The sequence below is a fragment of the Triticum aestivum genome, chromosome 4B, assembly GCF_018294505.1.
Source record: "Triticum aestivum cultivar Chinese Spring chromosome 4B, IWGSC CS RefSeq v2.1, whole genome shotgun sequence".
Lineage (NCBI taxonomy): Eukaryota > Viridiplantae > Streptophyta > Magnoliopsida > Poales > Poaceae > Triticum > Triticum aestivum.
This window is the reverse complement of record NC_057804.1, coordinates 115,929,457-116,001,545: the sequence shown is the minus strand read 5'-3', so window position 1 is coordinate 116,001,545 and position 72,089 is coordinate 115,929,457. Positions and strand designations below refer to the sequence as shown.

The 72,089-nt window shown below is 43.5% G+C and overlaps 1 protein-coding gene across 1 annotated transcript; it reads right to left on the bottom strand.

Annotated features, from left to right (window-relative positions):
• Nucleotides 1-15,221: 15,221 nt before the first annotated feature.
• Nucleotides 15,222-18,347, bottom strand: LOC123094595 (transcription factor CSA). Its single transcript, XM_044516572.1, has 2 exons — nt 17,717-18,347; nt 15,222-16,148 (listed from the first exon to the last, which is right to left on the bottom strand). The coding sequence occupies exons 1-2, from the start codon at nt 17,886-17,888 to the stop codon at nt 15,493-15,495; spliced, it is 828 nt and encodes a 275-aa protein (XP_044372507.1). The 5' UTR covers nt 17,889-18,347; the 3' UTR covers nt 15,222-15,492.
• Nucleotides 18,348-72,089: the final 53,742 nt, after the last annotated feature.

Genomic DNA, 72,089 nt, shown 5'->3' with positions numbered 1-72,089 from the left:
ATTACGTGATAGACCCTTAGTGAAAGGATCTGCCAGATTTTTAGACGTTTGGATATAATCCAATGCAATAACTCCGGAGTTTCTCATTTTCCTGACAGACTTTAACCTTCTCTGAACGTGTCTTGATGACTTCATGTTATCCTTTGAGCTGCTCACTTTTGTGATCACAGTTTGATTGTCGCAGTTCATAAGGACACCCGGTACAGGTTTCTCAACAACCGGCAAGTCATTCAAGAGCCGGCGAAGCCAATCTGTTTCAACCGTAGCTGTATCTAGTGCTGTGAGTTCTGCTTCCATAGTTGACCTCGTTAAGATGGTCTGCTTGCAAGACTTCCAAGAAACAGCGCCACCTCCATGAGTGAACACATATCCGCTCGTGGCCTTTATCTCATCAGCATCTGAGATCCAGTTTGAGTCACTATACCCTTCAAGCACCTTTGGATGCCCAGTGTAGTGAATTCCATAATTTACAGTGCCTTTCAAATAACGCAAAACTCTCTCTAGAGCTTTCCAATGCACATCTCCCGGTTTTGAGACAAACCGGCTCAGCTTGCTAACAGCAAAAGAGATGTCAGGTCTTGTAGCACTGGCTAAGTACATAAGCGAGCCAATAATCTGAGAATACTTCAATTGATCTCTAGCAATTCTTCGATTCTTTCGAAGCAGCACGCTAGCATCATATGGTGTTGGAGAGGGCTTGCAGTCACTATAGCCAAAGCGACTCAAGATCTTTTCCACATAGTGAGATTGAAGCAATGTAATCCCACCATCATCATCTCTCAACAACTTGATGTTCAGAATGACATCAGCCACTCCTAAATCCTTCATCTCAAAACAGCGAGATAGGAAATCCTTGACCTCCTTAATAACATTCAGATTTGTTCCGAAAATCAGTATGTCATCAACATACAAGCAAAGCATAACTCCCTCGCCCCCACCATGGCGATAGTACACACATTTGTCAGCTTCGTTCACAACAAAGCCTGCAGCTGTTAAAGTTCTTTCGAACTTCTCATGCCACTGTTTGGGTGCTTGCTTGAGTCCGTACAAAGACTTCAGCAACTTGCACACTTTCCCTTCCTGACCATCTATTACAAACCCATCTGGTTGTTCCATATAAATTTCCTCATCCAACTCTCCATTCAGGAAAGCAGTCTTAACATCCATTTGATGAACGAGAAGACCATGTGAGGCAGCTAGTGAAAGTAGAACTCGAATAGTGGTCAGTCGAGCCACAGGTGAGTAAGTATCAAAGAAGTCTTCACCTTCCTTTTGGGTATAACCCTTAGCCACGAGCCGAGCCTTGTACTTTTCAATAGTACCATCAGGCCTAAGCTTCTTCTTGAATACCCATTTGCATCCTATAGGTTTGCACCCATAAGGACGATCAGTTATCTCCCAAGTTTCATTCGCCAAGATGGAATCCATCTCGCTACGAACCGCTTCCTTCCAGTAGTCAGCATCTTCCGATGCATAGGCCTCCGAAATAGAACTGGGAGTGTCATCTATGAGATACACAAGAAAATCATCACCAAAGGACTTTGCAGTCCTCTGTCTCTTGCTCCTAGTAGGAACTTCATTGTTTTTCTCCACAGGACTTTCAAAGTGTTCCATCGAAATGGCAGGTTCGGTAATTGTAACTGGTTCCTGATTCGATGAACTAGGCATCTCCTGATTAGATGAGGTAGCCATATCCTTCATGGGAAAGATATCTTCAAAGAAAGTCGCATCATTCGACTCCATGATCGTACCGACATGCATGTCAGGTACCTCAGATTTTACAACCAAGAATCTATAGCCAATGCTATGAAAAGCATATCCCAGGAAAACACAATCCACAGTTTTTGGTCCCAGCTTCCGCTTCTTTACAATTGGCACATTGACTTTCGCCAAACAACCCCAGGTTCGTAGATAAGAGAGCTTTAACCTTTTCTTCTCCCATTCCTCGAACGGAGTTATCTCTTTGTTCTTTGTGGGAACTCGATTTAGGACATGACATGCTGTCAATATCGCCTCCCCCCACCATGCCTTGGAGAGACCCGATGTGTCTAACATGGCGTTAACCAAATCAGTTAGAGTACGGTTCTTTCTTTCGGCCACCCCATTTGACTGAGGTGAGTAGGGAGGCGTCCTCTCATGGATTATACCATGTTCCGCACAAAAAGCATCAAATTCATTGGAAAAATACTCTCCACCACGGTCGGACCTAAGCCTCTTGATTTTCCGATCAAGTTGGTTTTCCACTTCAGCTTTATAGATCTTGAAAAAGTTCAGAGCCTCATCCTTAGATTTCAGAAGATACACACAACAGTATCTAGTGGAGTCGTCAATTAACGTCATGAAATATTTCTTTCCACCTTTTGTCAAAACACCATTCATTTCACATAGATCTGAATGTATAAGTTCTAGTGGTGCAAGATTTCTCGTTTCCGCAGTCACGTGAGACTTACGAGGTTGCTTAGCTTGCACACATACTTGACACTTAGATCCCTTGACAGTGGTGAAACTAGGGATTAAGTTCAACTTTGCTAGTCGCGACATGCAACCAAAGTTAACATGACAAAGACGTGAATGCCACACATTTGATTCACTATTGTTGCAAATATGGTTAACAACTTTATTGCAAACGTCTGATAAGGATAAATGAAACATGCCTCCTGACTCATAGCCTTTACCAACAAAGGTTCCATATTTGGATATTACAAATTTATTCGACTCAAAGACAAGCTTATAGCCATCTCTACACAGAAGAGACCCGCTAACAAGATTTTTATTGACGGAGGGGACATAATGCACGTTCTTCAGCCGCACGATCTTCCCCGAAGTAAACTTCAGATCGACCGTGCCAACACCACGAACAGAAGCACTTGAACCGTTGCCCATCAGCACGGTTGAAGTCCCTGCGGTCTGATAAGACGAAAACATGGAAATATCACCGCATACATGCACATTAGCACCCGTGTCAATCAACCAGTCAGGAGAATGACATACTGAAAGAATAGTGGGAAATATACCATACCCAACATCCTTCATGTCAGTGTCTCCAATGACAACATTAGCGGTCTTGCCGCCTTTCCCAGGATGACGCTTGTCATAGCGATTAGGGCAACTAGGAGCCCAATGATCAGGATCTCCACACACATGACAAGCACCTTTCTTCTTGCCATTCTTCTTTTTGAAGTTCGTGTGTTGCACAGCCTTGTTCTTCCCATCAAACTTTGCTTTACCATCAAACTTGCCCTTGTTCTTGAACTTGTGGGGCTGGAAGTTCTGCTTCTGTACCACATTGGCACTAGATCCTCCCTCAATACCTCGAGCACGTGTGTCCTTTGCTCTCGCCTTTTCTTCCACATCAAGAGTACCAATGAGATCCGGAACGGAAAACTCCTGTCTCTTATGTTTCAGTAAGGTAGCAAAGTTCCTCCATGAAGGAGGAAGCTTAGTGATGATACCCCCGGCAACAAACTTGTCCGGTAGCATGCAATTGAAGTGCTCAAGTTCTCTAGCAAATGACTGTATCTCATGAGCCTGCTCAACCACGGAGCGCTCTTCAGTCATCCTGTAATCATAGAATTGCTCCATGATGTACAGCTCAGTGCCGGCATCCGAGACCCCAAACTTGGCCTCGAGTGCGTCCCACATATCTTTTCCATTGTCAATTGACGCATAAGCATCAACTATGTTCTCTCCAAGAACACTCAAGAGCGCAGCCTTAAACAAGGTATCCATTTTCTGAAAAGCTTGTGCCTGTTGGGCATCTTGCTCTCCTTCAGGTTTGCCAAGAGTGGCGTCATAGCAACTCATGGTTTGAAACCATAAGACTGCTCTCACGCGCCACCTCTTATAGTGGATACCCTCAAACATAGGAGGTCTCATGGAAGCAGCAAAACCACTTGGGGTAAATTGCCTATAATAAGGTTTTTGGATTGTTGGAAATATGAGCAATTTACCGAATGATTTTATTAACAGAAATAGTAGATAAAACATGACTAAATAGCAAATATAAAGCAAGTCATGCAATCTGATAGAGAGAAGGTAAACATCGTCCGCATATATGAACTTGAGGTAAACACATGTAGAACAGTCACTAGATGAAGTTGCTTATACGACATAGAGCCTAACATACGTAGAGCAGAAACTAGAGCCAAGAACTGTAACAGGACTTCTAACAGAAAGGAGAAGAACACGTACGGCACAGCAGCAGCAGAAGCGCTGGACTTGGGGTCGGTGTCCTCGTCTGCCATGTCGTCGAGGAAGTCGTGGACGTCAGGGAAGAAGTCGTCGTCGGGGAAGTAGTCGTCGGCGACCGGATCGTCCGTGATGAAGCAGCCAGTAGTCGCACAAAGCGCTCCCCAAAAACCTTATCACCCTTCTCCCGTACAGGACTCAAAGAGTGCGGTTTCGGAGGCCTACTGTCCCGACCTGCGGTGCACGCCGCAAGCCGGGATGGAGAAGATCGTAGCAGCAGTGCAGTGCTCAGGAACCGGTGGCGAGAGGAAGAAGTAGTTCTGGTGCGTCTCTCTGAGAGGAGCGACCTCCCTTTTATAGGCGCAAGAGAAGGAGGCGAGAGGTTGCGCCGGGAGCTGAAGGGAATGCGGGAGACGAAACGAACAGACAGCAGCCGAAGAGGCACGCCGTTCGAATTCAGTGTCCAGGCACAGACAAAATGTTTCAGCTTCCGAGTGACCTTTCGCATACCCGTAGTGCGTGGCAAAAATTTAGACATCGGCTCGTTCCCGCAACCCGCGGCGCGGCGCGGCGGGCGGAGGAGGAGGAGCGCGCGTGGATGTCCCTCTTGTTCTCATGCTCATACAAGTGGGGAAGGAGCCTCCCTTATAAGGAGGTCCAACTCCCTCTAAACTAGCAATGTGGGACTAAACTTTAGTAGTATCCCTTGCCTTGCACAAATGGGCTAAGTGGGCCTCTAGGATTTATTAGGAATTTCTGAAATAGTTATTGGGCTGCCCTAATATAGACTAAATTCCAGCATCGACATGGCTGGAACCCCACGGTCATGAGACTAGCAATGTAGTCGTCATCGTCCTTTTTGGGCTCTCCTGTGTTTGGTCTATTTGGGATTCTGTGTACAACTTCTTTTTTCTCCGTATGAGAGTTAACTGTAGTTTGTCAGTTGACGATGCTCTTGTTCATGTTACCAAGGATGATGGAGGGAGTAGTTGTTTATGCTTTCATGTTGGGTTTGGGTGGCTAATGCCCAGCCCGTATGATGTGTATATGTGCGTGTGTGTATTGGGTTTGGGTGGCTAATGCCCAGCCCGTATGGTGTGTGTATGTGCGTGTGTGTAATACTGGAATGATTTCAGCAACCCAATTTGGAGTCTTTAAGCTCCTTTTCTCGGAATAGTGCAACTATAGAGTAAACATGACAGAGGTGAAGCTTTTACTGAAGGAAAAAGTCTTGTGAAATCTTGTTTTTTTTTTGGAAAGTCTTGTTTTCTTAGAGATGGAGTACAACACAGATAGGGAGTAGCAATAGTGTCCTGCCTATAGGATTATAATTCTAGGTTCTCCCAATTTTTCATTGGCGCTTGCTGAAATAGAAAGAGACATGAACTTGGCTCCTGAGCTCAAATAATGGCAGTAATAGTCAAAACAATCTTACTGTTTTGGGCAGCAAACATGTTGGACTGTTCTAGGTGCGCACAACATTTTTGTGAAAAACAACATTCATGATGGTCTAGAAAAATATTCTAAACCAATACCCAAAAAATTATCTTCAAAGCTTTTTGAGTTCTTTTTTTGCAAAACACCATGAATGTTAGTTCTTTTAAGAAATTTTGCGTGCAAGTAGAATACTCGATCGACATGTTTGCAAAAAAGAAAAAATAATCTATTTTGTTTGCATTTACTATTCCATGTTTGCAAAAAAGAAAAAATAATCTATTTTGTTTGCATTTACTATTCATTTGGATGCATGTAAGCTCGGGAACATAATTGAATATTTGGAAAAGCATATTGATATTTATTACACACATGGGATGACCCGACACACGTCAATCTGAACACATGCGTAGTTATTCCGTGCAACGCACGGGCATCTTACTAGTGCAGCAAAAATTTACAATGAATAAAGCACTACAACAAAAACTAATTGGATCAATGGAGGAGTCACATACCAAGCAACAATCTCTCAAAGCAGTTTTGTGAATGGAGCTTTGAGCAAGGAGATCGAAAATCGCAGCAAAATGAGCTAGAACTCATGCTTGAGCTGGATGGAGATTTTTTGGGGAAGAAGATGGAGTGTGTGGGTGCAGGAATAAGTGGAGGGGGGCCACCCTGGGCCCACGAGACAGGGGGCGCGCTCTCCACCCTCGTGGCCAGGTGCTTGCCCCTCCTGCAGTGTTTTCAGTGCCTAAAATCCTCAAATATTCCATAAAAAATCATACTAAATTTGCAGGGCATTTGGAGCACTTTTATTTTCGGGATATTTTTTTATTGCATGGATAATCCAGAAAACAGACAGATAATACTATTTTTTCTTTATTTATTCTAAATAACAGAAAGTAAAAAGAGGGTATAGAAGTTTGTGCCTTCTAGTTTCATCCATCTCATTATCATCAAAATGAATCCACTAACAAGGTTGATCAAGTCTTGTTAACAAACTCATTCCGAATAACACGGAACCGGAGAAATTTCGAATAACACTAGGTTACCTCAACGGGGATATGAACATCCCCAACAATAAGAATATCATACTTTTTCTTGGCAGTAGGAAGAGGAAATTTAAAACCTCCAATAATGATAGTTGGAACTTTTCCAATAGAATTGATGCTATGAACTTGAGGTTGTTTCCTCGGAAAGTGTACCGTATGCTCATTACCATTAACATGAAAAGTGACATTGCCTTTGTTGCAATCAATAACAGCCCCTGCAGCATTCAAAAAGGGTCTACCAAGGATAATCGACATACTATCGTCCTCGGGAATATCAAGAATAACAAAGTCCGTTAAGATAGTGACATTTGCAACCACAACAGGCACATCCTCACAAATACCGACAGGTATAGCAGTTGATTTATCAGCCATTTGCAAAGATATTTCAGTAGGTGACAACTTATTCAATTCAAGTCTACAATATAAAGAAAGAGGCATAACACTAACGTCGGCTCCAAGATCACATAAAGCAGTTTTAACATAGTTTCTTTTAACGGAGCATGGTATGGTTGGTACCCTTGGATCTCCAAGTTTCTTTGATATTCCACCCTTAAAAGTGTAATTAGCAAGCATGGTGGAAATTTCAGCTTCCGGTATCTTTCTTTTAGTTGTAATGATATCCTTCATATACTTAGCATACAGATTTACTTTAAGCATATCAGTTAAGCGCATACGTAAGAAGATAGGTCTAATCATTTCAGCAAAGCGCTCAAAATCTTCATCATCCTTTGTCTTGGATGGTTTAGGAGGAAAGGGCATGGGTTTCTGAACCCATAGTTCTCTTTCTCTACCGTGCTTCCTAGCAACAAAATCTCTCTTATCATAACGTTGATTCTTTGATTGTGGGTTATCAAGATCAACAGCAGGTTCAATCTCTACTTCATTATTTTTGCTAGGTTGAGCATCAACATGAATATTATCATTAACATTATCACTAGGTTCATGTTCATCACCTGATTGTGTTTCAGCATCAGAAATAGATATATCATTGGGATTCTCAGGTGTGTCTACAACAGGTTCACTAGAAGCATGCAAAGTCCTATCGCTTTTCTTTTTCTTCTTTTTAGAAGAACTAGGTGCCTCTAAATTATTTCTCTGAGAATCTTGCTCAATTCTCTTATGGTGGCCTTCAGGATACAAAGGTTCCTGAGTCATTCTACAAGTTCTAGTAGCCACTCTAACAGCAAAGTCATGTTTATTATTTAATTCATCAAGCAAATCATTTTGAGCTTTAAGTACTTGCTCAGCTTGAATGGTAACCATAGAAGCATATTTGCTAATGAGTTTAAGTTCACCTTTAACTCTAGCCGTATAATCACTCAAGCGTCCTATTTCGAAAGCATTATTCTTTAATTCTCTACCAACATAAGCATTAAAACTTTCTTGTCTAGCCATAAAGTCATCGAATTCATCTAAGCATGGGCTATGAAATTTAGTAGAGGGAATTTCAACTTTATCATATCTATAGAGAGAATTTACCTTACTACATGTGTCGGGTTATCAAGACAATGTGTTTCTTCGACAAGCGGTATATTAAGACCATGTATTTCTTCAATAGGTGGTAAATTCTTAACATCTTCAGCTTTAATACCTTTTTCTTTCATTGATTTCTTTGCCTCTTGCATATCTTCAGGACTGAGAAATAGAACACCTCTCTTCTTAGGAGTGGGTTTAGGAATAGGCTCAGGAGTTGGCTCAATTGGCAGGAATTGGCTCAGGAAGAGTCCAATTATTTTCATTAGTCAACATATTATTCAATAGTAATTGAGCTTCGTCGACTGTTCGTTCCCTGAAAACACAACCAGCACAACTATCCAAGTAGTCCTTGGAAGCATCGGTTAGTCCATTATAAAAGATATCAAGTATTTCATTTTTCTTAAGAGGATGATCAGGCAAAGCATTAAGTAATCGGAGAAGCCTCTCCCAAGCTTGTGGGAGACTCTCTTCTTTGATTTGCACAAAATTATATATTTCCCGCAAGGCAGCTTGTTTCTTATGAGCAGAAAAATATTTAATAGAGAAGTAATAAATCATATCATGGGGACTGCGCACACAACCAGGATCAAGAGAATTAAACCAAGTCTTAGCATCACCCTTTAATGAGAATGGAAATATCTTAAGGATATAATAATAGCGAGACCTCTCATTATTAGTAAACAGGGTGGCTATATCATTCAACTTGGTAAGATGTGCCACAACAGTTTCAGATTCAAGGCCATAAAAAGGATCGGATTCAACTAAAGTAATTATTTCAGGATCAATAGAGAATTCATAATCCTTATCAGTAACACATATAGGTGAAGTAGCAGAAGCAGGGTCAGGTTTCATTCTAGCATTAAGAGATTGTTGCTTCCATTTAGCTAATAACTTCTTAAGATCATATCTATCTTTGCAAGCAAAAATAGCTCTAGCAGCTTCCTCATTCATAACATAACCCTGAGGAACAATAGGTAATTCATAATCAGGGGGAGAACTTTCATCATCACTATCATCAATAATAGCATCTTCAATAATTTCATTCTCTCTAACCCTAGCAAGTTGTTCATCAAGAAATTCACCTAATGGCACAGTAGTATCACGCACAGAAGTAGTTTCATCATAAGTATCATGCATAGCAGAAGTGGCATCATCAATAGCATGCGACATATCAAAATTCATAGCAGTGGCAGGTTTAGGTGTCGCAAGCTTACTAATAACAGAAGGAGAATCTAGTGCAGAGCTAGATGGCAGTTCCTTACCTCCCCTCGTAGTTGAGGGCAAAATCTTAGTTCTTTCGTCTTTCAAGATCCTCATAGTGATCAACAGATATAAATCCCAAGTGACTCAAAGAACAGAGCTATGCTCCCCGGCAACGGCGCCAAAAATTAGTCTTGATATCCCACAAGTGTAGCGGATCGCAACAGCTTTCGAGGGTAGAGTATTCAACCCAAATTTATTGATTAGACACAAGGGGAGCCAAAGAATATTCTTAAGTATTAGCAGTTGAGTTGTCAATTCAACCACACCTGGATAACTTAGTATCTACAACAAAGTATTTAGTAGCAAAGTAGTATGATAGTAATGGTAAAAGTGGCAAAAGTAAAGATAATAGTTTTGTAGTAATTGTAACAGTAGCAATGGAAAAGTGATGGATAATTATGTCGGATGCGATTCCTCATGTAATAGCTATAACATAGGGTGACACAGAACTAGCTCCAGTTTATCAATGTAATGTAGGCATGTATTCCGAATAAGTCATACGTTCTTATGGAAAAGAACTTGCATGACATATTTTGTCCTACCCCCCCCCCCCCCGTGGCAGCGGGGTCCTAGTGGAAAGTAAGGGATATTAAGGCCTCCTTTTAATAGATAACCGGAACAAAGCATTAGCACATAGTGAATACATGAACTCCTCAAACTATGGTCATCACCGAGAAGTATCCCGATTATTGTCACTTCGGGGTTGTCAGATCATAACTCATAATAGGTGACTATAGACTTGCAAGATAGGATCAAGAACTCACATATATTCATGAAAACATAATAGGTTTAGATCTGAAATCATGGCACTTGGGCCCTGGTGACAAGCATTAAGCATAGCAAAGTCATAGCAACATCAATCTCAGAACATAGTGGATACTAGGGATCAAACCCTAACAAAACTAACTTGATTACATGGTAAATCTCATCCAACTCATCACCGTCCAGCAAGCCTATGATGAAATTACTCACGCACGACGGTGAGCATCATGAAATTGGTGATGGAGGATGGTTGATGATGACGACGGCGACGAATCCCCCTCTCCGGAGCCCCAAACGGACTCCAGATCAGCCCTCCCGAGAGAGATTAGGGCTTGGTGGCGGCTCCGTATCGTAAAACGCGATGAAACTTTCTCTCTGATTTTTTTCTCCGTGAAACGAAATATATGGAGTTGGAGTTGAGGTCGATGGAGCATCAAGGCGCCCACGAGACAGGGGGGCGTGCCCAGGGGGGAGGGTGCGCCCCCACCCTCGTGGACAGGGTGTGGGCCCCCTGGCCTTGATTCTTTCGCCAATATTTTTTATATTTTCCAAAACTTATCTCCGTGGATTTTTAGGTCATTCTGAGATCTTTTGTTTTCTGCATAATAAACAACATCATGGCAGTTCTGCTGAAAACAACGTCAGTCCGGGTTAGTTTCATTCAAATCATGCAAGTTAGAGTCCAAAACAAGGGCAAAAGTGTTTGAAAAAGTAGATACGTTGGAGATGTATCATGGCCACACACTCATTGCCACAGAAAAATGTGGATCTTCAAAGGGAGCTTCATCTCCCAGAGAAGGGTCATTTCGGTCGGACCCGGGGTAGCTACTAGTGCGTGGTATAGAGATTTGGCAGAGAAAATCCTGCTTGGTTTGAGGGACCAAGAGATGGAGTCCTCCTCCAGGGAGGGGGAGTGGAGGGCAATGCATTGAAGCAACTCCTCCCATTGCTCCCGTTCTAACGGGCCAAAGGTGCGGCGGAAGGCAACGTCCCCCAAGTCCGTGACGGCCGCACACATAGTAAGTTTTGGATGGGCGCAAATACTAAAAAGCACGTAGAAATGTTCGGCAAACGGCCTATCGCCCGACCATCGGTCAAGCTAGAACAGGGTATTAGTGCCCGTCCCTACCGAAATTGAGGATCCTATCTGAAGGACCGGCATCAGCTGAATGATCGATTGCTAGAACAGTGATCTGCCTGTTCTAGGAGCGAAGGAAAGGGGTTGCCCACGCGGGTATTTTGCGCGGATGATCTGGAGCCATAGACCCCCATCCTCCACCTCAATGCTCCATGGCCACTTGGAGAGCAAGGCTATGTTCATCCACTTGGATGAAATGACGCCCAGGCCGCCTTGGTCCTTTGGCTTGCAAATCTTGGACCATCTCACCATGTGGTATTTTTTACCTATTGTATCGACCTGCCCAGAAAAACATGGAAAGGTATTTGGCGAGTTCCTGGTGGAGGGATTCATGTAGACTATAGAATCCCATCAAGTACATGAGCAAGCTAACCAGAGATAGTTCATCAACACTACCCGGGCTGCCTTGGACATCCAATGCCCCTGCCATGGTTCAACACGGTGTTGGAGCTTGGTCACCATGGGGCGAAGATCCTTCGCTTGGAGCGGGAGCCACTAATCATCAGGCCAAGGTAGGTTGCCGGGAATGATCCTAGTGGGCAGTTAAACTTGTTGGCTATGCGTCGAGACTCATCCACACAATAGCCCAACACCATCACTTCACTCTTGGCAAAGTTTATTGTTAGCCCCGACATCTCTTGGAAACACAGGAGAAGGAACTTCAGATTTTGAATGTCTGCGTCTGAGCCCTCAACCATAAGAATGGTGTCATCCACGTATTGGAGGTGCGTAATGCCCCCATCACCTACAAGGTGCGGGTAGATCCCCGTGATATGTCCAGCCTTCCGTGCTTTGTCCAAGATCGTCGCCAGAGCATCGACAATCAAGTTAAACAGGAAAGGGGACAGGGGGTCGCCTTGGTGCACCCCATGGGCAGTGCTGAAATAGGGGCCGACTTGCCCGTTGATGTTCACCGCCATGCGACCGGACGTCACAAGCTGCATTACCCTAGCAATACAATGAGGCTCGAAGAAACGTTTCTTCATTACCTCCAGAGAAAGGACCAATGAATTGTATCATAGGCCTTATGGAAATCAATCTTAAAGAAAACAGCCCAAAGGTGTCTTCTTTTGACCTCATGGAGAACCTCGTGTATCACGAGGACCCCGTCTAAGATAAATTGACCCTTAGTGAACGCCGACTGGTTAGGGTGATGGATTCTTGGTGCCAATAGAGCCGCCCTAGTGGCGTACCCTTTGGCTAGAATCTGGAAGATCACGTTAAGTACCGTGATGGGGCGAAATAGTCAAATATCCGATGCCCCCTGGACTTTAGGGATCAAAGAGATAATCCCATAGCTCAGATGGGACACATCTAGGGCTCCCCTCGAAAATTTGAGGAATAAAGCCAGAATATCATCCTTGATGGTAGGCTAGAATACCTAGAAAAAACGGATCGGTAGGCCGTCAGGGCCCGGGGCGGAAGACGGATTCATTGATTTGATAATGGCTTCCACCTCCATTTCTTCAAAGGGTGCGAGAAGGGAATCGTTCTCCTCTTGGGATATACACAGATGTTCTTCCAAGAAGTCGCCAGCAAGGGCTAGGCCCCCTCTAGCTCATGCGGAGAACAGAGTCATATAAAATTCGTCTACGTGTGCCCGAATCGCGTCCGGGTCCTGCAACATCCTATCCCCATTCCAAAGGATGGGGATGGTACAATGCCGCCGTCGGCCATTGGCAATGGCCTGGAAATATGCCGTGTTGGCATCGCCAAAGAGGGGCCAATTGAAGGATCCGCGCTGGCGCCAATACTCTTCTTCCTTAGCATAAATGTCAGTCAGGGTATCTTCGAGGCTATACCGAAGTGCCCACTCCTCGGAAGAGAGGCCCGGGCCGTCAGCCTGGAGGCCAAGCGACTGGATCTCCATGAGCAGAGATTGTTTCTGGACCAGCGGGTCCCACCCAACGTTAGCCCACCAGCCTTTCATGAATTGTCTAGATCGTTTCGCCAAATGGTTCCAGTCATCCATCACTGACATGGCGCGGTGGGGTTCATCTCGGGACGCCATCCAATGTTCTTTAACGGCCGCAATAAAACCCGATTGGCGAAGCTAGAACGTTTGAAATCGGAAACGAGGTGGTGGGCGAGGACGCTCATCCATCGATAACAGTAGGAGAGGCACATGATCGGATCCAATCCGCGTGATGGCCTGGAGGGTAGGTAGAGGGAACCTTAGTTCCCAGTCTGGAGACATAAAGATCCGGTCTAGGAGGGTAGGGTTCACCTGTTTATTTGTCCAGGTCTATCTAGCCCCTATCCTATCTAATTCCTGAAGCTCGAGCTCCGCAATCCAATCATTAAAGCGCTGCATGCCCGATGGATCGACTCGAGCGTTATTCTTATCAGCCACCGAATGGAGAAGGTTGAAGTCACCACCAACGATCACAGGTCGAGTAGCCGCCCTAATCTTGGTGTCTAATTCTGCTAAGAAGGTGGTGGACCGGCTATGGTCAACCGGGCCATAGACGACAATCACTTTTCATGAAATATACTACATTGGGTTATGTGTGTAGGTTATGGGGATATAGAAATTGTGATGATGACATATGATCAATGCCGAATATTTGAAGCAGACATCTTTACACATTTTGTCAAGTCTAGCTTTCCTCTTTGCTTGCAAAAGCCATGCAGTTACTATGTATGCTAAGGCTTAAGAATGTCATGGAGTTGCAACAACCTGCAGTCTAGTTGCCAAAGAATTAAAGGCTTCAGATTTGAACTCCCTGCACAACCGCTCGGTGTACTTATACCTTACTTTAACATGCTTGTCTATTTTTTGTAGGTTGGTGCACTAGAAGCAAACGGAATAAAGGCGATGACTACATAAGTTAAACCAACGGTTGGATGGTTTGTCTATTTTTTGCAGGTTGTTCATGTAGTTCCATCCTGTGACTTGACTTCACACTATTTTCTTTCTAGAGTAACTTTAACATTCAGTCGTCAATGTAGATTTGTCCATGTACTAGCAGACAGTAAAATTCTGTATCATGGACTATTAATATATAAAAGTATTATTGGATTATTAATAAAAATATATTCTTAGTTTTTTGGCGGATATAATTAGATTTAATATCATGAAAAGTGCTTCATAATATTTCTGGAATTTAAACTGTTCACTGACAAACTCAAAAAGGAAATTACAATCGAAGTTCTATGTTGCAGTTTTTGCATGTATAAAACAGGCCAACATTTTTTCACTATTATGTGTGGACAAAAGCTGCATAAAGCGATTTTGTTATTTCAAAAAGGCGACTATTTATTAGCTAAATATTTGTCTTTCTAGATATTTTAACAAGTGACTACATACGGAGCAAAATGAATGAATCTACGCTCTAAAATATGTCTATATACATCCGAACGTGGTAGTTCATTTGAAATTTCTAAAAATACAAATAGGAACGGAGGGAGTATAAGTCAGTGTTGATGACTGCTCGATCTTTCACAAGTCATGCATGAACATATATGAGGAGAAAATCTTGATCTTATGGCTGAGTAGTTGTCTAGAAATAACTGCTTCTAAGTCGATTTAGCCATATATAGTCTTTTTTTTCCGGGTAATTTAGCCATATATAGTCCCTCCCAATTACTAGTAATTACTTCTGACTAACGGGACGACGATATTCACCCTTTAGTTTGGAAAATGTGCATTCCATGTGAATGTGATTTAGTAACGGAAGGGTCTCCCAAGTCCCAAGTCACAACATTGGCAAACTGCACGTTCGACTTGACAGCATTAAACAAATTTCCTTTTACGATCTTGTTGCCTTTTTTTTACGGGATCTTGTTGCCTTTTTTATCACAATTTACACGTCTGATGGTGATTAGCACTTTTTTTTTTACAATTGGCGTCTCAACAATCGGCCTTTATATAAACAGCGATTAGCACATAACACAAATTCAAATTATTAACCAGAAAAAACCAACGATGTGCCACAAACCTTATTTGATCGATCAACAGTTCAACACATGATCATGTTCAACAGTTCAACACATGATCATCACAGTTATAATTAAGGCCCTCCTGATCGCTGCCATAAACAGTGCATGCATGCGCCTATCTAGCCAGTTAATTACCAATTAACGGCGATGCAATGCTCTAACAACACAGATCGAACAACAAGTTGATGGAGGCGGCAGCCGGCTGCTTCCTGCGATCGATCGTTCCATTGCCACGGTTCACGAGGACACGCCGACGCCGAGGAAGTCGATGAACGGTGGCGCATCCTTCGTTTTCAGTGGCTCGTCGCCGTCGACATGGTAATCCTTCCTGTTGTGATGGTCAGGGCCGCCACGGCCATCCAACGCTAGTGCTTCTCTTGAACGTGGGGAGGAGAAGGCGATGGAGAGAGAAGACGGCGCCGCTGGTTGCTTGCCGCTGTAGCTACTGTACCTTGACAGCAAGCTCTTGTTTCCTGAAGCGCCGTAGCCATTGAACAGCACTGGAGTAGAAGAAGGCGCCACTGCCGCCGCCGCCGGCGGTGAGCCGAAGAAACCGCCACCACTAGGCTTGGAGAAGCCAAAGCAGAAGGAGCCGGCCGACGCGCTGGCGAAGTCGAGCTGGGCGCCGCCGCTGTACGAGTAGGACGGGAAGGTGGACGAGGCGGCCTTGGCGAGGAGCCTGCAGCGCTCGCGGCTGCGGCGGGCCCTGACGACGTGCCAGTGGTTCTTGACGGCGTTGTCAGTGCGGCCAGGAAAATGGCGGGCGATGAGAGCCCACTTGTTGCCGTGGACGCGGTGCGCCGCTAGCAGACGCTCCTCCTCTTCCTCCGTGAACGGCCGCTTGTTGATCCGCGGGTCAAGCTGGTTGAACCACCGGAGACGGCAGCTCTTGCCTACAATTAATTACCACAAATTAGTTTTAAATATTAGAAATAAAATTGAAAACTTAGCAGGTCAGGGAAATACATTCTAGCAATTATTAATAATGAAAGAAATTCGTAATTCATTGGCGAATGAAGAAGTCATACTTTTTTATTATTTTGGCCAATTAATATGGAGAAAAAATATATGGAGAATTCATGGTTAAGTAGTGCAATTTTGCAAGGACGTGAAATTCTAATATAGCAGTGTAATGTTGTAGGAATTGTGAGAAAAATTAATCGGGCGAGTAATTACATAATTAACGCACTCAAGGTAGGTCAGGGCACATAAAGGTTATTGCGTACAGATCGATTTAGTTGCATCAACCTGCATGCATGCCTGAGAGAGACGAGTGAAGAAATCTTCTCATTAGGCTAAGCCGTGTAGGTGATCAACTCTTGACACATGCATCCATATATACATGGATTTTTCACATGTATAAACATAAAACGAACCGTGCTTTGCCTGGTGATTAACTAATTAATGCTGTCTCAGTGTTGCTAGTAAGAACACACCCTACCACATCTGTTACAGTAAGGAACTGTACACGGTTTTGAGTACTATGTAACTTTTTTTTGTGAAAAATATTATGCAACTATATGTTTCATGGAAAAATTATTTAAGTGAAACTAAAAGAGGAGATTTAGAATAAAGATGCACGCATGCTAATTTCACCTTGTTCTTGAATTTTGCAAGCTACTCCCTCCACCCCATAATATAAAAGTGTTTCTGACACAACACTAGTATAATAAACGCTTTTATATTATGTGACGGAGGGAGTAGTAGTCATCCACATGAAACCTTGTGTTCATAATTTCTTCTTCAATCTAGAACAAGTATTCCAGGAATATAACCAATTCCGAACTTCTAAATTTTTGATGCATCAATTAGACAAAGATCAGTTAATCGTACATGTTTGCCTTTATGGCCATGCATCGGGCTAGATTTATCTTTGGTCTAAGAAAAGTAACACTAATCATTCCAATTACCGAAAATATTAGGAGAATTGTGTATCATTCCATTGAAGCGCCTTGGAAGGTAGGAAAAGTTACATCCACAGGCGGAGCAAGAGAACTATATAGGTACCCCAGAACAGATTCAACTCGTCATCGTGCACACTAATGAACAACTTATATGATCCTACTGTTTTTGGGTATAGCAGGAAGGAAAACTCACTAAGGAGACATAATTTTAATCTAAAAAAATCTTCTATTTCCAAGATACCCAAAAACTAATAAGAAAGAAAAAACTAAAGCCTAGCGCAAATATCATTCCCCTCGAGGAAGGATTTTCTTAGTAGATGGCACAAGCAGCGCTAAAACAATCTGCCCGTGAAGTAACCCCCCTCAAAGAAAAAAAGTATGGCAAACTGAACAGGTGCGTAGATCATCTACTTCCTGAGCACAAATCGCATCAACCAAAGTCAACTATTTCTCATCAAGGTTATATGCATCAACGTCATCTGAAAAAGGAAATTAAGAAACATTTCTTGTTGGAAACAGATCGACGATCAAAGAGATAGACCGGCAGTTTCACCCACCTGATCTGCCCTCGAGCTTCTCGGCTATGGAGTTCCAGTTCTGGGGGCCGTACTTCTCCACGAGCTGGCGCAGCTTCTCGTCCTCCCCCGGCCGCCAGTGGCCTCTCGGGCACAAGGACGACGGCTTCGCGCCGCCTTCGGATGTGTTGGTGGTCGACGACGACGCCGCCATCGGCCTTCGCCGGCCGGAGAAAAGGAGGAGGATCGAGGCCTGGCCGACTAGAGAGCTCGCGCTTGAGAGAGAGGAAGCTAATGCGTTTTTGGTCCGTAATGAGCTAATGGCTACAAGTCAGAGGGGCGTATGTATATAGAGGTAGAGTGAGAGAGAAGGCTATGGTGTGTGTGTTAGCTTTACCCACACACACGCACGCAGGTAATGACACGCATGTTGGGCTAGGGTTTGGGGAAGAGGTCCTTTTAGTTTAGTTTTACACGACAAGAGAGAGGGGGAGCTGTGAATGATGCATGCACGCTCACATACACCAGTAATGGAGTATTCAACATCTCTCTTTCTCCCTCTCTTGTGTGCGTGTGTGTAGGGCTAGCTACCGTGTGTCCATGTCATCTCTATCTCCCACCAACTTGCCCCGTTTGGCTATTCGCCAGAGACCACTCCTCTCACAGCCCCCATCCAACACAAACCTATCCCCGGCCGGATTACTTCCAGCTGCAATATTTGTACTTCTTCTCTAACTTCCCTAACAATATTCCCCCCCCCCCCCCTCCTCTCCATCTGCAATGCAAAGACATCATCAACTTTCTTAACAAACGATCTTATCTAAACAACTCCCTGCCCCGTTGTACGTGTTCTTGACGCTTCTTTTCAATTACGTATGCCGTTTGTTCTGACACCTATTTATATTACATCACAGATCAAACGGCACTTTCTTATGATCTTATGTTCCATGTAGTACAATAATTCCTCCATATGTACGCATCTCATTTACACCAGATGAAAAAGTTGAGAGAGGTTGTTATGGTCAACATCTGGGTGCACCCCCAAGAGGGCAAACCGTTCTATCCCAGCCATTACAGCCATACACAAAAACAGCAGCCGTAGTAATGGCCAATGAGCTAGCACACACACAAGGAAGGTGGTTGGCTGCCTGCATCCTGCAGAGCAGAAGCCCAAAACCTGCAAACCTTTGCAGCATGGGATGTGCTGCAGAAATGGGATGCATTCAAGCGTTCCATGCCGCCCACTGTTCGTTTTGTATGGGTGGTATGGAGTAACATGTATATCTTGATGTGAGCGAGAACAGTAGATCGGTACATGCATATGCACTCTGCGCCGTAAATGTGACCATCACCATGTGGCCTGCAGGGATGTTGCTCTGCACTATTAATTGCTACGTTTGTTGTACTGCCCATGTAACTAAGCAAAACGCATGCGCTCTCCAACAGTATCCTGTCCTTCACTGGTACATTCAATTTGTACTTGCAGAACAATAGGTAGAAGGGTGAACAGTTTATATTCACAAAATGGGGTTTACAACGATTTTCCAGGAGACCGGAGAAAACATGAACTGTAGCAGCATTTGGGAGACTAGATTGCAGAAGCAAAAAAAGTCAAACCTGTGAATATATTAGTTGCTATACTGGTCCTTCCTGTTTTGTCTTTACATGTACAAATGGTCAATATTTTGCTCAACTGTTTGCGAGTGAACATCTTACAGCATATATATGGTCAATACTTTGCTCAACTTAACTGAAGGCTGCGCCAGCTACCAGTATTAGAAAATGTACAAGAGTGTTGCTGCGTAGAGCAGAATTAACACTTATGCATAGCTTTGTTCTGGTATGACTTGGCTTTTTCCCGACCTGCTTTTTTGTGTGTGTGCATTGGTTTTGGTTGTCTGCATCCTAGCTATGCAAAGATTGGGTTTGTGCTCATTTTGTATGTATCTCCCGCTTGATGCCTCATGTCGTGTCAATAAAATTCACTCGTTGTCAAAAAACAGAATTAACACGCATAAACAATTAAAAGGCTTACTGCTGAGATGTTCCTATAACTAGCCCTAACAAGAATATAACTAAAACTGATCAACCCTTCCACCCAAAATATGTAACATTGATAGCCCTTGTTTGGTTTAGCAAGGCAAGCACATATTTATGCAAATGGAATGGGAAACTGCTTAGCATAACTAAGTGGGGAAGTAGGCCCCAACAACAATGGACAAAATGCACATCCGTAGGAAACTGCGGAAATCTGATGCAACCACTAACCAAAACATGCACTACACATATATATTCCTTCCTAGATGCAAGTGTGAAGAGACAAATATATCTCGGTTTTTACTGCATATACAAAGTGATTTTTTGCTTTACCGAGACTTTTTCAATTTTCAGGGTTTTAGTTAATTAAATCACCCAAAAAATACCATCAGCTCATTGGCTATAAGTAAGCCTATCTGCAACAAGTATGACAGTGCCACACTTCGCGGATGCACATGATTGCAATAGCTTTCCGTATTAAACATATGGTCATCCATCACAAATACACCCCCCTAAATTTTGTAGTCAAAGTAGTTTCACCCGTGAGATGCCGACGTTGAAAATTTGGGCGCCAACGACCTATTAACAATGACTTGAATACAGTTTCAGGTTACGAATTCCGTTCCAAGAAAGTGCGATTGATAACGCACTCGCAACCGCTAGTATTATATGAACCATTGTTTAACTAGAGTATAAGTTAAAACAGGTTAGTTTGTGAGTCTGACTTGGCATGTGTTGAGGGTGTAGCTTTAGCTTGCTGCTTTGGAATTAGAATCGGTTCCAGAAAGGTTTTTGTGATATCAACAGGTGGTGTGAACCTTGAAGGAAAAAACAGCCAAAGTTACCACAAGATCAATGTAGTGTTACACAAGTTTTAGGCCGGTAACGGATTGAGAGCTTTGACAAATCATGACTACAAGAGCTAATTGAAGAGCTTAAACAGAATCCTAACTAATATAACATGCATTAGGCACACATGCAGTCGGCATATCCGTTGATAGTTTCGATCAAACTGCTTTAATCTAACTATTTTCGTCGCGAAGGTTCCTAATCATTTGCCATTAAGTAGTCGACACGATAACATGGATGATCCCAAAAAGGAACCAAAAGAGCTCCCGAGCTGTACAGCTGACATATCTAGAGGGTGTTGTATAGCTGGCTACGCCACATTCTTGACATAATAATTAACTGATTTCATCAGAAAACGCTAATTTTGGAGATTGACACGCTAACTTTTCTTGTATAATTGTGATTGTTAAACGGTATGTTGACTCAGCTAGGGAATTAAATAGTAACAACCACGTGTGCATGATGGAGCCACCTAGGAGCGTGAGAAAGAACAAGCACTGTCTAATCGACACTTGATATATAATGTCCAAAAGAGATGAGAGATTTTCAGGCATTGACAGGGACTTGCAACCAATCCCCTGAAGAGATGGGAATGACAAGAAAACGGAAACTTTTACCAAAGTACATATGATTTCGTATCATCTTAAACAAGGAACCGAAGGTGTAGTACTATTAAACTATGGGGTGTGACCAACTACTTGAGATTCTACAATGGTTAACGAGTATGATTTTGGAAATTAATTATCTTTTTTTTAAATGGTGGCATAAGATTTGCCCCATCCATTAAATAAGGAGAGAATGGAGTTTAGAATTTTTATAAAACACCCCACATAAGCGGCATGACAATTACTCACACAAAATGATAGTCCCTAGTTTTTTTGTGCCGGCAGTAACCCATAACTTTGCCTCTTCAAGAATGGTTCGAAGAAGAATAGGTGGTGGCACAATTTTTTGTTGAAACACCATAGCATTCCACTCGTTCCAAGTTGTCCATGAGATGAGCATGGTGAGGGAGGTCATGGCATGCGAAATTGGGTTTCGGTTATCGATTCGTTTGTCCCACCACTCAGTGACGGATTCATCTAGATATCATCCAGGGATGTTGACGTGAGGTAGCCCAAGCTTCTCGATGATTGATCTCCAAAGCCTAAGCGTGTAGCAACACCTGAAGAAGAGGTGTGGCCCATGCCACTCATGTATCATTAGGGCAACATGGGTGGCGATTCCTCGATGACGCTACACGACTCCAATTCTCATCACCCATTGGCCATTGGCACAGTTGGACAAAGCCAATATGACATCCTAGATGTCAAGGAAACTGCCTTGGAATGTGGGCCATGAACGGCCCTCCGACGAGCATTGTGGCAACGACGGTGGTTGCTCCTTGATCTCTATTGCCGAACGAACCACCGGCAGCTCGTTTTGGTCGCCCGCTGGAGCTCAAATTCCCATCTTTTCTTTCCTCTCGATCTCCGCCAGAGAGTCCGTGGATTATACTCTCGTCTGCCTGCCGTCAGGTCGTAAGGAGGGGATGCTAGTGCCTCGGCTCCGTTTAGTAGAGATAAATTAGAATTTTAATCCTTGCAGTGGCGGTGCTCGGATGAATGGCGGCACTTCACCCTCTAGTCAGTTTTTTGGGCTCCTATAACCTCGAGTTTGTCCATCAGGATGAATTAGTCGGAGCTTTGGCATAGATTCCTATCGGCTTCTCAGGGCAGCGAGGTTAGGGTTTCTCGCAACGCGTACGCGACGACGAGATTTAGTGTCATGTTCTTCCAATCGATTTAAGGATCCGACAATGACTGCGGCTTGGGTGTTGGTCCTTAGGGGCACATGCATGAAGGCTTTCCGGCTGTCATCGACAAGGTCAGGCCGGTTTCGGTATGGGAGCAGCGACATCGACGTGCTGGTAGCTCGTTCTGGCAGTGGTAATGGTCATCCGGTGATCAAAAAACCCCAATGTAATTTTATTTATGTTTGGGTGTGCTTTTTTACTTCCAGTGAATCTTTATAATAGACCTAATTCATTCAAAAAAATGATAAGGTGGGTTGTGGCGTGCCCCGAACCCACCAGGGATCCAACCCCAGGTTTGACACTTTGGTGTCTCATAAAAGCGGAGATATTCTTTCGGTGGGAAGCGACGTGATAGCCGATGCCCAAGATCCATCGGCTCGGTCTCTTCGAGGTGCTCATTGGATAGGGTATGTGTGTGTGCGTTCATTGAGGCAAGTTCATGTACGTGTTCATGAGCGTCTGCGTCTGCATCCATTTTGTGTTTTTTATGTCATGATCAATTCATTTTTAACTGCATCATTGTTCAATGCTGACCAAGTCCATTTTTTTGCTTGCGATAATGGTGAAAAAAGAATTTGATAACGAGATTGTGTAGATTTTTTACACATTCATATACACATTGACTTTTTGGGCTTTTTTTTTCTGCTAGGTCCTGGACAGGAATATTGGGCTCTTTGATTAATTAGATTAGAGGTTAAGTGTACCCGTTTTTGGTGAGTAAGTGGGAGTGGAAGATTGAGTAGCGATTTAGTCAATTGTATGGAAGACTTCGAATCAAATCATGTATCTGTGTGCGGTCGGAAGACACGTAGTAGTAGATAAGAAATTGTTGGTTATTGTATTGGGTCATAGCTGACCAGACCAGGTCAGCTGCAGCGCAACACGGGTACACCTGAAACCTTTGTCTTTGTTGCATGTACGTCTATTGCACGTGCGCGTTGAGAAACTCTGATCAACAGATAACTGCTTATCGTTGAAGGGTTAGAATTAACATCATGCGACGCTCATGTTTTTGTGACAAAAACAGCAATAGCACTGACTGGTGAGAAATCATCGCCTTAATTTTTTTTCCTTTTTTTGAAATCTATTTTTTTTCTTCTTAACCCGACCACTCGTTAGTTGCTCTCGAGGAACAATTCTTCCTCAAAGAGAAGAAATCTTACTGCATGGTAAGTCGCTATAGGGTTCGCGTGAGTGATAATTAACCGAGACCCAGAACAGCAGCGAGGTGACCAGGTCGGGTCGTACCTAACCTAACACGCACCGAGGAGCAGTAGATCTAGCTGAACCAGTTTGGACCAGATCAGTCTGGTTTGCTCGGGACAACGGGGCTACCTTCATCGGTTCACCCCTTCTCCCTCTGCCGCCTCTACACACAAAGCAGAGAATCCATTTGCATGTGTGTGCATTTCCCTCTCACGGCAGTGGGGCCAACGTGCCGGGCCTGAACCTCGGCCAAAACATTCACCGGCCGGATGCAACAGTTCATTCAAATGAGCGCAAACTTCGAACCCCGGTGAAAATCCCACTGCTTTTCTTCCAGAAGCACGTACGTACATGGGCTCCGCCGATGGTGAAGGCGTAGCTAGATCGAGTAACGGGGACGCTCGTCTCTAGTCGGCCATCCCACGTCGTCTTCGATTCGGTTGGCCACACTTGAGGCATCGACGACGTTGCCTTTTCCGGAGAGAAAAATAGTGGTTCATGGTGTCTCTCCAAGCAATAATAATCCTACTATATCACTACTAGCACACCCGAGCAATGTGAGGACCAACTGAACAACTGGAGCACGACGCATAAAAGTACAGGTGGTGGTTGGTTTCAAACTCCAATCCAACAGTCACTTGCCCCCAACTACACATATTCCCAAAGCAAGCCAGCAGGGGAGTGAGTTGCACCAGCCCAAAATAAGCAATCCAACTCTCTCTGGCGCCTCGGCTAGACAACACACGCAAGAATCCAAGGCGCAATTATGCATGAAAGCAACGTTAAACCATGCTGCTGGGTTTGTTTGTCACTGGTAAGCCACTGAGGAAGGAGCCATTTGCGGCAATAAGCTTAACTGGTGCTGGTGCCAAAACCTGGGGCTCTCCGGTGTCAGTCAAGGCCCCTCAAACTCGCTGCCAGCCGTGAGCTATCTGCTGTTTCAATGCGGAGCAGAGGCATGTGCATCGGCGCATGCATGCTTGTGTTGTTTTGTCTAAGATGGGCTGGGCCAATTGATTAATTAGCCGTGTCTTCTCAAGAAAAGCATGGATTTCGGGGATATGTATGGTCGAATTAATACCCTGTTGGTACTTGGAGGATTGGATTTATAATTAACATAAAATATTAGTTAGTGATGCTCACTTGTCTAGAGCAAAAATCATGTTCATCTTCCAAGAATTTGTTTTTGGTAGCGAATCTTGCTTGCCTGGCCGGTTTCTTACTAGAGCTGTTGGACAGCCAAGACTGTGTGTACGTAACCCATATCTGTCTTCATTTGGAGCAGCTTGCGCACTTACCCAGCCGTATTCTGGAAGATGTTGGCTGCCATTCTCTTCAGATCACCATAATATGTGTATAACATCCGAACAGTTTTTTGCGCTTTCAGGAAGTTTGTTGTGAACTGAAATCATCAGATTGATAATACGCAGATTAACACCCAGTTTCTGGAAAGTAAAATGTTTTTTCGTGTATTCTCCTCAGCATCAAGTTAGAAGTTGTCATTACACAGACATGACTTATGTTTTTCAGACTCCAATATCCTTTTACTTGATATCCATATGATTGTAAAGAGCTGGCTGAGGAACAATATAACTAAGCAGAATATCCTCACTTGCCCTGTGTTTCAGACTTTACAGTTAGCATCGTCACTAGACAGCCTCTCAGTCATCCTTTTGTCGTCTGGATGATGCAAATATACACTTTAAGTCTGAAGTATCTGAGGCGCCCTCAAACGAAACGAATAGTTCACTGAGAGCGCATAAATGATGAATCCACGTCCATATGTTTGGTTAGCTTAAGCTTAACTGGATCGTTGACGATCTGAATACCAGCACTGTGATGCTATCACAAAAGAGAGATATGTGAGCATCAAATGGAACACCAAGATCAGTCAAGAGCCATCAAAGCCATACAATCTCCGATGTGGCAACGGCAAAGGCTCGAAGTTCAGCGTTAGCACTAGGGTGTGAACATTGGAGTCTGTTTTTTGTACTTTCATGCAATAATAGAAGTCCCAAGAAAGACATTGGCTAATGATTTTTTTTCTATCGCCTTTATTCTCTTTCTTTTTCGTTACTTTTTACACGGCTCGCTTACAACTCTGTAGACAAAAAATGTTAATTCGTAGTGTCTTTTTAACTTGTATACAAAAAATCTATTATATATTGAAACATTTGTTATAATATATATTGAAACATTACATTTATAATATACGTGGTCAACATTATTTTTATCTATTATATAAAAAATCTATTATATATAATGTGTATAAAAATAATGTTGACCACGTATTTATTTATTTTACATGTGTATAAAAATGTTCCTAATTTATTAAAAAATGTACAATGTACATTGAATAAAAGCAGACATAAAAACATATATTTTTAAAAACAATTGTATTAAAAAATGTCAAAAATCCTAAAATATTCCTGATGTATACGAAAAATATACACTATGTGAGAAAAAAATATTCCTATTGAAAAAATGTTCCACCTGTATTTAAAACATGTTGACATGTATTCAAAAAAGTGCTCAAAACTTGTATTCAAGGGAAAAATGTACATCATGTATTTCGAAAGCAGTGAAAACTGAGAAAGAAACAAAGAAAAACAAAGAAAAAAGGAAAATAAGAAAGAAAAAAGAAGTGAAAACCAATAAGGAAACAAAAGAAAGGAAAAAAAATCAAGAAACAAACAAAGAAAACAACCATATGAAGACGAAGAAAAGAAAAAACCGAGAAAACCGACGAAAAACACAAGGTATAATAAAGAAGAAAAGAGCAACAAATCTGTCTGTGGGCACCAGGTTCTACCTCGCCGCCGCATAGGGTCGCTATCGGGCAAAGCCCCGGTGGCGGCGGGGTCTCTCCTCGGCGTGGCCCCCTCCTCCTAGTATGGCGTGGCGCTCTTCCGTCGGATGAGCTTGGCGGGTGATACGTCTCCAATGTATTTATAATTTTTGATCGTTCCATGCTATTATATTATCCGTTTTGGATGTTTATGGGCTTTACTATACATTTTTATATTATTTGGGACTAACCTATTAACCGGAGGCCCAGCCCAAATTGCTGTTTTTTTTGCCTATTTTAGTGTTTCGCAGAAAAGGAATATCAAATGGAGTCCAAACGGAATGAAACCTTCGGGAGAGTTATTTTTGCAATAAACTCAATCTAGGAGACTTCGAGTGGACGTCAAGAAGCAAATGAGGAAGCCACGAAGCAGGGAGGCGCGCCCCAGGGGGTGGCGCGCCCCCCACCCTCGTGGCTTCCCTGTCCGACTTCCTTCGCCTATATATATCTACAACCCTGAAAACATCCAGGAGCACCACGAAACCCTATTTCCACCGCCGCAACCTTTTGTACCCGTGAGATCTCATCTTGGGGCCTTTTCCGGTGATCCCACTATAAGAAATATGTTAACTTGTGACCTTGACTATTGGTCATTGAAAGGTCATTGTTTTTCATTTGTGACCTTTTTATGACCAAAAACAGAAGGTCAGAAGCTAGCGGTCGTAAACTGAAATTAACGACCTTCTCCGTGAGAAGGTCGTAGACGTTTACGACCAAAACAAAAGGTCGTTGAACCCATGACCTTTTGTTTTGGTCACTGGCTGACAGCCCAGGCCACGTCGGATCCGACGTGGCAAAATTACGACCAATTGAAAAGGTCGTTGATAAGATTCAGCCCGATCCAATTTGGTGTTTTAGATGGGCCGAGCCCAACAATTCAGCCTTTTTATATATTTTTTCTGTCAATTTTTGGTCGGGTTCATGAGCTAAGCCCAATATTGCAGCCTTTTTATTTTTGGGCCATGGCCTTTTTTCTCAACAGTTTCATTTTTCATTTTCTATATAAAATGGGTCAACTAGTCAAATAGGTTCCTCGTTGTCAGGTTCTGGTAATTGGGTCCTAGCTGTCAGAGTCATATTCTTCATATTTCAATTTAGAAGTAAGTAAATAACTAGTATTTACATTGGTACAGACCACATAATACTTCAAATAATATCATCCTTGTTGTACAAATAGCACGTGATACAAGCTCTTAACATATACTTTACAAGCATCTAGAAGTGTAATAGTTACAAGTATGGCAATCACAATTACTAGCTCCAAAAGTGTAATACTAGATGGCTATTCACAGTCTTGCCATGCCTAGATCCTCTTGTCTAATCACCCATGAATTTGGTTCCTGCACATGTTTGGAACCATGTGAATCTTCAAAAGAACATGAACAGGAGCATATAATACAGAGTACTAGTATGAAACAAGGGGCAAGAATGAATTTACAACAAGGAAATCAAAACAAGGACAAGAATAATTCTTTGCCACTGGAAGATTAGAAGCAGCAAAATAAGGGCTCGCCCATGAATTTGGTTCCTGCACATGTTTGGGAACATGTGATTCTTCAAAAGAAGATGAACATGAGCATATAATACAGAGTACTAGTATGAAACAAGGGGCAAGAATCACTAGTAGAAAAACCCCTATTAGTCCCGGTTGGTGAGGGCCTTTTGTCCCGGTTCCTGAACCGGGACTAAAGGGTCGTTACTAATGCCCTAGACCTTTAGTCCCGGTTCTAACACGAACCGGGACAGATGAGCCTCCACGTGGCCGGTGCGCCGAGCCCAGGCAGGAGGGCCTTTGGTCCCTGTTGGTGGCACCAACCGGGACCAAAAGGCATCCACGCGTCAACATTTCAGTGGCTGGGTTTTTTGTTTTTCTGAAGGGGGGGGGGGGGTTGGGGGTTTTGGGGGGTTAATTTAGGTGTTTCATATATTGTGTTAGCTAGCTAATTAATAGAGAGAAGTGTCCTCTCTTATGTTCGTGCTTGGTCGACGCTACGTACTGTACATAGTGAGGCCCTCAACACGCTAGCTAGTAAGAAAATGAAGGAAACCATTAAGTACAGAAGTTCGTCATGCATACCGAGAGAAGTGATTGATCGACCTCTCCTTCTCCGAGAGATTGGTCGAACAACAAGTTTTCGTATTATCTATCCGATGCTACTGGCTACATACATATACAATATGTAAGATCTCTTACAATCCCCTAGGATTTGAAATCAACTTCCACATGGTATTCTCAGGCTTTATTGATGACGTGGTCAAGAAAGAATCCCGCCAATTCCTCTTGAATTGTTTTCATGCGATCTTGTTCTAGGAGTTCATTCCGCATCTGCCACATCTAATTTGAAGAAGGGGGATAATACATATATGAATGAAACTCAACAGAAATGATGGTGTAATAAAATGAAATTATGAATATTATTGCTTACGCACTTCATATTGTCTTTTAGAGTAGCCCCGCTTATTTTTCAAAGCCGCGTTGTAGATGAACTCGCACACATAGTATCCACAGTAATTATTCCCTTGTTCCTGCCACAAGCACTTTACGAGAAATAGAGGTCAATCAAACTGATAATGAAGCATTATAAATGGCATTGATGAAAGTATAGCTATAGAATCAACGGGAGATGCGCGCAACTAGCTAGCTAGTAGTACTTACTTTCGGGTATGTATATCGCAGCTCCTTCGGCAGTCCCGGAGCTTCTGCGGTGAACTATTTCCAAATCCTGCAAGACAAAGAAAATAATTATTATTACTTGAGATATCAGGAAATGAACAAAAATTTGCCGATATTGATGCGATAATGATCGATTGAACTTACTTGTTGAGCAATTTAGTCATGTCCGCATAGGTTTCGGGATCTTTCCGTCTCGAGTCTAAGACGGTCGCTAGTCCCCGCTCAAGCTTAATCTCCAGAAGAACATAGTGGAAGCTGCGCACGCATGCATAACTCATCAATTACATTACTATGACCTCGCTCGAGTAATAAGGGAAACCGAATATGCACACGACAGTAACACTCACTCGAAGTTGTAAGGAAAGAGTATTAAATCTTTGTTTTGATTATTGATCAACGATTGTAGCAAGTTGGCCTCGGCCTCTTCGGCGTGCTTTTCAACTTGAATTTCATCTATGATATTTGTGTTAATGAACCCAATATCATACATTTCTTGTTTTCTGCACTCGATGATCTTCAATCTGCATAATATAGTGAGGATAATTAATTATAAATACATGCAATGAAAGAGCTGAGCTATATATAGAGACTTAATGACATAAATAGTACTTACAAACAGTAGCAAAAGACCGTTAATTTATCGAGGGCCTTTTGATTGAAGAACTCAAAGAACTCCTCAAATGGAACAAGCAACAGATCAGTTCCAACGAGGTCGTGCTCCTCTTTAATTCTCAGAAACAAAGTATTCGTCCCCCCAGACTCTCTGCAGGTTTTCATGTACCAATTATGGAATCTTCGCATCATCGTTGTTAGAGATTTTTCATCTTTGACGAGAGGCTTCCCGTACTCGTATCTGTGTTCGTCCACCTCCATGAAATCAAAATTTACATCGTCAGCCAGGTAATCTGCAAGATTGCTATAACCGGGCACCGTCCTCGGAGCATTAGCGACGATGTCGCCGCTAGACACATTGAGCGGGGGGCACGATTGATTTGCTTGTTCGCCGAGCTGGGCAATTTTTTTCGCAGCTGCTCGTTCTTTTAACCTTTGATCACTGACAGTACTTCCCGATCGCTCCACTGCGAGATATGCCTGTTCAGTAATGCGCTCATAGTTGGTTCTCAGTGGAGACTTTGGTGGTTTCCTCAGGGCATCGATAGTGCGCTTTGCTTTCACCGGATCTACTTTCTCCTCCGGAGGTGGATGTCTCTTTGCTTTCAACCCTTTAAAGAAGTCCTCCACTTTGGTCCGCATGATCTTCGCGTTTTCCTCCTTGATCCTCTCGTGCGGTAACTTCTCTAGAGGCTTGAGAGAAGGACCATATCTGTATTGCCTCCCGCCTCTGCTGGCTGTACTGCTAGACGCCGGAGCAGACGGAGGGGCTGCGGCGTCTGTCTTATTTCGTGCTTGCTTACGAGGCGGAGGAGAAGGACTACGATGCGCCGGAGCAGCCGAGGCGGCGGCGGGTCTCTTCCGCCCTTGCTGGCGAGGCATAGAAGGAGGAGGCTGCTGGCTGCTCGGGAACGCCGACGCAGGCGGAGAAGGAGGCGGAGTGCCGCCACGTGCCGGAGAAAGAGGCCGAGTGCCCTGATCGTCACTCGCCGGAGGAGGAGGCGATGGAGGAGGCAGAGTGCCCTGACTCGTCTTAGGAGGAGGAGGAGGAGGCGTCCAGTTTGGAAGCTTGGTGAACTCCTTCCGCCATAGGCATGGAGTCTTCAGAGAAGAACCCAGCCGAGTCTCCCCTTCACCGATAGGGTGGTCAAGCTGGAGGTCCTCAAATCCCTCCGTTATTTTGTCCACCGTCACCCTAGAATATCCTTCTAGAATCGGACGATAGTGAAAAGTTGCGCCGGGTTCAGAAGGTTGAACTTGGCCGAGAGCCGCCTTGACTTTTAAGTTCTGTCATTGCGTCGTAAGGTGGCAATTTTGAGACTCTGTGATAAAATCCACGGGGTATCTAGCAGGAGCCGTCAAGACATGCTCCGGCTGAAGCAGCTCGGTGGAAGCCACACTGCTTCTCTGCTGAGATGGCGGGGTAGCTTCAGGGGAAGCTTCGGCAGGTCATTTGCTGTGATCTGCTTTGTAACGCCCCGGATCCGATGCGCCAGGTGTCTGTCAGTTATTCGCCGTCATTGCCATGTCGTTGCCATGTCATTTTCTTGCATGTTGCATTTTATCATGTCATCATGTGCGTTTCATTTTGCATACGTGTTCGTCTCATGCATCCGAGCCTTTTCCCCGTTGTCCGTTTTGCAATTCGTCGCTCCTATGTCCTCCGGCGTCCCCTTCCCGCCTCTCTTCGCGAGCGGGTGTTAAAATTTCTCGGAATGGACCGAGTCTTGCCAAGCGGCCTTGGTATACCATCAGTAGACCGCCTGTCAAGTTTCGTGCCATTTGGAGGTCGTTTGATACTCCAACGGTTAACCGGGTAACCGTAAAGGCCCCTTTTGTCTTGCAGCCCAACGCCCTTCCAAACTGGCCCAAAACCCATCTAACTCCACTCCATGATCTTGGTCGTTCGATCACGATCGCGTGGCCGAAAATCGCTCCTCATTTGGAGTCTCCTAGCTCCCTCTACCTACAAATATGTGCCCCTCCCGGATTTTTTGCGCAGTCCAAACCCTAGCCATCTTCCTCCTCCCGCGGCCGGACATGTCCGTTCCGTCGCCGGACGTCTCCACCTCCTCCAGCCACCTCACTCCGGCGTATCACAGGCCGCCACGTCATCGTCGCCGCCGTCCCGGCCAACCCGCAGCCGCCACATCACCCTTGCTCCTCCCCCACTTCCCCCGCAGGCCCGCCAAGCCCGGGCACAACCCGCCAAGCCCAGATCGGGGCCCGAACCGAGCGCCCGCGAGCCCGCCGCCGTCTCCCGCTGCTTCGCTCGTCTGGATCGGGTGGATCCCGATCCAGGGCCTCCTCCGCTCGCCGGAGCAAGCCACCGTCGCCCGCTGGCGACCACCCAGGCCAGCGCCGCCCCGTCCCGCCTCCTTCTCCTTCCCTCCTGTGCTCTCACTCTCACCTAGTCGCTCCCCGTGCTCCCTGTAGGAGCTTCCCGATGGCCATGGTGCACGAAGACGACCGCCCTGCCTGTGCTCGTCGCCGGCCAATCGGACTCCGAGGACCCCTTCCGCCACCGGATCCGGAGGCCCCATGCCTGGATCGACCCATTCTCGGCCTTCTCGACGCCCACCGGAGTCCCACGCCCGCCCACCATGGCCGTTGACTTCCACCGGAGGCGTCCTGTACGAGGAATGGAACTCCCCCGATCTGGATCCCCTTTTCGTGCTGGGTAAATTCCACTGTCCTTTTCTCTATAACATTTTCATGCCCTGTTTGACCTGCCATATCTTCTAGCATATTGCTCCGTTTGGTGCGTGTAATATGTCAAATTGTTCGTATCAACGAGTACTTCATTTCATTCCATTGCATCATGTTCATTTGAGTTCATCTTGATGCCTGAATTATTGTTGCAAGAGTGATTCATAATGTTGTCTGCTATCTGTTAACAGAACATGCTCTTTTGTCATTTTTGCCATGATTGATGTGTGCATCCTATGAGGTTGATGTCTACATGTGTTTTGATCTATGCTATGTCTTCTTTACAGAGGTGCTTACCATGTATTTTTGTGATCAATGTGGTGACTAGCACAAGCATGTACACTAGGCTTCGTGATGTTGCTGATTTTAGTCCCTGTTCTGCTGTTATTTTGATGCCATGTAAACATGATGCTAGAGAGAGATCCATACTTATTTTGAGATACTTAAGTAAGGATGTTTTGAACATATGGTTATCCTCTATCCATTCGTGCCCCTGTTTGCAATTATGGAGTAGTCTAGCATGTCATTTTCATGCTCTACTTTTGCTTCAAAATGTTTCCTGGCAGATTGTTTACATGTTATTCAATTTTGCCAAGGTTGTTGTAGTTGATCCGTGCATGCTATGAACTTGTTCTTGCCTTGGTTTGTTTCACAAACATGTCTTCTTGATGATGATATGCTTATCTTGTCATGCAATGACTTGTGGTGAGTGAATCAAGCTTGTTAAGTAGTGTACTCGCTGTTGCTGTTTTGCTAGGCTGAATCTGTTATTTCGTGATGCTATGTAAACCTGCTGCTACAAATCATTCTATGCATAATCTGGAGATGTTCACTAAGGGTGTTTTGTTCTACATGTCATGCTCTATCCATTCATGCCCCTGCTTGCAATTATAGCCTGTTGTAGCTTGTTGTAATCTTGCTCCAAAGTTGCTATATAATGTTGCTATCAGCCTGTTAACATTATGTTCAATTGTTGCCATGTGTTTTTTTAGTGATCCATGCACCCTATGAACTTGCTATTGCCATGCTTAGCTTCATAAACATGCCTTCTTACTGTTGGTTGCCTTGCCATGCCATGTATTGCTCTATGGTGAGTGGTACAAGCTCACCAACATGTCTTCATAATTCTATTTCTGCCATGTTTGAATCTGTAATATAACTTGCTATGTTTACGTGGGTGCCATCATATTTTCTGATCCTTTTTGGCTCATGGTCAGTAAGGGACTTTTGGTCTATGCAATTAGTAGGTTCATGCCATGCCTTTGTTTGTCATGATAAGTTCCTGTAATATGTTGTTTGATAGCTCTAAACATTGCAAGCTGATGTTAATTTTTTTGCAAAGTCTGAATTGTTATTATTTGCAATCTTGCCATGTGTGTTTGAGGATGTTCTAGTGATTTCTGGAGATAGCTCAGTGTTCATGTTTTGTTATGCTTTACATTTACATCATGTCCATGTATTTTGTTTTTATGTTGAGATGCTGTAGCATATTGTTTTGATGCTTGCAAGATGCCTAGTTGTTGTTTTGGACAGCTTGTCCTTCAAACTTGTATAGTGTGTGTGTGTTGCACCGTTGCTCCGTTTTGAGTGTGCTCTATATGAAACTTGCTTGATTTTGCATGTAGTTTCATATTATCATGTTGCATCCTTGTTTTGAGGTGTTTGCTTGATGTTTGGGTGTATTTTGCATCAATGCCATGTTTGACTTGTTTTGCTCATATCTTCTAGGCCGTAGCTCCAAATCTAATGAACTTTATATGTAACTTGACTAGAATCTCGTGTAGATCATCTTGGTGCATCTTAACTTGCTGTTTAACAGCTTGAACATAAGATTTATTCAGATCTGGACCAATTTCGAAATTTGCATATGAGGACTTACTAGAATTGTTATATGTTGTTCCCGGCCTCATTTAAACTTGCTTTGATGTGTTGCTCTTGTTTGCGTCGTCTCTTGCCATGAGTAGCTTCATGTAGCTTTTTCATGCATCATGCTTGTTGTGCATCATGTCTTGTTTACGTGTGGTGTGTTTACCATGTTGTGTGCTTCTTTTCGATAGTTCCTGTTTCGTTGCGATCGTGAGGATTCGTTCGTCTACGCTTGGTTTGTCTTCGTGGCTTCATCTTCTTCATGGACTCGTTCTTCTTCCTTGCGGGATTTCAGGCAAGATGACCGCTACCCTGGATCTCACTACTATCATTGCTATGCTAGTTGCTTCGTTCTATCGCTTTGCTGCGCTACCTATCACCTGTTTATCAAGCCTCTCATATTGCCATGAACCTCTAACCTTTGACACCTTTCCTATGCAAACCGTTGTTTGGCTATGTTACCGCTTTTGCTCATCCCTCTTATAGCGTTGCTAGTTGCAGGTGAAGTTGAAGATTGCTCCATGGTGGACAGGATTTTGGTTGGGATATCACAATATCTCTTATATTATTAATGCATCTATATACTTGGTAAAGGGTGGAAGACTCGGCCTTATGCCTGGTGTTTTGTTCCACTCTTGCCGCCCTAGTTTCCGTCATACCGGTGTTATGTTCCCGGATTTTGCGTTCCTTACGCGGTTGGGTGATTTATGGGACCCCCTTGACAGTTCGCTTTGAATGAAACTCCTCCAGCAAGGCCTAACATTGGTTTTACCATTTGCCTCACCACCACCTACTTTTCCCTTGGGAGTCGCTCTCTCAAGGGTCATCTTTATTATAGCCCCCCGGGCCAATGCTTGTCTAAGTGTTGGTCCAAACTAGAGCACCGTGCAGGGCCATCCCTTGGCAACTTGGGTTACGTTGGTTCCTGTACGCTTCGCCCATCCGGTGTGCCCTGAGAACGAGATATGTGCAGCTCCTATCGGGATTTGTCGGCACAGCAGGAGGCTTTGCTGGTCTTGCTTTACCATTGTTAAAATGTCTTGTAAACCAGGATTCCGAGTCTGATCGGGTCATCCTGGGAGAAGGTATATCCTTCGTTGATCGCGAGAGCTTGTCATGGGCTAAGTTGGGACACCCCTGCAGGGTATAATCTTTCAAAAGCCGTGCCTGCGGTTATAGGCAGATGGGAATTTGTTAATGTCCGGTTGTAGATAACTTGACACCAGATCCGAATTAAAACGCATCAACTGTGTGTGTAGCCGTGATGGTCTTTTTTCGGCGGAGTCCGGGAAGTGAACACGGTTTATGGGTTATGTTTGACGTAAGTAGGAGTTCAGGATCACTTCTTGATCATTGGTAGTTTCATGACCGTTCCATTTGCTCTCTTCTCGCTCTTATTTGCGTATGTTAGCCACCATATATGCTTAGTCGCTGCTGCAACCTCACCACTTTACCCCTTCCATTCCCTTTAAGCTTTGTTAGTCTTGATACCCATGGTAATGGGATTGCTGAGTCCTTGTGGCTCACAGATTACTACAACAATAGTTGCAGGTACAGGTTATGGGATGATCATGACACGAGTGCGATGTTTACTTGTTTTGGAGCTCTTCTTCTTCTTCTTCTTCTTCTTCTTCGATTAGGGGATAGGTTCCAGGTCGGCAGCCTGGGCTAGCAGGGTGGATGTCGTTTGAGTTTCTGTTTATGTTTCATCCGTAGTCGGATGTTGATCTTATGTATGATGATGTTGTATCCGTGTGGCATTGTATGCCTCTTGTATGTATCCCCATCTATTATGTAATGTTGATGTAATGATATCCACCTTGCAAAAGTGTTTCAATATGCGGGTCTATCCTTGGTGGGACCTTCGAGTTCCTTTTGGATAGGGTCGCATATTGGGCGTGACATGCTTCTCGTTCCTCTAGCCCTTGTACCCTTGCGTGCAGCGCCTGCAGTTGGCTATGCTCCACTTTCTTTCTCCTCTCCTAGCATTTGTAACCGCCTACGTCCGGAAAACCAACCTTCCATGGAATGGAGCCTGGCGTGCCTCGTGTCCGTCCAGGGTGCTCAGGATTCCCGAGGGCCATTGTGAGCTTGTCGTTCTCCCTGTCTGGAATGAACGTCCCTTGCTGCGTTGCATCGATATAGTGCCGAAGCCTCTTGACTGGTATTTTCAGTTGCTCGTTCGTCCAACGGCACTTCCCTGATACAGGGTCCAAGGTTCCGCCAGCCCCGAAGAACCAAGTCTGACCAGTTCATTGTCTCTGGTTCGATCCCTTTATCAAGCACATCATTCTCAGCCTTGGCCCACTTAGGTCGGGCTTTGAAGTAGCCACCTGACCCCGTGCGATGGTGAAACGTCTTCTTCAGAGCATTTTGCTTGTTTGTCGGTGACATCTTCTTACTCTTTTCCGATGTCTTATGGGCCACAAATGCGGACCAGTGATCTCTGATCTTCTCATATTTGCCGATGAATTCTGGTGTCTCTTCTTTGTCGACAAACTTTTTCAGCTCTTTCCTCCACCTCCTGAATAGGCCTGCCATCTTCTTAAGAGCAAAAGACTTGATTAATTGCTCTATAACTGGCTTCTCCGGATCCTCCTCTGGCGGTAGGGTGAAAGTTGCCTTCAGCTCAGTCCAAAGATCACCTTTCTGCATATCATTGACATAATACACCTCAGGGTCTTCGTTCTTAGGCTTATACCATTGGTGGATGCTGATCGGGATCTTGTCCCTAACAAGAACCCCGCACTGAGCAGCAAATGTGTTCTTTGTCCGGATGGGTTCAATCGGTTTGCCGTCGCGCGCGACTGTTGTGATCTCAAACCTTTCATCCGAGCTCAAATTTTTCTTCGGGCCTCGTCTCCTTACCGAAGTTGTGCTCTATCCGGAGGGCTAGAAAAAAGAAGAAAGACGAGAGTTAATTAATATGTGTACATATACCAAAACAATGAATGCATCAATTAGCTAGTCAGCACGGGCTTAACTAATATATATACCTGGCCAGACTCGGTTCAGTCACCGGAGCCGTCATCATGGTCTCCTTCTTGCACCGTCATTGGGTCACCGGAGCCGTCCTCACGGTCTCCTTCTTGCACCGGCATTGGGTCAAAGGAGCCATCATAATCATAGCCTGCTTCTGAGGGAAATATGCCCTAGAGGCAATAATAAAATTATTATTTATTTCCTTATTTCATGATAAATGTTTATTATTCATGCTAGAATTTCATTAACCAGAAACATAATACATGTGTGAATACATAGACAAACATAGTGTCACTAGTATGCCTCTACTTGACTAGCTCGTTAATCAAAGATGGTTAAGTTTCCTAACCATAGACATGAGTTGTCATTTGATTAACGGGATCACATCATTAGAAGAATGATGTGATTGACTTGACCCATTCCGTTAGCTTAGCACTTGATCGTTTAGTATGTTGCTATTGCTTTCTTGATGACTTATACAAAGTTCCTACAACTATGAGATTATGCAACTCCCGTTTACCAGAAGAACACTTTGTGTGCTACCAAACGTCACAATGTAACTGGGTGATTATAAAGGAGCTCTACAGGTGTCTCCGAAGGTACATGTTGAGTTGGCATATTTCGAGATAAGGATTTGTCACTCCGATTGTCGGAGAGGTATCTCTAGGCCCTCTCGGTAATGCACATCACTATAAGCCTTGCAAGCAATGTGACCAATAAGTTGGTTACAGAATGATGCATTACGTAACGTGCAAAGAGACTTGCCGGTAACGAGATTGAACTAGGTATTGGATACCGACGATCAAATCTCGGGCAAGTAATATACCGATGACAAAGGGAACAACGTATGTTGTTATGCGGTTTGACCGATAAAGATCTTCGTAGAATATGTAGGAGCCAATATGAGCATCCAGGTTCCGCTATTGGTTATTGACCGAAAACAGTTCTAGGTCATGTCTACATAGTTCTCGAACCCGTATGGTCCGCACGCTTAAGGTTTTGATGACAGTTATATTATGAGTTTATGAGTTTTGATGTACCGAAGGAGTTCGGAGTCCCGGATGAGATCGGGGACATGACGAGGAGTCTTGAAATGGTCGAGACGTAAAGATCGATATACTGGACGACTATATTCGTAGTTCGGAAAGGTTCCGAGTGATTCGGGTATTTTTTGGAGTACCGGAGAGTTACGGGAATTCATCGGGGAGTATATGGGCCTTATTGGGCTTTAGGGGAAAGAGAGAGGAGAGGTTGGGCGCCCCCAAGGCCTAGTCCGAATTGGACTAGGGGGAGGGGCTGCGCCCCCTCCTTCCTTCTCTTCTCTTCCCCCTTTCCTTGACTCCTACTCCTACTACTTGGAAGGGGGGGAATCCTACTCCCGGTGGGAGTAGGACTCCTCCTTGGCACGCCCTCCTTGGCCGGCCGCCCCTCCCCCTTGGCTCCTTTATATACGGGGGCAGGGGGGCACCTCTAGACATACAAGTTGATCTTCGTGATCGTTCCTTAGCCGTGTGCGGTGCCCCCCTCCACCATATTCCACCTCGGTCATATCGTTGCGGTGCTTAGGCTAAGCCCTGCGTCGGTAGAACATCATCATCGTCACCACGCCATCGTGCTGACGGAACTCATCCCCGACACCCTGCTGGATCGGAGTCCGGGGATCGTCATCGAGCTGAACGTGTGCTGAACACGGAGGTGCCGTATGTTCGGTGCTTGTATCGGTCGGATCATGAATACGTACGACTACATCAACCGCGTTGTCATAACACTTCCGCTTTCGGTCTACGAGGGTACGTGGACAACACTCTCCCCTCTCGTTGCTATGCATCACCATGATCTTGCGTGTGCGTAGGAATTTTTTTGAAATTACTACGTTCCCCAACAGTGGTTTCAGAGGCTAGATTTTATGCGTTCATGTTATTTGCACGAGTAGAACACAAGTGAGTTGTGGGCGATACAAGTCATACTGCTTACCAGCATGTCATACTTTGGTTTAGCGGTATTGATGGATGAAGCGGCCCGGACCGACATTACGCGTACGCTTACGCGAGACTGGTTTTACCGCCGTGCTTTGCACACAGGTGACTAGCGGGTGTCTGTTTCTCCAACTTTAGTTGAACCAAGTGTGGCTACGCCCGGTCCTTGCGATGCTTAAAACAACACTAACTTGACGAACTATCGTTGTGGTTTTGATGCGTAGGTAAGAACGGTTCTTGCTCAGCCCGTAGCAGCCACGTAAAATTTGCAAACAACAAAGTAGAGGACGTCTAACTTGTTTTTGCAGGGCATGTTGTGATGTGATATGGTCAAGACGTGATGCTATATTTTATTGTATGAGATGATCATGTTTTGTAACCGAATTTATCGGCAACTGGTAGGAGCCATATGGTTGTCGCTTTATTGTATGAAATGCAAATGCCCTGTAATTGCTTTACTTTATCACTAAGCGGTTGCGATAGTCGTAGAAGCAATAGATGGCGTAACGACAATGATGCTACGATGGAGATCAAGGTGTCACGCCGGTGACGATGGTGATCACGACGGTGCTTCGGAGATGGAGATCACAAGCACAAGATGATGATGGCCATATCATATCACTTATATTGTTTGCATGTGATGTTTATCCTTTATGCATCTTATCTTGCTTTGATTGACGGTAGCATTTTAAGATGATCTCTCACTAAAAATTTCAAGAAGTGTTCTCCCTGGGTATGCACCGTTGTGAAAGTTCTTCGTGCAGAGACACCACGTGATGATCGGGTGTGATAGGCTCCACGTTCAAATACAACAGGTGCAAAATAGTTGCACACGCGAAATACTCAGGTTAAACTTGACGAGCCTAGCATATACAGATATGGCCTCGGAAAACGGAGACCGAAAGGTTGAACGTGAATCATATAGTAGATATGATCAACATAGTGATGTTCACCATTGAAAACTACTCCATCTCACGTGATGATCGGACATGGTTTAGTTGATTTGGATCACGTGATCACTTAGATGACTAGAGAGATGTCTGTCAAAGTGGGAGTTCTTAAGTAATATGATTAATTGAACTTTAATTTATCATGAACTTAGTCCTGGTAGTATTTTGCAAATTATGTTGTAGATCAATAGCTCGCGTTGTTGCTTCCCTATATTTTTGATTCCCTATGTTTTTATATGTGTTCCTAGAGAAAACTAAGTTGAAAAATGTTAGTAGCAATGATGCGGACTTGGTCCGTGATCTGAGGTTTATCCTCATTGCTGCACAGAAGAATTATGTCCTTGATGCACCGCTAGGTGACAGACCTATTGCAGGAGTAGATGCAAACGTTATGAACGTTTGGCTAGCTCAATATGATGACTACTTGATAGTTTTGTGCACCATGCTTTATGGATTAGAACCAGGACTACAAAAATGTTTTTGAAACGTCGTGGAACATATAAGATGTTTCAAGAGATGAAATTGGTATTTCAGACTCATGCCCGTGTCAAGAGGTATGAGACCTCTGACAAATACTTCGCCTAAAAGATGGAGGAGAATTGCTCAACTAGTGAGCAAGTACTTAGATTTTCTGAGTACTACAATCGCTTGAATCAAGTGGGAGTTAATCTTCCAGATAAGATAGTGATTGGCAGAGTTCTCTAGTCACCATCATCAAGTTACTGGAACTTCGTGATGAACTATAATGCCAGGGATGACGAAAACGATTCCCGAGCTCTTCGTGATGCTGAAATCGACGAAGGTAGAAATCAAGAAAAGAGCATCGAGTGTTGATGATTTGACAAAACCACTAATTTCAAGAAAAGGGCAAAGGAACGGGAACTTCAAGTTGAATGGCAAGCAAGTTGTCACTCCCGCGAAGAAGCCCAAAGCTGGACCACAGCCTGAAACTGAGTGATTATACTGCAAAGGAAATGGTCACTAGAAGCGGAAATACCCTGAATATTTGGTGGATAAGAAGGATGGCAAAGTGAACAAGGGTATATTTGATATACAGGTTATTGATGTGTACCTTACTAGTGTTTATAGTAGCCCCTGAGTATTTGATACTTTTTCGGTTGCTAAAACTTAGTGACTCGAAACAAGAGTTAGAGAATAAAGAGAGACTAGTTGAGGGTGAAGTGACGATGTGTATTAGAAGTGGTTCCAAGATTGATATGATCATCATCGCACACTCCCTATACTTTCGGGATTAGTGTTAAACCTAAATAAATGTTATTTGGCATTTGCATTGAGCATGAATATGATTTGATCATGTTTATTGCAATACGATTATTCATTTAAAGTCAGAGAATAATTGTTATTCTGTTTACATGAATAAAACCTTCTATGGTCATACACCCAATGAAAATGGTTTGTTGGATCTCGATCGTGTCATACACATATTCATAATATTGAAGCCAAAAGATGTAAATTTAATAATGATAATGCAACTTATTTGTGGCACTGCTGTTTAGGTCATATTGGTGTAAAGCGCATGAAGAAACTCCATGCTGATGGGCTTTTGGAATCACTTGATTATGAATCACTTGATGCTTGCGAACCATGCCTCATGGGCAAGATGACTAAGACTCCGTTCTCCGGAACAATGGAGCAAGCAACAGCTTTGTTGGAAATAATACATACTGATGTATGAGATCCAATGAGTGTTGATGCTCGTGGCAAGTATCGTTATTTTTCTGACCTTCACAGATGATTTAAGCAGATATGGGTATATCTACCTAATGAAACATAAGTCTGAAATAGTTGAAAGGTTCAAAGGATTTCAGAGTGAAGTGGAAAATCATCATAACAAGAAAATAAAGTTTCTGTGATCTGATCATGGAGATGAATATTTAAATTATGAGTTCAGCCTTTAGATAAAATAATGTGGAATAGTTTCACAAACTCATGCCACTTGGAACACCACAGCGTAACAGTGTCCGAACGTCATAACCGCACTTTATTGGATATGGTGCGACCTATGATGTCTCTTATCGGTTTACCACTATCGTTTTGGGGTTATGCATTAGAGACAGTTACATTCACTTTAAAAAGGGCATCATCGAAATCCGTTGAGACGACGCCTTATGAACTGTGGTTTGGCAAGAAAACAAAGTTGTCATTTCTTAAAGTTTGGGGCTGCGATGCTTATGTGAAAACAGTTTCAACCTGATAAGCTCGAACCTAAATCGGAGAAGTGCGTCTTCATAGAATATCCAAAGGAAATTGTTGGGTACACCTTCTATCACAGATCCGAAGGCAAACTATTCGTTGCTAAGATGGATCCTTTCTAGAGAAGAAGTTTCTCTCGAAAGAAGTGAGTTGGAGGAAAGTAGAACTTGATAAGGTAATTGTACCTTCTCCCTTATTGGAAAGTAGTTCATCACAGAAATCAGTTCCAGTGATTCCTACACCAATTAGTAAGGAAGTTAATGATGATGATCATGAAACTTCAGATCAAGTTGCTACCGAACCTCCACTACTAGGGTAAACCCTAGCAGCAGCGCGGGTTTTGTGCTCACTAGTAGAGCGGGAGGGCGCGCTCCTAATAAGGCGCTACAGCTATTGCTTAGCAGCAGCGCGTGCATGCCCGCGCTACTGCTAGGATGAATAGCTGCAGCGTTGTTCGGTACCACGCTGCTGCTAAGTTAACTACTTGCAGTGTGTTTTCTGTCCATCGCTACTAGTACATTTTTTTATTTTTTTATTTCTAGTGTATTTATGCGCCATCGTACAAATATTGATACAATACCAGTTATGAGGTTTACATCATTATGTCCATAACAGTGTGTCAAATGAAGGTGGATTAGGTTCAAGTGGAGGCAATATGTGGTGCATGTCAAAAGTATACTACTAATCCAAACTTGATCTAGTTTGGACTAGTAGTACTTTCAATGTACACCACATGTTGCCTCCACTTGAATCTAATCCGCCAGCACAAGCTATTTAATCATCCTCATAGTCATTACCACCAACAGTATTTATTTCTGTCTCAAAAAATAGTATTTATTTAATCACCACTAACACTAGCTAATAATCATCATCATAGTCATTACCACCAACACTAGCTATTTTATCATCATAGTAATATAGTGTAGCACATCATCATCCTCAAACTCATTTCTAGCTAGCTAATCACTCCTGCTGCTCTCTCTTAGGTAAAATAACATAAAACATGTATAGCTCTGCTCCTTGATCAAGCTGGAGCATGCAGATGGACCTGTCTCCTAATCGTGGGTAGCACATCTGTTTGCTGCCCCCTAGTACTTCTCTGCGCTCCCCCATCACATATTTGGTCCAGTCTTGCACTATTAAGCATCCGTCACTAATCTTGAATGCACTAAAGTAATCTGTAGGATATCTTGGCCGTAAGCTGATAATACTCATGGTACCTTCAGTCTCGATCCCATAAGGCACAACATTCATCGGGAGTCCCTGTTGAAGAACATCGTATGTTAACATACTTAACAATGAAGTTTAGTTTCAAAAATAATGTATGGAAAAGATGCACTGATGACAAATAGTAAAAATCTTACCATCCTTCCTAAATAGATGTGACCATAGTTCATTACGAACACTATTGGTCGCACATTTTCAGTATTAACATTTCTAAATGCAGGAAGAAAATTTGTCTTGACAGTATCAAGATCCTCAAGCCATGAAACATAATGACTAAGCTCCTCGCAGTTGAGTTCAGCCCCAGGACAGTATACGGTCCTGTCTACCAAGCGCTGGACATGTTTGCTTGCACCGAAATAAGCTGACAATACAAATTAGTTGTCAACTATTTTTGAATAAACAATATCGATCAAAGACATAAATATGGTTGAGAAACTTACATAATGGTATAACTGGAGGCGTCTGCACATCGACCCAGATGTCGGTATTACCTTCAATATCATCTTCCGGACGAATATCAAAGGTGATAACCATATCAGGCTCAAATGCATAAGTCTTGCATAGTGCTCGCCATGTTTTGCATCCAAAATAGGTGTAGTCATCTGAATTGTACAATTTTGCATGGAAAATATAACCATGCTCGGTCTTCAAGTAAACTTTCTTTTCCTCCATACTATGACTGAAACCTATCTTATCCAATACAAAAACTCTTGCATGGCAGGGGATACGCTAGTAGAATAGTAAAAAAAATATAAGTGGAAGCAAATGAAGCAGATGTCATGCTTAATTACGAAAAAAGACTTGTCGCTGTGACTTACTGTATCCACTTCGAAGTTCTCATCCAACTTGATGTTGAAGCGCCTATCATCATCTAGGAAGATTCAGTCGCACAGGCCGCGCTCGTCTTCGCAGTATTTGCAAATACCGAAATCCTTTTTATCGTCACACATTTCCTATGTTCATAGTTAAAACATTAATTGAAAATCGATCAAAGAAAACTACCAAGATACTCAACACACAAATCCGGGGCACTCGATATTTCCTACATATTCTGGCACAAGTCATGCCAAAATTCACGGAAAAATCCGGCATGACCTTTGCTAAAATAGGACATATCAAGCACCTGAAATTTGCCGGAATGTAAATGAATCAACACTCCCGCAAAACATAGGCCACTCGGAGGTGTAACCTGCAAACATGACGGGCTACTTGGATATTGAGCAACACAAGATATACATTTCAAAATATCTTATAGGACTCAAATTAGCATGCATTCAATAAGCAAAAGTAAATCATCTCATACGTCCGTACATCATCGAATATTATCACTAATACATCACGAATAGTGTCATACATATAACATCACTAATACAACTAAAACCCTAGCACACGACGGGTATCGGCGCGGGTGGTGGACACCCACAGAGAAGGAACCATCACGGGATCATAGCTCTAGTGAGATCCCCGGAGAACCTGCCAGGTATTGGAGAATGGCCTGTGCTTCAACGCAAACAAGTAGCGACGGACGTGCACGTCCTCCTCACTGACACGGTGACGGACCACCTCCGCGGAGTCCTCGAGCCTCTCGATCATCACTGGCCCACGCGACCGCCACCAAAGAAGGTTCGGTTCAACGACAGGCTGGCTCCTCACCAACCTGTGCCCCCTGGTAGGTAGCGCCTCCCAGTACCACCCCGGTGGAGCCCAGTCCCGGACATGGCCGATCTAGTCAAGCAGGTGTCGTCCTCCGCCGACTCGACGACGAGGATGCGGGATAGGCATCGTCCACGTCGAGGCGGGAAAATTGCTTTAACTAAAAAATATAAACAAGTTCTTACTAATTAGTTCTATTAATTCAACTAGTTCTTACTAAAAATAAACTTAATATAAATAAAAATATTCTACTACCTAATTAGTACCTAGTTCTTAATATGCAACTAAAATAAACTTACTATAAATAGAAATAAACTTAATATGCAACTAAAATATAAAGAAACCCTAGGCAGAGGTAGGGGAGAGGGAGGAGTGGGCGTGCTCACCTCGGGTGACTGCGACGAGGGAGGGGCAGGGCGGCGTCGAGGTCGGGGTGGCGTCCGGGGCGGCGTTGAGGTTGGGGCGGGGGCGGCGTTGAATCTGGGGTCGGGGCGGCAGCCGGGGCGGCGTTGAGGTCGGGGCGGGGGCGGCGTTGAGGTCGGGGGTCGGGGCGGCGTAGAGGGTGCGGAGAGCGCGCCGCGGCCGACGGGCGACGGCGGCGGCGAGAGTGGAGAGAGTTGGATTTGGGGGAAAGTGGCATGGGGAAGGACGAACCCCGTGGTTAAGTCAGAAGTAGCAGTAGCGCGTTCTGGGAAAAGCGCTGCTGCTATCTTAGCTACAGCGCGTTCTCTGATACACGCTACTGCTACTCCTTTCTCTTCTTTCCCTTTTCCATTTAGTTTTCTTCACATTTTATTTGTTTCCTTTCACCTTATTCTATTTCTTTCATTTTCAATTACCTTTCCATTCTCTTTCCATTTAATTTTATAACCTTTAGCAGCAACGCGTTTATATTAAAACGCGCTGCTACAAACAACGTAGCGGTAGCGCGGTTCGTCATAGATTGCTACTACTATGTGTAGCCTATGGGCTAAGCCGTGGGAATTTTAGTAGTAACGTGTGTTCAGCAAGACGCGCTACTGCTAGATCTTTATCTGCAGTGCGGTTTCCTCTGGCGCGCTACTGCTAATTAGCACCAGCGTGCTTTTCTGACCCATGCTACTGCTAAAGTTCTGTGTATAGGGTTTTCGCTAGTAGTGCTCGTAGGTCTTCCAGAGCAAGATCCGGACCAGAGTGGTACGGTAATCCTGTTCTGGAAGTCATGTTACTAGACTATGATGAACCTACAAACTATGAGGAAGCGATGATGAGCCCAGATTCCGCGAAATGGCTTGAGGCCATGAAATCTGAGATGGGATCCATGTATGAGAACAAAGTGTGGACTTTGGTTGTCTTGCCCGATGATCGGCAAGCCATAGAAAATAAATGGATCTTCAAGAGGAAGATGGACACTGATAGTAGTGTTACTATCTACAAAGCTCGACTTGTTGTGAAAGGATTTTCGACAAGTTCAAGGTGTTGACTACAATGAGATTTTCTCAACTGTAGCGATGCTTAAGTCTGTCCGAATCATGTTAGCAATGGCCACATTTTATGAAATCTGGCAAATGGATGTCAAAACTGCATTCCTTAATGGTTTTCTTAAAGAAGAGTTGTATATGATGCAACCAGAAGGTTTTGTCAATCCTAAAGGTGCTAACAAAATGTGCAAGCTCCAGCGATCCATCTATGGACTAGTGCAAGAATCTCAGAGTTGGAATATACGCTTTGATAAGTTGATCAAAGCATATAGTTCTATATAGACTTACGGTGAAGCCTGTATTTACAATAAAGTGAGTGGGAGAACTACCGCCTTTCTGATAAATATATGTGAGTAACATATTGTTGATCAAAAATGATGTAGAATTTTTCTAGAAAGCATAAAGGAGTATTTGAAAGGAGTTCTTTAAAAAAAGACCTCGGTAAAGCTACTTACTTATTGAGCATCAAGATCTATTGAGATAGATCAAGATGCTTGATAAGTTTTTCAATAAGTACATACCTTGTCAAGATTTTGAAATAGTTCAAAATGGAACAGTCAAAGAAAGAGTTCTTGCCTGTGTTGCAAAGGTGTGAAATTGAGTAAGACTCAAATCCCGACCACGGCAGAAAATAGAAAAGCGAATGAAAGTCATTCCCTATGCCTCTGGCATAGGTTCTATAAAGTATGCTATGTACCAGACCTATTGTATACCTTGCTCTGAATTTGGCAAGGGAGTACAATAGTGATCTAGAAGTAGATCACTGGACATTGGTCAAAATTATCCTTAGAGAAATAAGAAGATGTTTCTCGATTATGGAGGTGATAAAAGAGCCCGCCGTAAAAGGTTACAATGATGCAAGCTTTTACACCAATCTAGATGACTCTAAGTCTCAATCTGGATACATATTGAAAGTGGGAGCAATCAGCTAGAGTAGCTCCGTGTAGAGCATTGTGGACATAAAATATTTGCAAAATACATACGCTCTGAATATGACAGACCTGTTGACTAAACTTCTCTCACAAGCAAAACATGATCATACCTTAGTACTCTTTGGGTGTTAATCACATAACGATGTGAACTAGATTATTGACTCTAGTAAACCCTTTGGGTGTTGATCACATGACAATGTGAACTATGGGTATTAATCACATACAGATGTGAATATTGGTGTTAAATCACATGGCGATGTGAACTAGATTATTGACTCTAGTGCAAGTGGGAGGCTGAAGGAAATATGCCCTAGAGGCAATAATAAAATTATTATTTATTTCCTTATTTCATGATAAATATTTATTATTCATGCTAGAATTGTATTAACCGGAAACATAATACATGTGTGAATACATATACAAACATAGTGTCACTAGTATGCCTCTACTTGACTAGCTCGTTAATCAAAGATGGTTAAGTTTCCTAACCATAGAGATGAGTTGTCATTTGATTAACGGGATCACATCATTAGAAGAATGATGTGATTGACTTGACCCATTCCGTTAGCTTAGCACTTGATCGTTTAGTATGTTGCTATTGCTTTCTTGATGACTTATACAAAGTTCCTACAACTATGAGATTATGCAACTCCGGTTTACCGGAAGAACACTTTGTGTGCTACCAAACGTCACAACATAACTGGGTGATTATAAAGGAGCTCTACAGGTGTCTCCAAAGGTACATGTTGAGTTGGCGTATTTCGAGATTAGGATTTGTCACTCCGATTGTCGGAGAGGTATCTCCGGGCCCTCTCGGTAATGCACATCACTATAAGCCTTGCAAGCAATGTGACCAATAAGTTGGTTACAGAATGATGCATTACGTAACGAGTAAAGAGACTTGCCGGTAACGAGATTGAACTAGGTATTGGATACCGACGATCGAATCTCGGGCAAGTAACATACCGATGACAAAGGGAACAACGTATGTTGTTATGCGGTTTGACCGATAAAGATCTTCGTAGAATATGTAGGAGCCAATATGAGCATCCAGGTTCCGCTATTGGTTATTGACTGGACACGGTTCTAGGTCATGTCTACATAGTTCTCGAACCCGTAGGGTCCGCACGCTTAAGGTTTTGATGACAGTTATATTATGAGTTTATGAGTTTTGATGTACCGAAGGATTTCGGAGTCCCGGATGAGATCGGGGACATGACGAGGAGTCTCGAAATGGTCGAGACGTAAAGATCGATATATTGGACGACTATATTCGGAGTTCGGAAAGGTTCCGAGTGATTCGGGTATTTTTCGGAGTACTGGAGAGTTACGGGAATTCGTCGGGGAGTATATGGGCCTTATTGGGCTTTAGGGGAAAGAGAGAGGAGAGGTTGGGCGCCCCCCCAAGGCCTAATCCGAATTGGACTAGGGGAAAGGTCTGCGCCCCCTCCTTCCTTCTCTTCTCTTCCCCCTTTCCTTGACTCCTACTCCTACTACTTCGAAGGGGGGAATCCTACTCCCGGTGGGAGTAGGACTCCTCCTTGGCACACCCTCCTTGGCCGGCTGCCCCCTCCCCCTTGGCTCCTTTATATACGGGGGCAGGGGGCACCTCTAGACATACAAGTTGATCTTCGTGATCGTTCCTTAGCCGTGTGCGGTGCCCCCCTCCACCATATTCCACCTCGGTCATATCGTTGCGGTGCTTAGGCTAAGCCCTACGTTGGTAGAACATCATCATCGTCACCACGCCGTCGTGCTGACGGAACTCATCCCCGACACCCTGCTGGATCGGAGTCCGGGGATTGTCATCGAGCTGAACGTGTGCTGAACATGGAGGTGCCGTACGTTTGGTGCTTGGATCGGTCGGATCGTGAAGACGTACGACTACATCAACCGCGTTGTCATAACGCTTCCGTTTTTGGTCAACGAGGGTACGTGGACAACACTCTCCCTCTCGTTGCTATGCATCACCATGATCTTGCGTGTGCGTAGGAAATTATTTGGAATTACTACGTTCCCCAACAGCTTCTTCACCCAGTCCTTCCAGACCATCAGTGTCCTTCAGAAACGAGAAGACGACATCACTTCCTTGTACGATTATGTCCCCCAACATCGCTTATGTTGCTTCGTCTCGGGGGGTGTCCATAGTTTCTACAAATATGTACAACATGGCAATTATTATTCAAACATGACAGATATGGATATATTAGTGGCAAACGTAGAACTAGCTAGCTAATCACAGTAAGGAATCATATTAATTAGTGGCCTCGACGCTGCTTCTCTAGGGTTTGGGGTGGCCTCGACAACGCTTCAAGGGGGTAATATCGACAACGACGAGATACATACACGAGAATATAATGTTATCGGGGAGGGGGTATATCGACCCCCCCCCCCCCGTGTTGAAGTTATTGGGAGGGGGTATATCGACTCCCCCACGTGTTGAAGTTATCGGGAGGGGTTTATATCGACAAGGACGACATACATACACGGGAAAATAATATTATCGGGGAGGGGGTATATCGACCCCCCCACATGTTGAAGTTATCGGGAGGGGGTATATCAATCGACCCCCCCACGTGTTGAAGTTATCGAGAGTTTATATCGACACGACATACATACATAGGACAATAATATTATCGGGGAGGGGGTATATCGACCCCCCCCCTCGTGTTGAAGTTATCGGGAGGGGTACATCGACGATGACAAACCCGATAAAACATAAGAAAACGAAGAAGAAACAAAAAGAGGAGAAGAAGAAAGGAATAGAGGAGAAGATCGAAGAAAAAAAGAAAAAATGAGAGGAGAAGAAGAAAGGAATAGAGGAGAAGAAGAAAAAATAGTATTTGTTCATATAGCCACATATAACCACATATGAACAAAAACATATAGCCACATATGAACAAAAACATATAGCCACATACATACACATATATATGAACACAAAAATTAAATATTAAAAAAACAGAGCCGGGCCGGCACCTCACAGCGGGGGCAGGCGAGGGCGCCGGCGCGTGGGGGCGGGACGGGGTAGGGGCAGGGCGACGGCGACGAGGAGCGGGCGGCGATGGCGAGCACGTGGCAGGGGCTCGGGACGCCGGGGCGGCGCGCGCGAGTAGGGGAGCTCGAGGCGACGGCGGGGGCGGCGAGGGCGCCAGCGTGCGGGGGCGTGACGGGGCAGGGGCAGGGCGACGGTGACGAGGAGCGGGCTGCGACGGCGAGCACGGGGCAGGGGTGCGGGGCGACGGCGACGAGGAGCGGGTGGCGACGGCGAGCACGGGCAGCCTGGCAGCGTCGAGGAGGTCGTCGGCATCGTCGGCGGCAACTGGCGAGGGAATCTGAAAATTTCCCAAGTGTTGCTTATATAGCAAAGTCTATGGTCCCGGTTCGTGGCACAAACCGGGACCAATGCCCCCCTTTAGTCCCGGTTGGTACCACCAACTAGGACCAAAGGCCTCTTTTCAGCAGCCCAAAGGGCGGCAAGCGGCGGCCTTTGGTCCCGGTTGGTGGCACCAATCGGGACTAAAGGGGGGCATTGGTCCCGTTGTGCCACGAACCGGTACCAATGCACCCCTATAGTCCTGGTTGGTGGCACCAACCGGGACCAAAGGCCTTGTGCTGGAACTGGCATGGTGCGGTGGGATGTTTAGTCCCACCTCGCTAGCCGAGAGGGCTCGACAGTGGTTTATATGCGCTGTTGCCCTGACCACTTCGAGCTCCTCTCAAATGCAGGCTTACGGGCCTAAAGTCACTTATCTGCCTGTGGGCCTACTGGGCCTCCTACGGGCCTGAATCCTGGCCCATGGTAGGATTTCTAGTCGTATTCAGGCCGTGGGGGCCTAGTAGGAGGCACTTTTTTTGTTTTTTTTGTTTTATTTACTTAGTGTTACTATTTTTATTTTTATTTTCAGTTTTTTCATTTTGTTTTCTGCATTATTTATTTTCTTTTGTTTTTTGCTTTATTTTTTAATTCTTTTTGCTTTTAGTTTTAGAAAAAATATAAACTTTCTATTAGTGCCATTAGTTTTCAAATTTGAAAAAACTTTTTTTGTTTTTTTGTTTTCTTTCTTGCTTTATTTATTTTATTTTGTTTCTACTTACAACAAAATACTTATTGTTGCTATTTTTATTGTTTTCCAGTTTATTTGTTTTGTTTTCTACATTATTTATTTTCTTTTGTTTTTTGCTTTATTTTTAATTCTTTTTTGCTTTTAGTTTTAGAAAAATTATAAACTTTCTATTAGTGCCATTAGTTTTCAAATTTGAAAACACTTTTTTTGTTTTTTTGTTTTCTTTGTTGCTTTATTTATTTTATTTTGTTTCTACTTCCAACAAAATACTTATTGTTTCTATTTTTATTTTGTTTCCAGTTTTTTTGTTTTGTTTTCTGCATTATTTATTTGTTTGTCTGTCCTGAAAGGTTACCGAGAGCGGGCCAATCGTTGATGGTCACGAACAACAACGCCTTTAGGTCAAATTCCTCATGTTTGTGCTCATCCCACGTACGTACACCGCTTCCATTCCACCACTATAAAAGTTCTTCAACTAATGGCCTTAGGTACACATCAATGTCGTTGCCGGGTTGCTTAGGGCCTTGGATGAGAACTGGCATCATAATGAACTTCCGCTTCATGCACATCCAAGGAGGAAGGTTATACATACATAGAGTCACGGGCCAGGTGCTGTGATTGCTGCTCTGCTCCCCGAAAGGATTAATGCCATCTGCGCTTAAAGCAAACCATACATTCCTTGGGTCACTTGCAAACTCATCCCAGTACTTTCTCTCGATTTTTCTCCACTGCGACCCGTCAGCAGGTGCTCTCAACTTCCCGTCTTTCTTACGGTCCTCACTGTGCCATCACATCAACTTGGCATGCTCTCCGTTTTTGAACATACGTTTCAACCGTGGTATTATAGGAGCATACCACATCACCTTCGCAGGAACCCTCTTCCTGGGGGGCTCGTCGTCAACATCACCAGGGTCATCTCGTCTGATCTTATACCGTAATGCATCGCATACCAGGCATGCATTCAGATCCTTGTACGCACCGCGGTAGAGGATGCAGTCATTAGGGCATGCATGTATCTTCTGCACCTCCAATCCTAGAGGGCATACGACCTTCTTTTCTGCGTTTGTACTGTCGGGCAATTCGTTATCCTTTGGAAGCTTCTTCTTCAATATTTTCAATAGCTTCTCAAATCCTTTGTCAGGCACAGCATTCTCTACCTTCCATTGCAGCAATTCCAGTACGGTACTGAGCTTTGTGTTGCCATCTTTGCGACTGGGGTACAACCCTTTTTTGTGATCCTCTAACATGCGATCGAACTTCAGCTTCTCCTTTTGACTTTCACATTGCATCCTTGCATCAACAATGACCCGGCAGAGATCATCATCATCGGGCACATCGTCTGGTTCCTCTTGATCTTCAGCAGCTTCGCCCGTTGCAGCATCATCATGCACATCGTCTGGTTCCTCTTCATGTTCAGTAGCATCACCGTATTCAGGGGGCACATAGTTGTCATCGTACTCTTCTTCTTCGCCGTCTTCCATCATAACCCCTATTTCTCTGTGCCTCGTCCAAACATTATAGTGTGGCATGAAACCCTTGTAAAGCAGGTGGGTGTGAAGGATTTTCTGGTCAAAGTAAGACTTTGTATTCCCACATATAGGGCATGGACAACACATAAAACCATTCTGCTTGTTTGCCTCAGCCACTTCGAGAAAATCATGCACGCCCTTAATGTACTCGGAGGTGTGTCTGTCACCGTACATCCATTGCCGGTTCATCTGCGTGCATTATGTATAATTAAGTGTGTCAAAAATCATTACAGAACATCATGAATAGATAATTAAGTGACCAAATTAATAGAAGTTCATCATCACATTAAAACCAAAGTACATACATAGTTCTCATCTAACAACATAAAGCTCTGCAGAGCATCTAAATTAATTAAACCATACATTGAAACTATGTAAAATATTTCAATGCAAAAACAAATGTGATCATAATCGCAACCAAGGTAACAACTGATCCAACAGCATAATGATACCAAGCCTCGGTATGAATGGCATATTTTCTAATCTTTCTAATCTTCAAGCGCATTGCATCCATCTTGATCTTGTGATCATCGACGACATCCGCAACATGCAACTCCAATATCTTCTTCTCCTCCTCAATTTTTCCTATTTTTTCCTTCAAGAAATTGTTTTCTTCTTCGACTAAATTTAACCTCTCGACAATAGGGTCGGTTGGAATTTCCGGTTCAACAACCACCTAGATAAATAAAATCTATGTCACGTTGGTCGGCATAATTGTCATAAACAATAAATGAACCAATAGTTATGAAAAGATAATATACACCACATCCGAATCATAGACAGGACAAGGGCCGACGGGGGCGGATACCCAAACCATTGCACTATATAAGATGCAATAATAAAAGTAAGAAAATAATACAAGTATCTATCTAAACATACAAGTAAGAATATTTTTCCTTTCAGAAAGAAGATAAGAACAAGAGGCTCACCAAGGTGGTGCCGGCGATGAAATCGGCGCGAGTGATTGACGGCGGTGAAGACGGGGACAGGGCGTGACGGACCACTAAACCTAGACAAATATTGAGGAAAATGGAGCTTGGAGGTCGAGCTTGGAGAGGAGAAAGCTTAAGTAGTGTGGCTCGGGCATTCCATCGAACACCTTGTGTGCATAGGAGGTGAGCTAGAGCACCACTAAGCCCTCTCCCCCTTGGCGGCCAGAAAAAAACAGAGCAGTGTGCTCTGCTCTTAAGCGAGGGGGTATATATAGGCACCTCATTGGTCCCGGTTGGTGGCATTAACCGAGACTAAAGGGCAGCCTTTGGTCCCGGTTCAAGCCACCAACCAGGACCAATGGTGGTGGGCCAGGAGCGAGGCCCATTGGTCCTGGTTTGTCCCACCAACCGGGACCAAAAGGTCCAGACGAACCGGGACCAATGGCCCACGTGGCCCGGCCGGCCCCCGGGGCTAACGAACCGGGTCCAATGCCCCCATGGGTCCCGGTTCTGGACTGAACCGGGACTAATGGGCTGACCCGGCCTAGACCTTTGCCCCCTTTTCTACTAGTGAATGAATTTACAGCAAAGAAATCGAAACAAGGAAAAGAATAATTCTTTGCCATTGGAAGATTAGAAGCAGCAAAACAAGGGCTTGATGGCCGTGGACACACACGGAGCATGAGCTCGAAATAGAGCACAGCAGAGGTGTGGCTGCTCGCTTAGCCGCTATGTCAGAATGGAAGAAGAGCGACTGGAGGGGGGCATTCGGAGTGGAAACATAATCTGGCGTGGCTGTCTTGCACCTGCACATGTTAGGAAGGGCACACATCAGGGAACCAAACCAAGTATAGACATGGCACACTGAAAGAATATAAACTCCATCCTTCCACCCTGTTTCAACCAGCTCAGTTCAAGCAAATGATCTAGTAGCAAAGCATAAAAAAGGAAGAAGCACATGGCAGGAATGTTTACAACGTCTAAGTTGATGACTTCAAATAGGAATAATGTATACAAGTATAATACAAAAATATGAGAAACTATCACAATACAGAAATGGTATCACGGATATATATAGCTAACTCAATGACAGATCGAAATGTTTAGTGAGTTACAGATCCTGTACTCTCCAGGATTATAGCATTTGTACAGTAATCCTGTAATATGGTACTATCTTTGCTTAGTGAGTTATAGATTGCACCATAATATCCATAAAGTCACAATATCCTGTAATTGTTGAATGACTCATGGTAGAGCTTGCATTGTTAAAATCCAATGAATCAGGATTTTACTTACACATATGGTTAAAGAAACAAACTTAAGTAATTAGTTAGAATCTCATATCACCCATGATCCACTGATTTAGACTGGTATTATATCTTACAAATCAAACTAGAGAAGTTCATTTCCAGCCCAACTATAATCTCAGGCCAACTACTATAAGATGCAGGGAGCAGAGAGCTCACCATGGCTGTCATGTAATCCACATGGAAGAGGCAGCATGCCCGTCCAAGCAGGATCAACAACACCAGCGAACGGGTCCAGGGTTGTCGCCGGTCCTCCTTGTGGATGCCGAGGTCGGAGACGCCGGATCCGTGCGGGCATCCACCTCCCATCCTTGCAATTAAAACTTTATGGTGCCTGCTTGAGCTCCTCCTCCTAATGTTGCTCACTAACCTGCAGGACAAACAAGGCCATAGGTGAGCTGCAGCAAAGGCATTTCCTAATGATTTACTAAGTTCATGGCCACCTACAGAAATATTAGAGGGACATGATAAGGAGCTGTAAATACAAAGAGCCGCCTAGATCTATACCGAATAGTAATGCATATATTCAGGAATATGAAGTTCACCAATTGTTCCAAAAACAAGGAAAAATACTTGTTGATGTTTCAAGTGCAGCAGAATATATGCAAGTCCCAAGCATACAGATGACTATTGTAGTCGATTGATAGCAGTAAATGTATACAACACCAAACACTGATTGACAATTGAGGTAATTAAACATGAAAGAACTTATTACATATGCTTTTCTTCATCCAATGTTATAACATGTTACTGCTATGCTATTGTGATTAAAAGAGTAAGATTTCATCAAGCCTATGTCATGCATAATAGGAACATATTATAAAATACAGAATAGTAGTTCAGTTGCTCGGTTCCAAGAATGTCAGGGCCACCCAGCTTGCTAAGTTCGACATTGCTCGGTTGGAGAAGCATTACATTTACCTGGTGATGGCTGGCTGGCAATCATGTTTGCTAGCTCATGCTACCAGTGTATGTGCACATCTCCCTGCTGGAACCAACCCAACCCAACCCAAACGAAACAACAATAGCAAACCACACATGTACCAGTAAACTTCAGTGTGAAACAGTTTCTCGCTGAAAGAAACTACCAAAGAATTTCCAAGAATTTCGAAAATTAAACCGCCTCAAGTTGATTTCAGCCACTTCATAATGAGGCCGCTGTCGCCTACTTGCTGGTCTCGAGGTTGCCATCGCCGCTCACCACTAGCAGCCTCCGGCCGCTCTCCGTCACCACCTGCTCCACCCATGCGCTTGCTGGTCACTGGCTGCGCCTTCTGCTCCCTGCTCGTGGCGGAACAAGAAGTGCCTGAAGGTAATGGCAAAGTGCTGTTATGCAGGAGAAACATTTTACAGTACCTAATCATTAGTTGGTGCAGTACAATTCACCTTTCAGCTACCTGATTTGCAAAGTGCAAATGTTTCATCAATAAAATAGAGAGCGCAGCTATGGTTTCCGGCAAACTTAACTTAGAGTTATGGACATCAACATATCAGTTCAGTCATAACTCATCACTAACTGAAACTATGGCACTTTTCGTAAAAATATGATCACATGATTCTTGCAAGATTTTTCAATGAGCGAGTCCCCACAACATATGCATCAAGACAGAGCGACAACTTACAGAACTAGATTGGCCCTCTCTCGCAGCTATTCTTGCACGCGTAGCATCTTCCTCTTGTAGTGTCCAAGCTAGAGTCGTATCAACCTGCAAGATGTCAGCAATCGGTTGGCTGTTTAGTAATCTTGCATCAGTAGTGAATCATCAGAAGAAGCCAAGAAGCGACTGGTAGAAGAAAACAACAACTTGATGCTATAGTTACAACCAGAGAGTCCCTATTAGCAAAACCTAATGCTATAGTTACAACCAGAGAGTCCCAGGCAGTAAAAATTTGGATTTGATAATGTGATTTCGACTGGGCTTTGTTGATCTGAGACCACCCAGTACTAAACCCCAGATTTAAAGTACCTACTTAGTGTGCCTCAAGCTTAGCTAACCGTGACAAGTTGTAGCAAGCCGAACCTTTTGTATCTCATTAACATCAAGTCATGATGCAGAGTGTTACTTTGGTCACTTCCAAGCAACCAAGCACGATTACATTGACCAATTTGCACGTCAATTGCTGTAATTCAGCTACAATTCTAGTGTGCTGAAGCTGGAGTCAGATCGCCGAATCTGCACCACACCGTTGGAATCTCACGCACACAGCAGCTCAGTGCCCCAGATAATGGCAAGCGACAGGCCAGATCACAGCCCAGCGCAGTAGACCTATGCCCCGAACCAACCAACCCCGCCATGATCACGCAGCTAGATCTAGCAGGACCAACGACCGAGCCAGGCCAGATCGATCAGATCTGGGCGAGAGGAGCAAGGAGAGGGAGCGCACGCACGTCCTGGCGCCAATCACGGAGGAGGAAGCCCTTGTCGGCCCCCAAAGGGGGGGCGCCACCTCTCCCTTCCTTCCCTTGTGGCGGCGGAGTCGTGGCGGAAGGCGTAGGGGTCGGGGGAGGCCGGGAAGTCGTTGCCACCCCCGGAGACATGGAAGTCAGCCGTCCGGGCCCCGCCGCCGGCGAAGCTGAGGAAGGGGTCATCATGGAAGGGCGCAGCAGCCGGGGACAAGGTCGGCGAGTCGAAGGCGGTCGCCATGGGCGATGGGCTCGGGATCTGGGTTGGGGAGGGGGTGGTGATCTGTGATGTCGTGTGGGTAAGGGGAAGTAGAATGGTGGTGGTGATGCGGGTGGTATACGGTGGTGGGGCTATGCGTGCGCGGGCAGAAGAGGGGCTCGCCAGTGGCTTACCGAGGGAGAGATCCAGGAGGGGATGGGGAGGGAGGTGGCGGCGCGATCTGGTAGGAGAGGAGGAGCGGGTGGTGGCACATGGGCGCTGGCGGCTGGATTGGCTGAATCGGGAGCGGGAGGTAGGTGGCGGCTGCGAGGAGTGCATATGAATTGGGGGAGAGGAGTGGAGTTAGGGTTTGGGTGCGGCGGCGAGAGAAGGGACGAGGGAGGAGGGGTTTGGGCTGCGGGTGGATGGATGGATGGATGTGGAATGTAGAGATGGATGGATGCATGGATGGGCGCCATGTCATCGATCCGTGGGACGAGTTCTGATTGGTTCGGAAATTCAGTGATTTAAAATAGTTTCCAAGTATTGAAAATAGAGGGATTTTGTGAAGCAGCTATCAAAAATATTTTCTAGAAGGGCATCACACAAATTATCACGATAGTTAGATCACATTTTATGGATAAGGACAAATTTGTATGCATTTCTGATCTTGCTAGCTATTTTTAATCATTTTTCAAGTTGCAAAAATGGTTTTTTTTGTGAAGGACCTACCATATATTTGTTGCAAAATTGGACCAAATCATTTTTATAAAATACTAGGCCATAATTAATGCACAATTGACAAAATGGTTAGGTGTAAAAAGTTTTGATCCACCTTTGGTGAAAAAGACAAATTCCCGCCGATTCAGTTGGAAGCGGGTCAAATTTGAACTGTAGTTGCCTCGTAGTTTGCTCTTTATTTTTCCCAAAAATCATTTACAGGTACATAAGTATCTATTTAATCAGAGAAACATCAAAAAAATTCGAGATTCAACCACTAGCTAGGAACGATCATTCCCGCCGTTTTGACCGCATTTTGAAACAGGCATAAAAAATTCAAAAAAACAAAAAATTGGAAAACATTCGCATTGTGTCATTATATGTGGCCAAGTTTCCAGGAAAAATAATAAACTTGTAATACGGAAATTATTTAAAAAAAGTGTTCTCAGAAATGAGCTATCATGCGTGAAGATTCATGGCTTTCAAGCTAAATAATCAATCTTATGGCCACATCCATGGCATAGTTTGTTCAAATGATATCATATTGTGCACAAGGGTGAATCTTGGGATTCCACAATGTAGCCTAAGGGAGTTTTCATTTTCTTTGGACGAAAAATTCATTTTCCATTTTTCGCGTGCCCCAAATGAGGTTTTTTTGTGAAGGACCTACCATATATTTGTTGCAAAATTGGAACAAATCAATTTTCTAAAATACTAGGACATATTTAATGCACAATTGACCAAATGATTAGGTGTAAAAAGTTTTGATCCACCTCTGGTGAAAAAGACAAATTCCCGCCGATTCAGCTGGAAGCGGGTCAAATTTGAACTGTAGCTGCCTCGTAGTTTGCTCTTTATTTTTTCCAAAAATCATTTCTAGGTACATAAGTATCTATTTAATTAGAGAAACACCAAAAAAATCAAGATTCAACCACTAGCTAGGAACGGTCATTCCCGCCGTTTTGAACGCATTTCGAAACGGGTATAAAAAATTCAAAAAAATTGGAAAACCTTCGCATTGTGTCATTATATGTGGCCAAGTTTCCAGGAAAAATAATAAACTTGTAATACGGAAATTATTTTTAAAAAGTGTTCTCAGAAATGAGCTATCATGCGTGAGGATTCATGGCTTTCAAGCCAAATGATCAATCTTATGGCCACATTCATGGCATAGTTTGTTCAAATGATCTCATATTGTGCACAAGGGTGCATCTTGGAATTCCAAACAATGTTGCCTAAGGGAATTTTCATTTTCTTTGCACAGAAAAATCATTTTCCATTTTTCGAGTGCCTGAAATGAGTTTTTTTTGTGAAGGACCTACCATATATTTGTTGTAAAATTGTACCAAATAAATTTTATAAAATACTAGGACATATTTAATGCACAATTGACGAAATGGTTGGGTGTCAAAAGTTTTGATCCAGCTCTGGTGGAAAAAAAACAAATTTCCGCCGATTTAGTAGGAAGCGGGTCAAATTTGAACTGCAGCTGCCTCGTAGTTTGCTATTTATTTTTTCCAAAAATCATTTCTAGTTATGTAAGTACCTATTTAATCATAAATACATGGTTTGGTGGCGATACGCTGAGGTTTGGACAGTGGCCGAGGGCCCCAACTCTAGAGCGCGTAAACTCGCATGCCCGCCGCGAGGTCACCGTGTGACCTTGGCGTTGCCATGTGTTTTGGGTGGCCTAGGCATGTCTAGTGTGTTGGGCACTCCCAGGTAGGTGCTAGGAAGAAAATCACAACATAAGATTCTCACGAGGAGACCGATCGATGCTCAAACATGAATAAGCAACCAAGTGTTTGATTAGCGGTATAGGAAATGCACATGGCTAATGGGCGTGAGTTTTGGCTGAGGATGATCAGTTACTAAGAAGACCGTCTTCACAAATTTTCAGCTCAAAAGGAGGAGCCTAGGTGGTACTTGCTTTGTAAAGTACCACATTGGACATAAATACGAATGTTGAAGCTGGGCTCAAAATAATGAATGGATTGAGCTGGCATTTGGTGGAGGATGGTTATTTGGGCATAGGAAATCATTGTAGAAAATAGATACTATTTGGACATGCCAAAGTGGTACTTCCTTCACAAAGTGTTTTTCTGAATAAAATAGGAAAATGAATATTTTTGAATTATTTTTGAACTAGGCAAGGAAGGTTTTTTACATATTTGACAAAGATATGACCAAAAGAATTTATGAGATTTTTTTTGGGAATTTCGGGAATGAAAGAAATATAGGTTGCTTCACAACCTAGGGCAAAAACTGCCACATGGACATGACACATAGGCAAAACTAATGAGGTGGCGCCTAGTCATAGCAAACCACCACAATTTCCAAGGTTATGACCATCTATATTGGTCATGATCAGCTAGAAATAAGGCACCAGACCAGTGCTATCTGCTTTATGACCATTTCATGTAAGGAAATTACGACCTCTCTGACCAAAATGGTCGTTATAGCTTAGGGTTTGGAGCCTCCCGAATAGCTTTTGACCAATTGGTATGAATTGGTCATAGATCTATGACCAATTCTTCTAGGGTCACTGACAGAAGGTCACTAGTTGAGATATTTCTTATAGTGTTCGCCAGAGGGGGAATCGATTACGGAGGGCCTCTACATCAACACCATAGCCTCAAAGTGGTGTTAATTACAGTACCTTAAAGTGGTGGTTTGCTTTCTTGCACTAACGGAGCTCAGGAGATTTTCTGTTGAGTTTTATGTTGTGAAGTTTTCTAGTTTTGGATAAAGATTTGATGGATTATGGAATAAGGATTGGCAAGAGCCTAAGCTTGGGGATTCCCAAGGAACCCCAAGGTAAAATTCAAGGACAACCAAAAGCCTAAGCTTGGGGATGCCCCGGAAGGCATCCCCTCTTTCGTCTTCGTCTATCGGTAACTTTACTTGATGCTATATTTTTATTCACCGCATGATATGTGTTTTGCTTGGAGCGTCTTGTATGATATGAGTCTTTGATTTTTAGTTTACCACAGTCATCCTTGCTGTACACACCTTTTGGGAGAGACACACATGAATCGGAATTTATCAGAATACTCTGTGTGCTTCACTTATATCTTTTGAGCTAGACAATTTTGCTCTAGTGCTTCACTTATATCTTTTTAGAGCACGGCAGTGGTTTTATTTTGTAGAAATTATTGATCTCTCATGCTTAACTTATAGTATTTTGAGAGTCTTTTAGAACAGCATGGTATTCTCTTTGTTTATAAAATTAGTCCTAATATGATGGGCATCCAAGTTGAGTATAATAAAAACTATCATATAGAGTGCATTAAGTACTATGAGAAATTTGATACTTGATAATTGTTTTGAGATATAAAGGTGGTAACGTTAGAGTCATGCTAGTTGGGTAATTATGAAATTGAGATATTGTTGTGTTAAAGTTGGCAAGTCCCGTAGCATGCATGTATGGTAAATGTTGTCTCACAAATTTGTTACATGGGGGTGTTCTTTTGATTGCCTTCCTTATGAGTGGAGGTCGGGATCACGCGATGGTTAACTCCTACCAACCCTTCCCCTAGGAACATGTGTAGTAGTACTTTGCTTCGAGGGCTAATAAACTTTTGCAATAAGTATATGAGTTCTTTATGACTAGTGTGAGTCCATGGATTATACGCACTCTTACCCTTCCATCATTTCTAGCCTCTACGGTACCATGCATTGCCCTTTCTCACCTTGAGAGATGGCGCAAACTTCACCGGCGCATCCAAACCCCGTGATACGATATGCTCTATCACACATAAACCTCCTTATATCTTCCTCAAAACATCCACCATACCTACCTATTATGGCATTTCCATAGCCATTCCGAGATATATTGCCATGCAACTTTCCACCGTTCCGTTTATTTTGACACGCTCCATCATTGACATATTGCTTTTGCATGATCATGTAGTTGACATCGTATTTGTGGCAAGGCCACCTTTATAATTCTTTCATACATGTCGCTCTTGATTCATTGCATATCCCGGTACACCGCCGGAGGCATTCACATAGAGTCATATTTTGTTCTAAGTATTGAGTTGTAAATAAATAAAAGTGTGATGATCTTCATTATTAGAGCATTGTCTCGAGTGAGGAAAGGATGATGGAGACTATGATTCCCCCACAAGTCGGGATGAGACTCCGGACTTTATGAAAAATAAAAGAGGCCAAAGAAGCCCAAATAAAAAAAGAGGCCAAAGAAGCCCACCAAAATAAAAAAGAAAGAAAGAAAAAAATGAGAGAAAAAGAGAGAAGGGACAATGTTACTATCCTTTTTCCACACTTGTGCTTCAAACTAGCACCATGATCTTCATGATAGAGAGTCTCCTATGTTGTCAATTTCATATACTAGTGGGAATTTTTCATTATAGAACTTGGATTGTATATTCCAATGATGGGCTTCCTCAAAATGCCCTAGGTCTTCGTGAGCAAGCGAGTTCGATGCACGCCCAGTTAGTTTCTTTTTGAGCTTTCATACATTTATAGCTCTAGTGCATTCATTGCATGGCAATCCCTACTCCTCGCATTGACATCAATTGATGGGCATCTCCATAGCCCATTGATTAGCCTCGTCAATGTGAGACTTTATCCTTTTTTGTCTTCTCCATACAACCTCCATTATCATACTCTATTCCACCCATAGTGCTATATCCATGGCTTACGCTCATGTATTGCGTGAGAGTTGAAAAAGCTGAAGCGCGTTAAAAAGTATGAACCAATTGCTTGGCTGAAACCGGGGTTGTGCATGATGGGAGTATTTTGTGTGACGAATATGAAGCATGGCCTAACTATATGATTTTGTAGGGATAAGCTTTCTTTGGCTATGTTATTTTGATAAGACATGATTACTTGTTAGTATGCTTGAAATATTACTATTTTTATGTCAATACTTAACTTTTATCTTGAATCATTTGGATCTGAACATTCATGCCACAATAAAGAAAATTACATTGATAAATATGCTAGGTAGCATTCCACATCAAAAATTCTGTTTTTATCATTTACCTACTCGAGGACGAGCAGGAATTAAGCTTGGGGATGCTTGATACGTCTCCAACGTATCTATAATTTTTTATTGATCCATGCTATTATATTACCCATTTTGAATGTTTATGGGCTTTACTATATACTTTTATATTATTTTTGGGACTAACCTACTAACCAGAGGCCCAACACAAATTGTTTTTTTTGCCTATTTCAGTGTTTTGCAGAAAAGGAATATCAAACGGAGTCCAAACGGAATGAAACCTTCGGGAGAGTTTTTTTGGAACAAACGTAATCCATGAAACTTGGAGTGGACGTCAAGAAGCAAACGAGGAAGCCACGAGGCTGGGAGGTGCGCCTTGGGGGGTGGGCACGCCCCCACCCTCGTGGGCCCCTCATGGCTCCCCTGACCGACTTCCTTCGCATATATATATATCTACATACCCTGTAAACATCCAGGAGCACCACGAAACCCTATTTCCACCGCTGCAACCTTCTGTACCCGTGAGATCCCATCTTGGGGCCTTTTCCGGCGCTCCGCCGGAGGGGGAATTGATCATGGAGGGCTTCTACATCAACACCATAGCCTCTCCGATGAAGTGTGAGTAGTTTACCACAGACCTTCGGGTCCATAGTTATTAGCTAGATGGCTTCTTCTCTCTCTTTGAATCTCAATACAAAGTTCTCCTCGATCATCTTGGAGATCTATTCGATGTAACTCTTTTTGCAGTGTGTTTGTCGAGATCCGATGAATTGTGGGTTTATGATCAAGATTATCTATGAGAAATATTTGAATCTCCCCTGAATTCTTTTATGTATGATTAGTTATCTTTGCAAGTCTCTTCGAATTATCAGTTTGGTTTGGCCTACTAGATTGATCTTTCTTACAATGGGAGAAGTGCTTAGCTTTGGGTTCAATCTTGCGGTGTCCTTTCCCAGTGACAGCAAGGGTAGCAAGGAATGCATCATATTGTTGCCATCGAGGATAAAAAGATGGGGTTTATATCATATTGCTTGAGTTTATCCCTCTACATCATGTCATCTTACCTAATGCCTTACTCTGTTCTTATGAACTTAATACTCTAGATGCATGCTGGATAGCGGTCGATGTGTGGAGTAATAGTAGTAGATGCAGAATTGTTTCGATCTACTTGTCGCGGACATGATGCCTATATATATATATGTATATGATCATGCCTATATATTCTCATAACTATGCACTTTTCTATCAATTGCTCGACAGTAATTTGTTCACCCACCGTAATACTTATGCTATCTTGAGAGAAGCCACTAGTGAAACCTATGGCCCCCGGGTCTATTTTCCATCATATAAGTTTCCGGTCTATTTTATTTTGCAATCTTTACTTTCCAATCTATATCATAAAAATACCAAAAATATTTATCTTATTAATATCTCTATCAGATCTCACTTTTGCAAGTGGCCGTGAAGGGATTAACAACCCCTTTATCGCGTTGGTTGCGAGATTCTTATTTTTTTGTGTAGGTACGAGGGATTTTCGTGTAGCCTCCTACTGGAGTGATACCTTGGTTCTTAAAAACTGAGGGAAATACTTATGCTACTTTGCTGCATCACCCTTTCCTTTTCAAGGGAAAACCAATACAGTGCTCAAGAGGTAGCAGGGGCGTGGGGTAGCAAAGTTCCAGCGGCGGCTTGGCGCGTTGGTTGTGGTGGTGGCGCGGCCCCGTCCGATGGTACTGCCTGTGGCAGTGACGGCCAGTGGTCTCAACTCCATCCGATCCGGCTTGCCCAGATCTGAATCTGGTCAGTCGGGATTCAGTCGCTGCTACCTTCAGGTGTGGTGACGCTGGGCCTCCATGGATGCTGGGCACGATGGTGGTGCAGGCGGCTAAGGTGGTGGCTCGGTGTGGTTGTGACCGTCGACGATGGACAGCGAGAGGCGTGGTGGTCTTGGAGGGGACATACCGTGGTGTTGTGCGGCGGACTTGGCGCGTCTGGTGGCGGCGGCCCGATCTACCAACAAGAATGGTGGTGGCGCTGTGATGGCTAGGCTAGGATGGAGTTCCTGGCGAGCAGCGAGCGATGTTGCTCTCCCGATGGTGCCGGCGTGGGAGTTCTCCATGGTTAGGTGCTGGGTTGTCGAAAGGTTGTCCCTTGGAGTGGGTGACAACCTTCAGGGTCAGTCCATGCTCTTACCGAGGGTGTTGGTGGCTGTTGTCCCTCGGCCAAGTGGAAGGAGTTGGTTGGACTGTGCTCCTCTCTGCCGTGCGGCCTGTCAACGGTCCTCGGCTTTGCAGCTACGATGGTGAGGTGTTGCGGTGGCGGCGGTGCTATGCTACTTGGATAGTTATACCCAATTCCTTCGAGGTGTGGAGATGTGCGATGATTGGATGAAAATCTTGCACGACTTCTGTCGGGCCGACGGCGATGGCACCCGTGGGTGTCGTTTCCCTTATTGGAGGCGTCGTCAAGATGTATTCGACATCTCCCTCGCTCATGTGGAATTGGTTATTGTCTCTTGGCAAAAGCCTCGATTCGGTGTAGGATCCACGCGATGGCGGCGTGCTCGACTTCGCTCCTCTGTTGGGAGCATCGTGTTTGGAGACACGGCTTGGTTCCCCGTTGCTTCCTCCGGTGTTAATCGTGGTCCTATTTTGATCCTCGGTGGCACTATGTACGTCCGTCATCAGTGTGTCCAAGACGTGTCTTCCTCGGAGCTGATCAGTCCTGTCATTCACTTTTCACCTTCTCTTCGGCATTCGGGGTGGATGGTGCGTTGACAAGCAAAGTTCAATGGGAGCTGGTGGTCTTCGAAGGTGCCCAGCGTTGGTCGATACGCGGCGTTGTTCTTAGTTAGGACAAACATTTTTACTTTGTAGTTTTGTTTGGTCATTGGTGGTTGTATTTGGTCTTACCTGGGTGTGTGGTGTTCATGCTACACTTGTCCGCAATGAATGGAAGTATTTTTGTACTTACAACTTTGCTTTTTATAAAGCTATGCTGCACCTAGACGTATTGTCGAAAATTTTTAAGAAGAAAGAAGAAAAATAAAAGAAAATAAAATAGAAAACCGACAGAGAAAACTAGTGAGAAACAAAGAAAATAAAAAACTCAAAGAAAACCTAACGAAGGAAACCCAACGAACGGAAAAAAGACGAAACTATGACGGCCCAGTAGACACATCGCAGGAAACAACATCAGGCGAGACGGAAGGCGAAATCACTAATTAAGGAGTACTCCTTGCGGAGACCACTCCAACTCCCCCAGGTTGTGACAAGTGGCGCGCTGCACGTGCGCCACTTGTCACAACGTGGGAGTTTTCCCTTTTTTGCAGATCTGTTTATTCAAAATGTTTTATCTCTTAAACCATGCGTCCAAATCTCGAACCGCTTTCGTCATTAGATTCCTCGCGTCGAGATCTTCAAAACTAGATCCCATGTTGATAGGTTTTGACGAACTTTTTTTCCACGAAAAAACCGGACAAAAAAAACCGACAAAAAAACCGAACCAGGAATACGGATTTTTTTCCCTTTTCGAAAGAGGCACGCCCGTGCCTATGACGAAATCACAACCGTGCCTCTCGCGGAAACAAAACCGTGCCTCTCACGAAAGAAAAAAAAACAGAAAACGCGTTTTTTTCCTTTCCCGAAAGAGGCACGCCCGTGCCTCTCGCGAAAGCACAACCGTGCCTCAGGCGGAAGCAAAACCGTGCCTCTCGCGAAAGAAAAAAAAGAAAACACGTTTTTTCCCTTTCCGAAAGAGGCACGCCCGTGCCTCTCGCGAAAGCAGAACCGTGCCTTTGGCGGAAGCAAAACCGTGCCTCTCGTGAAAGAAAAAAAAACAGAAAATGCATTTTTTTTCTTTCCGAAAGAGGCACACCCGTGCCTCTCGCGAAAGCACAACCGTGCCTCTCGCGGAAGCAAAACCGTGCCTCTCGCAAAAGAAAAAAATACAGAAAACATGTTTTTTCCCTTTTCAAAAGAGGCACGCCCGTGCCTCTCGCGAAAGCACAACCATGCCTCTCGCGGAAGCAGAACCGTGCCTCTCGCGAAAGAAAAAAAAAATAAAATGTGTTTTTTTTCGTTTCCAAGAGGCACGTCCGTGCCTCTCGCGAAAGCACAACCGTGCCTCTCGCGAAAACAAAATCGTGACTCTCTCGAAAAAATGCATTTTTTTGCGCAAATTTTTTTTTTTTGAATTTTTTTGGTCGAAAAGCTAGGGAAGACCGGTAAAAAACTAAAACGTCAAAAAAACCAGGAAAAAAACCTTTTAAAAATCCGAAAATGCGTGCATAAAAATAAAAAAACAAAATCCGGAGGGAGCGTCCAGAGCGCGACACGTGGTGAATGACTGTGAGCGCGCCAAGTGGCGCTGATCGTTGCGAGGCTCCCAAAGGAGCGCTCGTTAATTAGTTACTCCCGACGCCTTACATAAGCGAGATATACGATGAAGCACACGCCACACGCGAGAGCAATGTTAGGAATCACGAAATTACTAATTAATAAAGAATACTTCTTCAAATATCACTTTCACGTTCCCAGGTTGTGACAAATGGCGCATGTCACTATGTGTCACCTGTCGTATCCTGAGGGTTTTCCATTTTTCATAGATCCGTTTTTTTAAACATTTTATCTCTTAAACCGTGCGTATAAATCTCGAACCGTTTTCACTGTTGCATTCATCGCATCGAGATTTTCAAAACTATATATCATATTGATTGGTTTGACGATTTTTTTATGAAAAACCGAATGGAAAAAACAGAACCGGGAGCATGTTTTTTCTCTTCCGTAAGTCGTTTCCGAGTGCCTCTCGCGGAAGTAAAAACCATGCCTCTCGCGGGTGCAAAACTGTGCCTCTCACAAAAGGAAAAAAAGAATAAATGATTTTTTCTTCCGTTTTTGAGAGGCGCGGCCATGCCTCTCGCAGAAGCAAAATCGTGCCTCTCGCGGATGCAAAACCGTGCCTCTCACGGAAGGAAAAAACAAATTGTTTTTCCTTTTCTAAGAGGCACGGCCATGCCTCTCGCGGAAGCAAAATCGTGCCCCGCACGAAAAAAATGCATTTTTTCGTTTTCAAGAGGCACGGCCATGCCTCACGCATAATCAAAATTGTGCTTCTCACAGAAGAAAAATAATTGTTTTTTCACACAAAAAATATTTTTGATTATTTTTTGTCGAAATCTACGATAGACAATTGGAAAACCGGAAAGCTAAAAAACACCGGAAAAACCATCTAAAAAGCAGAAAGCGTATGCATTTTTTTTAAAAAAAATTCAGAGGGAGCATCCAAAGCGCGACACCTGGCGGCGGCTGTGAACGCGATGTCAGCCCACCCCAAGTAAATGTTGGCAGGCTCCCGAATGAGCGCTCACCAACTAGTTGCTCTCTAGGAGTCACCTATAGGCAGGCGACTATCGGGCCGACCCATTAACGCAGGTCGAGCGCTGCCACTCATATTGTTGTAGGATCGCTCCACTCTATTTTCTTCGTCTTTATTTATTTATTTTTCGCCAATTTTCTTTGGTTTTTTCTTTTTTTTGTTATACTCTGGTTATATTTTCCTTGTCACACATTTTCTTTGGGTTTTTACTTCCTTATACTTTCTTTGAATTATTCACTGGTTTTCCTTGATATTTTTTCTTTGTTTGTTTTCTTGGTTATCTTCATTTTATTTGCTTTTTTATTTCTTTATCGGTTTTTAACATATGTCTATTTTTTATGGTCCACAATGTACATTTTTACACCGCACCTGAAATATTTTTTATTTACTTTTGACATTTTTTAAATACATGATGTACATTTTAAAGAAATAGATGTTTTAAACACTTTTTCAGATAAACGGCAACATTTTTCAAATACATGTTATATATTTGTTTACTGGCAATAAATATTTTTCAAGATATGCAAAAAATTACATTGTATACATTATTCTAAAAAGATCACATAATTGTTTTGTACCATGTGAATATTTTTAAGAATGTTGCGTACATTTTCTTAATGTAAATAGAGTTTTTAAACCTATGCAAAACTTTTTTTGCATTATAGTATAATTTTTTTATGAAAAGATAAAATATTTCCCTAAATATCCGGTATATTTATTTAATGGTACAATTTTTTTACATCATGCGATGTCTATTCTACAGGGTATATACTATTAAAAAATGTATACATTTTTTGAAATGCGTAAACAATTGTTTAAAATGTCATATACATTTTTAGCTGTTAGCAATATTTTTTGACATTACAAAAACTTTGTTTACAATGTATGCACATTTTCTTAATATTTATGCCTTTTTTTAAATGCCAGAACATTTTTTTCATTATCACGAGCATTTTTTGAAAGTAATCAACATTTTTAAAAACTACACTACCAATTTCTTAAACTATGCTAACAATTTTTGTGGTTTTTATTTTTTTAAATTAAAATTATGTATTTGAAATATATGCATTTAAAATATAAGTAAAATTATAAAAGAAAAAAAGGATATTTGAGTGACGTCAGTGTGATGACCCACGTCCTTACTCAGCTAGACCGCCACTCGCTCCCTATAGCATTGCTCGCGGGCAAGGCAACCGTCTGTCTCACCATAAGCGAGACATTGACATGCCCCATGGAGGCGTGTGTGTAATGTCGGTGTTTGTTTACGTAGTTACATTGACGACCAATTTCTCATTGCTTGATCGTAAGGAGAATTGCTACATCTTAAGCACTGTGTTGGTTTTTCCTTAAAGAGGAAAGGGTGATGCAGCAAAGAAGCGTAAGTATCCCCCTCAGTTTTTAAGAACTAAGGTATCAATCTAGTAGGAGGCTCCACGCAAGTCTCTTGTACCTACACAAACAAACAAGAACCTCGCAATCAACGCGATAAAGGGGTTGTCAATCCCTTCACGGTAACTTGTGAAAGTGAGATCTCATAGAGATAATAAGATAAGATAAATATTTTTGATATTTTTATGATATAGATTGAAAAGTAAAGATTGCAAAATAAAGTAGATCGGAAACTTATATGATAAAAGATAGACCCGGGGGCCATAGGTTTCACTAGTGGCTTCTCTCAAGATAGCATAAGTATTACGGTGGGTGAACAAATTACTGCCGAGCAATTGATAAAAAAGTGCATAGTTATGAGAATATCTAGGCATGATCATGTATATAGGCATCACGTCCGCAACAAGTAGACTGACTCCTGCGTGCATCTACTACTATTACTCCACACATCGACCGCTATCCAGCATGCATCTAGAGTATTAAGTTCATAAGAACAAAATAACGATTAAGCAAGATGACATGATGTAGAGGGATAAACTCAAGCAATATGATATAAACGCAATCTTTTTATCCTCGATGGTAACAATACAATACGTGCCTTGCTGCCCCTGCTGTCACTGGAAAAGGACACCTCAAGATTGAACCCAAAGCTAAGCACTTCTCCCATTGCAAGAAAGATCAATCTAGTAGGCCAAACCAACCCGATAATTCGAAGAGACTTGCAAACATAACCAATCGTACATAAAAGAATTCAAAGGAGATTCAATTATTTCTCATAGATAAACTTGATTATAAACCCACAATTCATCGGATCTCGACAAACACACCACAAAAAGAGTTACATCGAATAGATCTCCAAGAAGATCGAGGTGAACATTGTATTGAGAATCAAAGAGAGGGAAGAAGCCATCTAGCTAATAACTATGGACCCGAAGGTCTGTGGTAAACTACTCACAACTCATCGGAGAGGCTATGGTGTTGATGTAGAAGCCCTCCGTGATCGATTTCCCCTCCGGCGGAGCGCCGGTGAAGGCTTCAAGATGGGATCTCGCGGATACAAAATGTTGTGGCTGTGGAAATAGGGTTTCATAGTGCTCCTGGATGTTTTTAGGGTATGCAAGTGTATATAGGCGAAGGAAGTCGGTCAGGGGAGCCACGAGGGGCCCACGAGGGTGGGGGCGCGCCCACCCCTCTAGGGCGCGCCTTGCACCCTCGTGGCTACCTTGGCTGCTTCTTGACGTCCACTCCAAGTCTCTAGGATTGTGTTTGTTCCAAAAAGATCGCTCCTACCAAAGGTTTCATTCCATTTGGACTCCGTTTGATATTCCTTTTCTTCGAAACACTGAAATAGGCAAAAAACAGCAATTCGGGCTAGGCCTCCAGTTAGTAGGTTAGTCCCAAAAATGATATAAGGTCTAAACTAAAGTCCATAAACATCCAAAACGGGTAATATAATAGCATGGAACAATAAAAAATTATAGATACGTTGGAGACGTATCAAGAATCCACGAAAAAGCATTTTTTATGTTTCAA

Coding starts and splice junctions, on each gene's coding strand:
- LOC123094595 (XM_044516572.1), bottom strand. CDS start 17,888: ATGGCGGCGTCGTCGTCGACCACCAACACATCCGAAGGCGGCGCGAAG. Junction 16,149..17,716: donor GAAGCTCGAGGGCAGATCAG/GTGGGTGAAACT, acceptor AATTAATTGTAG/GCAAGAGCTGCCGTCTCCGG.